At 37.5% G+C, this 72,089-nt stretch overlaps 1 long non-coding RNA gene and 1 pseudogene across 9 annotated transcripts; one reads left to right on the top strand and one right to left on the bottom strand.

The window, feature by feature from the left end:
• Positions 1 to 17,389: 17,389 nt before the first annotated feature.
• TXLNGY (taxilin gamma Y-linked (pseudogene)) lies at positions 17,390 to 57,202 on the bottom strand (annotated as a pseudogene). 2 transcript variants are annotated; one of them, NR_045128.1, is made up of 10 exons: positions 57,078 to 57,202; positions 37,053 to 37,350; positions 34,948 to 35,039; positions 32,601 to 32,780; positions 30,967 to 31,161; positions 28,426 to 28,545; positions 26,895 to 26,969; positions 24,729 to 24,821; positions 22,249 to 22,344; positions 17,390 to 20,763 (listed from the first exon to the last, which is right to left on the bottom strand). The product of NR_045128.1 is annotated as a taxilin gamma Y-linked (pseudogene), transcript variant 1 (transcript). The 2 variants fall into 2 exon arrangements; NR_045129.1 differs by lacking the exons at positions 17,390 to 20,763; positions 22,249 to 22,344; positions 24,729 to 24,821; ... (2 more) ...; positions 30,967 to 31,161; positions 32,601 to 32,780 and adding an exon at positions 34,137 to 34,477.
• A 348-nt stretch (positions 57,203 to 57,550) lies between these two features.
• On the top strand, positions 57,551 to 70,661 carry LOC105377223 (uncharacterized). 7 transcript variants are annotated; one of them, XR_001756065.2, is made up of 4 exons: positions 57,551 to 57,578; positions 66,420 to 66,520; positions 67,271 to 67,330; positions 67,748 to 70,661. It is a non-coding gene; the product is annotated as an uncharacterized LOC105377223 (long non-coding RNA). The 7 variants fall into 7 exon arrangements; XR_007068463.1 differs by having other exon boundaries at positions 66,420 to 66,536; positions 69,006 to 70,661; XR_001756064.3 differs by having other exon boundaries at positions 66,420 to 66,536.
• Positions 70,662 to 72,089: the final 1,428 nt, after the last annotated feature.

Below are 72,089 nucleotides of genomic sequence, written 5' to 3'. Positions count from 1 at the left end.
AACCCAAATGCCCATCAATGACACACTGAGTTAAGAAAATATGGCACATATACACCATGGAATATTATGCAGCCATGAAAAAGGATGAGTTCATGATATACCCCATGTAAAGGACGAGTTAATGGGTGCAGCACACCAACATGGCACATGTATACATAGGTAACAAACCTGCATGTTGTGCACATGTACCCTAGAACTTAAAGTATAATTTATAAAAAAATTTATAAAAATCAAAATAATTAAATTAAATTAATAAAATTCTAATTTAATATTATGCAATTAAAATTTTAACTTAAAATTGTTAAAATTATTTTAAGCTGACAACTTAATATTCATTGCATAAACAATCATGCAAAAAGTAGTCTAACAATAGCTGTACACTTTATCTCCTCACTTTTCTTTTTTGTTTGTTTTTGTTTGTCTTTGTCTTATTGTAATGTCTATATTTTGGAAAGTTGTAGGTATTATTTTTTATTAGTTCATTGTTTACTATTTCCATTTAAGATAAGAGTAGCTTATATAGCACAATTACAGTATTCTAATGTTCTCCATCTTTCTATTCTATTCTACGTGTGCTAGCTACTACCAGTGAGTTTTGTTCCTTCTGTTGGTTTCTTGCTCATTAACATCCTGTTCTTTCAGATTAAAAAATTACTTTTAATATTTCTTTTAGAATCTGTCTGCTGTTTATGAAATTCCTCAGCTTTCATTTGTCTGGAAGTCTTTATTTGTCTTTCATGCTTGAAAGATTGTTTTAACCAGATACGGTATTTTATGTTATTTTTTTTCCTTCAGCACTAAATATGTTACAAGTTAAACATGTAATGGCTTTCCTGCTGTCCTGTAAGGTTTCCACTCAAAACCTATCAGAAATATTAAAGGTCCATTGTGTGTTATTTGGTGTGTTGTTTTTTTTTAATCTTGCTGCTTTTAGGATACTTTATCCTTTTTATCCATGATCCTTGAGATTTTGCCTTTTAAATATCTTGACGTAGATTGAGTTAAGATTTCTTGGTGTTCTATAATCTTATTTTTCTTTAATATTGATATCTTTCTCTAGATGTGGACCATTCTCTGTTATTCCTTTGAATAAGCTTTCTATTCTTCTTGCTCTACCTCTTTTTTAAGGCTAATAACTCACATATTTGCCCTTTTGATGATATTTTCTAACTATTGTAAGCATAGTTTCTTCTTCTTTTTTTTTTAAATCTCTTCTGACTGTGTGTTTCTAAATAGGCTGTCTTTAAGCTCACTAATTCTTCTGCTTGATCAGTTTTTCTCTAAAAGGCTGAGGAATTCATCAATATGTCAACTGCATCTTTCAACTTTATTATTTTTATTTTTGCTTGATTCTTTTTAATTATTTCAATCTCTTTGTTAAATTTATCCAACAGAATTCTGAATTTTTTCTTTATGTTATCTAAAATTTCTTTGACTTTTCTCTAAAGGCTATCAAATTCTGTCCAAAAGGTCACATATCTCTGTTTCTCCAGGATTGTCCCTGGTAACTTTTAACTCCTTTGGTGATGTCATGTTTTCATGCTTCGTCTCGATGCTTGTAGATATTCATTGGTCTCTGGACATTAAATAATTAGGTACTTATTGTGGTCTTCACAGTATGGGCTTATTTGTGTGCCTCCTTCTTGAGAAGAGTTTTCAGGTATTCAAAGGGACTTGGGCCCCAAGCCCAATAATGTTGTGTTTTTTGCAGATTCATAGGGGTACTATCTTAATGGTTTTAAATAAAATTGGGAATAATTCTTTATATTATCCAGCAGAGGTTGTTCTTTTCTCTCACTTTCTACCAAAAAACTGATGGCTTTCTCTCACTGTTGAGCACCGTACAATTGTGGATGTAATGACACAAGCACTCCTGTTGCCACCACCGCTGTGACAGCACTGGGTTAGACTTGAAGCCAGTACAGCACTGACTCTTACCCAAGGTCTGCTGTAACCACTACCAGGCTACCACCTATGTTTACTCAAGTCCCTAGGGCTCTATGATCAGCAGGTGATTATGTCAGCCTGGTTTGTGTCCTTCCCTTTACGGTAATAAGTTCCCTCAGGCTGGTCCAGTAATGCTTTCAATCCAGGCATTGGAGTATAAAACCTAAGAAATTTTATTATATGTCAACTAAGCTGGCATGGAAACCACAATATCAAGTTCACTCTGCTCTTTTATTTCCTTTTTATAAGCACAGAAGCCTCTCTCTTGCACCACCAACACCACAAGCCCATAGGGGGCTTTGCCAGGCTACTGAAGATGTTCAGTTACAGACCAAGGGCTCTTTAGTCAGCTTGTGGAGAACACTTCCAGGACTAGGACTCATTCTTCAGAGAAGTGGGTTCCCCGCTGGCTCAAGGCAAGTCCAGAAATGCTGTCTGGAATCCTACACTTGCACTCAGGGACCCCAAGAGCCTACTTATTTCTCTACTCCACTGCAAACAACCTGGTACCTAAGATGAAAGACAACATCCCCTTTATTTTTCTTTCTGCTTTTCTCAAATAAAGAAATCTTTCACCATAGCCATTAGAGCTGGGAATGTGCTGAGTCACACCTGAAGTCAGTACATTTCAGAGACCAAGGTTTATGGTGTACTATTTGAGTATCTCTGCTGGTTATTCAAGGCCCAAGGGCTCTTTAGTAAGCAGGTGATGAACCCTGCCCCTACAATGTGTGATTCATGACTCTGCTTCATGTACTATCCTACTGTGCCTGAGCTGGTATACAGGTGCAAGACAAACTCCTCTTTACTCTTTGCTCTCCTTTTCTTAGGCAGAAGAAAGAAGTCCCTTTCCTTGCTGCAAGCTGCTGTACCTGAGGTTGGGGAAGGGGTGGCATAAGCTCTTCCTTAGTTGCCTCAACTAGTGTCTCTCTAGCTTATGTAGCTAGTCTGCTAGCTCTAAGCTCAACTCAGAGCTTTATGTGTTGCCCAGGAATGGCAGTCACTGTGTCCTGGACTGCCTTTCAAATTTACCCAAGATCTCAGAACCCTTTGCCCACTGGCAAGCCTTTCCTAGAAACTGAAGCTCTAACTGCTAGAATGAAAAATACCTCTGTCTGGTTCAAATCCTCTCTCCTTTTATTGGTGCTGGTTGAGCCCAGCATAGCTTTGCTCTCCACTGTGACAAGGTAGCACTGAGTTTAATATAAAGTCCCCCAGTCACTGCTCTTTTTTTTCCCCAAGTGTGCAGACTCTTTCTGTACTGCTACTGGGTCATGGGGAGGACTGGTGTCAGTGATACAAGACTGTCTTTCTTACCCTATTCAATGCATTTTTCAGTAATATGAGGTTAAAACCAGGTACAGTGGTTGCTTGCCTAATATTTTGGTTCCTGTGAAAGTGCTCTGTTCTTGTGACAGTACAGATTGTTGTGAAAATTCGGTGTTCCTAGGGGGAGAAAAATGGTATAGGCTTCCGTAATACCATCTTTCTCCACCCTCTCTATGTAATTTTGGAGACTAGAGATCTGAATATTCAGGCTGGTAGTTGGTAATTAACAGATTGAACTGATGAGTGGCAAAGTACTACAGAATTTAATAAGAAATTGAGAAAGGTATTAGTGACAGCCAGAACTCCAATTTTATCTAGGGAACACTAGGGAACAAACTGACCTGGCAGCATTACCACTGCCTCCTATAATCATAAAGGAAACTAAGAAGGCCATATTGGTGAGTCAGAGGTGAGGAAAGGAGTATTTGAGACAGATCTGAGTATATGGAAGTTGAGAAGGGGGATGGAAGTATTGTAGGAGAAAGAAGAGCTTCGATGGAAGGAGTTAAGAAAGAGAACAGGTAGAAGATGTAGTCCAAAAGAAGAAAGAAGAGTCAACTCCATACATTTTTTGCATGTTCCATTTTCTCTTTTTTATTTATTCTCTTTCAGAGAAGCTAGAAACAATTCTTGGTTTCTTTTAGAAAGCTCAAAGTACAAATTGTAAAATGACATTATATTTGTAAGGTTCAATATCTTCCATTCCATTTGAGCATGCAGACAAATTCACCTAGTGATATCATAAGATCACCATCATGGCCAGCAATATTTTGGGTCATTTTTGCTAATTTTATTCCAGAGCTTAAGTAATTTCATAGTATCATGACCATGAAAGTTAGCCATATAATAATCAGGGGTGCCAGAAAGAAGTTGAATATCTGAGCAGACCAATAAAAATTTCTGAAATTGAGGCACTAATAAATAGCCTACCAACTTAAAAAAGCCCAGAACCAGAAAGATTTGCAGTTGAATTCTACCAGAGTTATAAAGAGGAGCTGGAACCATTTTCTCTGAAATTATTTCAAACAATTAAAAAGGAGGAACTTCACCCTAACTCATTTTATGAGTCAAGTATCATCAATAATACCAAAATCTGGCAGACATACAACAAAAAAGAAAACTTCAGGACAATATGCCTGATGATCATCAATGCAAAATTCTCAAATAAAACACTGCGAACCAAATTCAGCAGCACATCCAAAAGCTTCACCACCATGATCAGTCAGCTTCATCCCCAGGATGCAAGGCTAGTTAAACATACGCAAATCAATAAATATAATTCATCACATAAGCGAGTGAGTTTCCTTTTGGGCCCATCCTTATGTGTAAAAGGGCTATGGCTAGGAGGGAAACCCAGGCCTCTGAGGTCTCCTTACATGGCTTTTCTAATGTCCTTTTAAAACATGATTAGCTTTTCTACCTTACCTGAGAATTGGGAACTCCAGGAGGAGTGAAGATGATAGGTACTGCTTAAGGATGAAGAAAAGCTGCTGGGTCACTATAGGTGTGAAGAAAGGTCCATTATCACTCTGCAGGCATTTAGATAATCCAAACCTTGCAGTGATCTCTTTAAGTAAAAATTAGACACTTCTAATGCCTTGTGGGGTAAATCTCAACCCACTTGGTGAAAGTGCCTATAAATACTAGCAAATATTATCATCCCCTATAAGGTAGTATCTGAGAAAAACCTATTTGCCAGTTGTCCCAGGGCATGTACCTAAATGTTTTTAAAATTTGAGTAGAAGTGGAGGTATGGAGTGGCTTCTTGGATCATGACAGGAACAAAGTTCACAGGCCCTGGTGACCCTCCTTACAGTTTAGACTAGTTTGTTTCCACAGAAGATTTGGAAAATTCAATTGAATAGTGAAAATTCAATTGACTCCACTCCAAATGTGAGGAATCATGAAAATGCTTAATTATTTTTCATTGGTCAGCCTCAGGGTACAAGAGTTAGTTGCATTTTAGTAACCATCCTGATGAATCCTTGTATAAACCTTTCTGTTCTGCCCATTTAAATTCCTCAGGGGTATATAGTGTGGTGTTCATGACATGGGTGCAGTACCTGGCATTAGTCAGTGACCTATTACACTGGTGTCTCTTTAGCTGTAGTCTTAGCTGCTCTTTCTGCAAGAGCATTCTCTTTAATAATAGAGGCACTTCCCTTTTGATGTCCTCTACAGTGAATAATTGCTACCTCCTTTTGGAGCTGGACATCATCAAATTTAAGTGATGTTGTATTGGGTATCCTTTAGCTGTTAGTTCTCTCGTTTCTTTTCATATAACAGCATGAGCATAGAGCATAAGAAACCCATATTTGGAATCAGTAAATATATTGACGCTCAAGTCTTTCCTAATTGGAGAGCTCTGATTAGAACAATTAATTCTGCTTCAGCAGAAACCTGGGGAAGTAAAGTTTTTGCCTCAGTGACCTCTTGTTGGCTAAATACCGCAAAACCTGCCTTTCTTATTCTCTCATGTATAAAGCTACTCCCATCTGTAAACCACTCATCAGGAATAGACAGAGGCTAATCTTTCAGGTCAGACCTGCTATAATTTCCACACAGGAGGGAAGTGAGTTGGGGGTCTGTTTATTAGGATGTGAAGTGTAGCAACAGGATATCAGAGTTTAATACTCAACATATTATAAGGGTTACATCTGGGGTGTCAAGGAGAAAAACCTGTTATTAAATAAGTGACCTCCTGTTAGCCATTGATAACCTTTTGCTTCTAAAACCCCCTGTACTTGGTGGGGGTTATGACATCTAATTATTATCCCAAGGTAAACTTACTGGCTTCTTCTACTAATAGAGCAGTGGCTTCCACAGAACACAAGGATCCTGGCCTTCCAGCTGCCATCTGGTTTCACTGTTTAGAAAGGTAAGCCACTGGTCTAGGGCTATTCCTGGGCCTTCGAGATTGGACATTCAAACCATTCTTTGTTTTTTGGGCACATAGAGGGTAAAGGTTTTTTGAAGTTACAGAGTCCAAAAGCAGGAGATGTTTTAGATTTTATTTTAGGGTCAAGAATGCCTGTTGGCAATTTTCATCCCAATTCAAAGGATCATGATCACTCCCTTTTAGAGCTTCATGGAGTGGCTTTGCTCTAAGACCAAACCAGGGAATCCAGATCTCACAGAATCTTGCCATTCCCAAAAGGGTTCTTAACTGTTTCTTAGTCAGAGGGGGTTGGGGGACCAAGAGGGTCTCACTTGGGTTACTTTGAGCCAAGGTGTTTTCACTTTGGGGTCAAAGTCCTTGTCCCAAGAATGAATACATATTCCAAATATTTAATCCTTTCACAGAGATCTGGGCCTTGTGGGGGTACATTATATTCTTGCTTTTCCAGAAAATTAAGGAGATGAATTGTGGTCATGGCAGAGTATTTTCTGGTAGATCTAGATATTCATAAGTTATCTACATATTGCAAGAGAGCCCATTAGTTAACTGCAGTTTCCTTAACTCCTTGGCCAATGCATTGCCAAACAGATAGGGAATGTATCTAAAACTCTGGAGAACTGTTCAGGTAAGTTGAGATGCAGCATGAGTGTCTGGATCAGTCCATTCAAAAGCAAAAAATATACTGGGAGTGCGGGTATAAAGATAAACAAAAGAAAGCATCCTTCAAATCTAACAATGTGAATCAATGAGCATCTTCAGGGACTTCAGTCAGTATTGTACAAATATTAGGAACTAATGGGTGAACCGGGACTACTGTCCCATTTAATTCCCTTAGAGTCAAAATAAATTTATATTCCTCAGTTGATGTCCTTACAGGTGGAATGGGGTGTTACATGGAGACTACAGGGCTGTTATATTCATAACTTTAGGCTATCATTATTGAGGGCTGGATGTCCCTCTGAGCCTCAGGATTCAAAGGATACTGTTTTGTTTTGTTTTGTTTTGTTTTGTTTTTTCCCACGGGTAATTAACACTGGGTTTTAGGACAGTCTGGACTGGGGGTACATTAACAGTTGTACTAGAAACTTCCATGTCTCAAACAGAGGGGTCTACTAGAGAAGCAATATGTCATGGAAGGCAGTTCTTCTCCATATCTGTGTAAAGGCAAGTATTTGAAGCTAGGAGAACTGTTCCTTCTGGCCTGTTGCCCTCTCACAGAGCACTTTAAAGTGAGCTGTGATGTGTAACTTGGAAAACAGGTCTCTCATAATAGGATAAAACACTCAGGTATAATATTAAAAACCTATGGCAAAATATATGGTCCTTTACAAAGCAACAAAGTGGGTGGGTGAATCTCTTCATTCTTGGCTGGCCATCAGTTCCTGTTACTGTACAGGAGTGGGAAAACAGTAGCCCTGGGAAATGGGTTAAAACTGAGTAGGCATCTCCTGTGTCCAATAAGAACTCAATATTTTTGTCTGCTATATCAAGGGTTACTTGAGGCTCCTCTGTGGAGATGGTAAGTTGTCCAGTGGGAGATATAGAGAATGTTAGGCCTTATAGGTTCTCTACTTTTTTGGCCATTATGAGTCTGAATGTCTCAAACTCCCTTTTTATCCTGGTGCAATCCTTCCAGTGACCTTCTTGCAAACAGAAGACAAGTGCTGTTTTTGACCTAGAGGCTGGTAAGTGAGGGACTCTCATCTGAGCACCCTAGATGCCAATGTCACACATTTCTTTGAGGAGGGTAACTCTGAGGCAGGAGTGGGCCTAAAGTTGCCAGTAACAGTTGTGCTGTCTAGACAGTTCTTTTGATTTTTGCCTCTTCCTCTGCCCTATCCCTATTTTTGCAAACCCAAAGGCAATGCCTAGGAGTGTCTCAGGGGTGTTAGGGTCAAATTGCTACTTCTTGCTTTATCCAAATGTCAGGGGGCAGACTGAGTAATAAAATGCACCCCCAGAAGAGCTCACACTTCCAGGGAGTCAGGGTCTATATTGGTATATTTCCTGACTGCCTCAACCAAAAAGCCCTGAATTAGACTGGGATTTTCCTCTTTTTCCTGAGTTATTTTTCTTACTTTATCATAATTAACTGAATTAATCGCACACATTGTCTTATAACTAAACAAGTTAGTATGTGATTTCTGCATTTGAGATCTTGAAATCTTTACTGGTAATCCCACTTAGGTCTAGATCTGGAACTGCCTCTCCTGCTACATGATAAATGGCATGGCCTGGGATACACACAGCCATTCTGTATGTATGTTTATAAGTAGTACCTGGAATTCTTTGTTATTCATCTACAGTACCAGTGGATAATAATATTTGCATGCCAAGCCAATTAAATAGAGGATATTGTCAACTTCACAAACTCCTCTACAAAATTCCCTAAATCCTCTGAAAACTGAGCAATTTATTCCTTGCATACAGCCAGATCAGACATGAAAAAAAGCACATATACTTCTATTGTTCATCTATCTCCATCAGTTACTTCCCACAATAGACACAAGTTTGATTTTGGGGACTAATGTGGGACCTCAATCCTGGCAGTACTGGTTGGGCTTACTTCATTAGACAGTGGAGGATATAGGCCAGGGCTTGTTGGATAAGGTGAAGGAGTGACTTATGACCTTGTGGTGAAATTCTGCACTTAATAACTAGTGTGCTCCCTCAGAACTAGGGCACTGAGGAGACTCTGAAGGGAAGATCATACACATACCAGGGGAGCAGCTACTAGGAGGTCCTGTAGCATATCTAATGCAGCTTCTGGATGTCTGAGAGTATCACAAGCCAGACACATTCTACAGCGAGCCCTTAGGTTAAGATCCCGATAGAGGGCCAAAAAGCCTGCACATAATAAAGTTCTTCCCATCTTATCTCCTTTCTACAAAGCAAATATGATTGTACAATATCATTATAATATAAAGAACCATGCCTAGGCCAAATCTGTTGGATTGCAATTTTGTACTGAACCCAAACGTTATTGAAATAGTAAATGGGATTTTTCGTTTTCAACTTATCTAATAATTTGCATTTACTCCATTTGTCTAAAGAACACTCTAGTGCCAAGTTCTTCAGGATGGTTGCTGTCGGTCCTATGTCTAGTAAGAATCTCTTACAGATCACCTGTAAAGATCTACAGGGGGTTTTAGTTAGCTTCTCTTTAGCAAATATTTCATTACTTTTTCCTTTTAAATTCCCACTTTCCACAAAATATACACAGCAAGGCATCATGAAAGTGGACTATGAGCTACTAATGGGCAATTGGATGTTGAACCTAAATTCCACAGAGAGCAAGGGTTGGGCAGAGAGCATGGCTAAACAAATGTGACTGAAGAAGGGAGGAAGACAAGAGTAAACAGTGTTGCCCAGGGGAAGATCTCAAAGGCCCATACTTGCCAGCAAATCTACATACTTGCCAGTGAATCTACCCTATAGCAGAGATACCATAAAAATATTCAGATGGCCACTTGTATACCACTGTAGGTAACCATACATCAGGCAAGGGAACTGGAAACTCCCAATGCCTTTGACCACGAGGGGTTTGAGAAAGACAGCAGTAAGCAAACAAAAAGGGGCCTGCAACTGGCTTTTATAAAAATAACTTCTAACTTCAGAAAGAAAAAGATGAGATCAATATTCCCCCAAACAATGTCTACAAAACTCACAATCCTACATGGAATGTCAATGCTGAAAATCCCAGGGCATGTGAGAGGGCAACCAATATCAAAACTGAAAACACAGAGCCTGAATTTCTGCCAAGGTGTGTCCCCAAATGCCAAGAACTCTGGGGCACCAGTGGGGTAGCAAACAGTGAACCCAAGACCAAGTTGGGGTCACTGAACAACATGACTCTGGCATCCCAGAGTCAAAACAATAGGGGACCTCATACAACCAAGTGTCTTGCCTTGGACACTTGCACAAACAGTTAACAGAATGTCAAAAGCAAATATAACATTGCAAAGAAAATATCCATTTTAGAACTGAAAATAAAATGTCTAAGGAAACAATAAAATGGAGTCAGAGAAGAAAGGATTATGGGGAAGAGGTGACAGAGGTATACTCCGGGGCACTCTAATGATGAGGAACTTCTAACTGACCACTTAACCAAAGGCTTTTATTCTGTAGTTATGTCGATACTATAGAGGGGGTGGCATGCAGAAAGAATACTTATCCATCCACAGAAGCCAAGATGGTACTGACTGATCTATGTGGAACCTGGGTTAAGGTCTCTCCAGGATCCCTCAGCTTCATTATAGGCCACCAATAATGAAGTTTGGGAATTTTCTAAATAAAAAACTGAGTGGGAACAGGTGCCACTGAAGGAGGGGCCAGTATGAGGACTGGTAACCCAGAAGCCTGCCAGTTAGAGCAGTGGGTCCCACATGAGGTAGCAGCATTGTTCCTGTCTCACCAGAGACAGCAGCACTATGCCTGTCCACTTGGCTCTGCTGCCTGCCAGGGAAAATGATTGTTCTACAAAGAGCCTTTGGTTTTTGTTACAGGTTTTAAGTGTTAACAGAGAGCTTTTGGAGACTCAATCACCAATTGCTTCACCACATCTCACTGTTTTTCTTCTCATAGTCTCACTGATTGCCTTACTCTCACAAATTTGTCTTCTCTTGACATCACCTCACTGATGACGCCATCACCAACTTTCACACTGTCATATTCTTCTTTGTCCCATGTTGGACACCAAACTGATACAATGCAGGTGAGCCCCAAATTGGGGCTTAGTCTGGGAGTGTTCTTTGCTTTGCCCAGAAAAGAACTCAAGGGTAGTAACTTTTGGGTCATCAGGTAATTGCCATTTTGTTTGTCTGTGCCCTGCCCCCAAGAGGTGGAGCCTACAGAGGCAGGCAGGCCTCTTTGAGCTGTGGTGGGCTCCACCCAGTTCGAGCTTCCCACTGCTTTGTTTACCTAATCACACAACGAACTCGGCAATGGCTGGCACCCCTCCCCTAGCCTGGCTGCCGCCTTGCAGTTTGATCTCCGACTGCTGTGTTAGCAATGAGCGATGCTCTGTGGGGTAGGACCCTCCAAGCCAGGTGCGGGATATAATCTCCTGGTGCGCTGTTTTTTAAGCCTGTTGGAAAAGCGCAGTATTAGGGTGGGAGTGACCCAATTTTCTAGGTGCTGTCTGTCACCACTTTCTTTGACTAGGAAAGGGAATTCCCTGACCCGTTGTGCTTCCCAGGTGAGGCGATGCCTCACCCTGCTTTGGCTCACGCACAGTGCACAGTACCCACTGTCCTGCACCTACTGTCTGGCACTCCCCAGTGAGATGAACCCGGTACCTCCCTCAGTTGGAAATATAGAAATCACCCGTCTTCTGTGTCGCTCACGTTGGGAGCGGTAGCCCAGAGCTGTTCCTTATTCAGACATCTTGGCTCCTCCCTCCTGAAAATGCTTTTTCAAAATGTTGTATGAATAACAAATGAAAGTAGTGCATGGGTTGCTGATATATATGTTATTATACACTTGCAAATAACTTTTGAAGATACCTGCCTTGCCTTTTTCTCATGAAGTTATTGAAGTGCTGGGAGAAAAACAGAGAAGTGAAATGAGTAAATACATTCCCCTCCAAATAAGTCCAAAAGTCCAAACCAAATTTCCAATGCTAGCATCATTTTTGAATAAATTTTAGTGAATAATTAACCAAATAATTTTGGAACAACTAATCAAAAATACGATTATACACAGTTGTTATATGCTGTATTTAATCTGGACAAACATTCAAACCACATTACTCTTGAATTAATTTTATTATCTCTAGGCTGAAAATATTTACAAAGATGAAGAGCCAGACATCAGAGGATTGGAACCGGGGTATCAAATGTCTTCAACCTAAAGTACAAGGAATTATTTCTCAGTGTTTGGAATGACTTGACTTCCTTGAAAATATTGTTGCAGAGTTGGGGACTACTTTTAAAATATCCTCCATTGAATGTAATTCTACATGAAAGCTTGATTTTTCAAGTGCAAAATGCAAGTGAGAAATAAGGCATATCATTCATTAAACCCTAATTCCAGCACTTTTAAATGAGCTACTTTCTTGTATAATATTTTAGCTATTAAGGAACAAATTGTCGCTTAAGAAATGTATCTATCTTAAAAATGCAAGTAGCAGGAAATTCCCCATTAAGTTAACCATTAAGGTCCTTATTTTCTTAAAATTCTTGTTTGCAAATATTCAAGAATAACTTTTATGTTTGTTCTCTTGAGCAGTTCTTGATTGTCTTTGCAAGAAATAAAATATTAATAAAAATATTATTTTCATTTGCATTTTCCTAATGATTACTAACATTGAACATCTTTTCATGCAGATTTTATGCAGAAATCTTTCAAGTTATTTTTTCCAATTTGGTTTTTGTTGTTTTTTTATATATATACCATATTCTTATTACATACATAACACAGAAATATTGTCTAATTTTATAGAGGAGACATATTTTATGAGACATAAATCTATAAAATGAGACAAAATATTTACAAATATTTATCTACTTACTTTCTAATTTTTTGATGCAATAAACTTTTTAATTTTGAGGTCCAATTTTATTATTATTATTATTTGCTCATGCTTTTGGTGTCATAACTAAGAATTTAATGCCAAACTCAAGGACATAAAGATTTTATTCAAGTAGTTTCCTATGTTTAATTCTAAATTGTATAGTTTTAGCTGTTGCATCTAGGTTTTTGAGCCATCTTAATTATATAAGAAACAAGCATGATGTCATTCTTTTACATAGAGCTCTTCTTTTCTTCCAGCACCATTTCTAGAAGTGCCAAAGCCCAATCAAATTATCTTAGGCACCTTTGTTGAAAATCAATTAGGCATAGAGAGACAAGTTTGTCCTTAATTATCAATTCTATTAAATTGATTTATATGACTATTTTTATTCTATTGCACTATTTCAATTACTGGCTTATTGTAGGTGTTGAAATCAAGCAGTGTGAGTCTTTCAACTTGATTATTTGGGATTCCTTGCAATTCTATATAATTCTGAGGATGGGCTTTTCCATTTTTGCATTAAAAGCCTTTAGACTTTTAATAACATATTTTATGAATATGGCATATCTTTCTATTTACTTAAGAACTTCTTTAATTATTTTCAGCACTATTTTGTAGTTTTCTGTGTACAAGTAATTTACCTCTCAATAAATTTGAGTATATGTTACTCTCAAAACATTGTAATTAAAATTATTTTCTAAATTTTCAATTTTGAAAACTTTCACCAATTTCATTGCTGGTATATAAAGACACAAATACCTGTTATATGGTAATGTCATGTCTTTTCCTGGCCTAACTCTTATGGCTTGTAAGTCTCGTAAAATACTCATAAAATACTGTATGTCTTATAAAAAGTAAAAATGGGTATCCTTTACAGGAGGCTCCTCTGGGGACTGAGAGGGTGAGGACAGGAGAATGATAACAATTTTGTTAGTTACATTTTTCACTTATTGCAGTAATGGTAATTCTTATAAAATCATGTAGTGTTTGTGTGATTTTTAAAACCTTGAAAATCAATAAAATACTAAAAAATAAGAGACTTTTCTTGTTCTTAACCTCAGGGGAAGACTGTTGTTCAAGTACTTTAATTGTGGTTTTTACATTTTTTTTGTTATTGCGTAGTAGGTATATATATTTATGGGGGGTACATGAGATGTTTTGATATAGGCATGCAATTCACAAGGTGCCTATAGTTAGTAATAACTTAAATGTTAATTGTGTTTTCTAAATGCTCTTAGCCAAGCATGGTGGCTCAGGTCTACAATCCCAGGATTTGGGGAGGCTGAGGTAGGAGTGTCACTTGATTACAGGAGTTTGAGACAAGCCTGGGCAACAAAATGAAAGCCAGTCATGGTGGTGCATGCCTGTAGTCCCAGTTACATGAGAGGCTGAGGCAGGTGGATTTTTTGAGCCCAGGAGGTCAAGGCTGCAGTGTGGCTTGTTTGAGGAAGTCCTTTATCATGTTAAGAAAGTTCCTATGTTCCCCTTATTTCTAGTTTTTGAGTGTTTTTAGTCATGGAAGGATGGTACTTTAAAATGACTTTTCTGTATCAGTCTATATGATCATGAAGATTGTTTTTATCAGAGTAGTGTTTTATAGAATGAGGTTGGAAGTGTTCACTCTTTTTCCATTTTTTGGACATTGAAGCTATCAGGTCTTAGTTTGTGTAAGGAGTATTTTTTGTTTTTTGTGTGTGTATTTTTGTGAGAAAGGGTCTCACTCTGTTATCCAGGCTGGAGTGCAGTGCTGTCATCTCAGCTCACTGCTGCCTCATCCTCCCACGCTGAAGAGATCTACCCACCTCAGCCTCTGAAAAGGCTGGAATTATAAACATGAGCCCCGGGGCCCAGAAGTGTGAGTGTTTTGATTACTGATTCAGTCTGTTTCTTATAGCTCTGTTCCAGATTTTCTGTGCTAGATCATGTGGCGATTCCTCAAGGATCTAGAACTAGAAATATCATTTGACATAGCAATCCCATTACTGGGTATATAACCGAAGGTTTATAAATTATGCTACTATAAAGACACATGCACATGTATGTTTATTGTGGCACTGTTTACAATAGCAAATACTTGGAACCAACCCAAGGGCCCATCAATGATAGACTGGATAAAGAAAATTTGGCACATACCATTCAGGACATAGGCACGGGCAAAGACCTCATGTCTGAAACACCAAAAGCAATGGCGACAAAAGCCAAAATTGTCAAATGGAATCTAACTGAACAACAGATCTTCGGCACAGCGAAAGCAACTATCATAAGAGTGAACAGGCAATGTACAGGATGGGAGAAAACTTTTGTAAGCTACCCATTTGACAAACAAGTCTAATATCTAGAATCTACAAGAAACTTAAACAAATTTACAGTTAAAAAAAAACAAACAACGCCATCAAAAAGTGAGCAAATGACATGAACAGATATTTCTCAAAAGAAGACATTTATGCAGCCAAAAAACAGAAAAAAAGCTCATCATCACTGGCGATTAGAGAAAGGCAAATCAAAAACACAATGAGATACCATCTCACACCAGTTAGAATGGCAATTATTAAAAAGTCAGGAAACAACAGATGCTGGCGAAGCCACTGAAAAACAGAAATGCTTTTATGCTGTTGGTGTGAGTGTAAATTAGTTCAACCATTGTGGAAGACAGTTTGGCAATTTCTCAAGGATCTAGACGCAGAAATACCATTTGACCCAGCAATCCCATTACTGGATATATTCCCAAAGGATCATAAATCATTCTGCTATAAAGACACATGCACACTTATGTTTATTGCAGTCCTATTTGCAATAGCAAAGCCTTGGAACCAACCCAAATGCCCATCAGTGATAGACTGGATAAAGAAAATGTGGTACATATATACCATGGAATAGTATGCAGCCATGAAAAAGAATGAGTTCACGTCCTTTGTAAGGACATGGATGAAGCTGGAAATCATCATTCTCAGCAAACCAACACAACAACAGAAAACCAAGGACAGGCCTGGTGGCTCATGCCTGTAATTCCAGCATTTGGGGAGGCCGAGGCAAGTGGACCATCTGTGGTCAAGAGATCGAGACCATCCTGACCAACATGGTGAAACCCTATCTCTACTACAAATACAGAAATTAGCTGGGCATGGTGATGCAGGCCTATAGTCCCAGCCACTTGGGAGGCTGAGACAGAGGAATTGCTTGAACTCAAGTGGAGGTTGCAGTGAGATGAGATCGTGCCTGCTTGGTGACACACTGAGACTCCACCTCAGATAAAAAGGGAGGGAAGGGAAGCGGAAGGGGAAGAGGTTCTCACTCATAAGTGGGAGTTGAACAATGAGAACACATGGACACAGGGAGGGTAACATCACACACCAGGGCCTGTTGTGGGGTGGGGGGCTAGGTGACGGATAGCTTTAGGAGAAATACCTAATGTTGATGATCGGTTGATGGGTGCAGCAAACCACCATTCCATGTGTATACCTATGTAACAAATCTGCACATTCTGCACATGTACCCCAGACTTAAAGTATATAAAAAAAGAATGTATACATTTCATCAAAATTATCTAATTTGTTGGCATACAATTGTTCACAGTATTTTCTGTTTTGAGACAGTGTCTCCCTCTGTTGCCCAGGCTGGAGTGCACCGTCAGGATCACAACTCACTGTAGACTCCAACTCCTGGGCTCAGGGGATCCTTCTGCCTCAGCCACCCAGGTAGCTAGGACTACAGGCATCCACTACCACTGGCTAATTTTGTATTTTTTTGTAGAGACAGGCATTTGCTATGTTACCCAGGCTGGTCTTGAACTCCTGAACTCAAGCGATCCACTTGCCTCAGCATACCAAAGTGCTAGCATTACAGGTGTGAGCCACCACACCTGGCTCCATAGTATTTTCTTATAGCCATTTTTACTGTGGAGTAGTAATGTCCCGACTTTCATTTCTAATTTTACTTATTTACATCTTCTTTCATTTTCGGGAAGTTCAGTTAAAGGTTTGACAACTTTGATCTTTTTCCAAGAAGGAACCATTGGTTTCATAGATTCTATTATTTTTATATTATCTGCTTCACATATCTATACCCTAATATTGATTTCCTTCCTCTGGTAGCTAGTAGTTTGCTTTTTCCTTTTTCCTTAAGGTATGAACATGTTATTAATTGAAGATCTTTCTTATCTTATAATGTATTTACAAATATTCATTGCTCTGAGTTTCCTTTTACTACACCCACAAATTTTGATATCTTTTTTTAAAAAATTAACTTCAAGTTATGTTCTTATTTCATTCACATTGTTAAAGCCAGTAAGCTATACCAGTAATGTGGGGCTGCTGTCTCCACAACTATTGCCAAGGTGGACAATATAGGATAATAGGCAGGTAGTCAAATGCCACAATCCTTAGAGAACTTTAGCAGTCTCTTCATTCTAAACTAAGTAGTACCCTGGGGTCTCTGTTTATATTAGATTCCAGAGTTCCAAAAGAGTTGATGTTGTTGCCTATTTAATGGCTGTTTCAATAGAAACTGATTCTTGGCTCTCCCTATTTCTATTTTCCATTACATTACTTCTTGATCTCTTTTAAAAGTGCCTCAACTTTTCCTTCAGTGTTGTCTAGAACAGCAGTCCCCAACTTTTCTGGATGCAGGTACAGGTTTCATAGAAGACAATTTTTTCCACAGACAGGGCAGTTGAGGGGCTGGAGGGAGGAGGATGGTTTGGGAATGGTTCAATGCATAATATTTATTTTGCACTTTATTTCTATTATTACTACATTGTAATACATAATAAAACAATTATACAACTCACCATAATATAGAATCAGTGGGAGCTGTGAGCTTGTTTTCCTGCAACTAGACAGTCCCATCTTGGGGGACAGATCATCAGGCATTAGATTCTTATAAGGAGCATGCAAGATAGATCACTCACATGCATAGGGCACAACAGGGTTAGTGCTCCAATGAGAATCTAATGTTGCTGTTGATCTTACAGGAGGTGGAGTTCAGGCAGTAATGTCACAACGGGGAGTGGCTGTAATAAAGATGAAGCTTGACTTGCCCACTTGCTGCTCACCTCCTGCTGTGCATCCTGGTTCCTAACAGGCCATGATCACTACCAGTTGGGGGTTGGGAACCCCTGGTCTAGAAAGTAAAAGCTATCTAATTGTTTACATAATGTTATATTAACTTTTGCTCACCCATGACTAAATAATAAGACACTGAAATTCTTTATACAAGTATCACCTGCTATTTATATCTATTCAGTTCCCAGTAAATTTGGATAGGCTAAGGTTAACTGATAGTAGAAAATTTCTTGAATACTGTGATTCTTAAAAGCCTTGCCAGAAGTTAAACTACAGAAATCTTAAAGTAACCCACTTTAAAAGGGGTAGGTCACCTATTTTGAATGGGGGTTTGGGAGTGGCCATGCTAACAGAGATCTGACTGAATGAAGTTATTTTTGCCAACTAACCAGATGGTAACGCATCTTTAAATTGTGCAATTAACTATGTTTTTTAAGACCTTAAAAATAGTAACTTTTTCCAACAGTTATTTTTGAACTTCACTGTTACACAGTTGAGGTGACATTCATTATAAAGAATACACAGAGGCTACTATATTAACCATTATATCTATATCTTTAGTTAACCTGAACGAAGTTGAGTAGATAAAATAAGATTCACATTAGGTAAAAAAACAAAAACAAAAACAAAAACAAAAACAAAAAACACAAACTCTACAGAAGTCTTGAAAAGCAAAAGAGAACTGCCTCTTATAAAATCATATCCTTAAAAAAGAGGTGAGATAAAAACAAAGCAGTGTTTTTATCAGTACTGCATCCTTTTTTTCACAGTTATTTTCATTTACAGTTTGAAAGAGGTAGATAATTCTGCAACAGACAAGAATTGAACTGTGATTATCAGGTGTAATAAAATAGTTCCATTAACTTAGAAATATTGGTCTCATCATCAAGAAATATATTAATACACATTTGAAGATGACACACTCTGTCATTCTAGACTCATGTTTTTTCTATAGCTTGGAATCCCCTGCCACTATACATATTACAACTCCAGAATGATACAACAAAAAAATTTAATTGATCGCAACATTTAAACATTTTCTTGGTCAGCTACAGTGTCCAGAAACAGGGCCAAAAAACAGGGTCAGATTGTATACATTTATGGACATGTTCAACTCTGCAGGCTTGGCAAACAGAGAGGTTTGCCAACTTCTATTCTAGAACATTGCAGATACTGGGCATGCCACAGGGCCATTTACAAGGGAATCTTCTGCAAAGGGTTCCTTTGGGTTTTGTTGTTGTTGTTGTTTCCAATGCTAGCCAGAGCAATAATTCTGAAAGGAAACCAAATTCCAAAATACAATGCAGATCTTCGTAATATTGTATTGTAACACAGTGTATCTAACATAAACAGTATGCCAAAAACAACAGAACAAGTTCTGTTTTTCACATTGTTTTCTCCCCAAAATTTACCTTTCACACAAAACAAGTACCACAAAGAAGTGTCACAGCCTAAGAAACTGCCTTAGTATAACATTAAGAGCTTACATCCAGATTTACATCTGATAAAATATGACTGCTGGTATTAACTTTAGGGCATATAAGGTATCTTCATCTCTTCTGAAAGAAGTGGGTCCAGTATTTTGTTTTGTAGCTGAATTGAATATTTATAAAAAGTTGGGGGGTGAGCAGGGGAAGGTGAGTATTTTTGTTTTGCTAATTTTGGCAAAGTAATAAAATTTGTCAAATTTCATGTTAACTTATTTTCCTCTGCTATCTGCCCCCTTGATTATCATAGTCACTAGGGGAAGTGTATATGTAATTCACATCCTAGACTTCTTCCTAAGTACCATATTTCTAAGTACTGGGAAAATTTCCATTTTCTACCTCTATTAGACCACAAATCTGACAAGAGAATATATGTAAAACCATTTAGCTCTATGAGAAACTGAAATAAAAGAAAATTAAGGAATAAATAGTTCAAAATTTTCCATGCCAAGTGCAGAGATCTAGATACTGATTTTTTTTTCTTTAAACATAATTGTAACCTGAAACTAAAGCAGAACAATTGTCAGTTTCATAAATATTAAGCCTATTGGTCCAATGACTTGCCTGCATATGCTACTGTTTTGGTTTTTCTTAACATCATTTACATTTAAATGATCTCTCTGTGTGTGTGTACATACATATATATATATATATATATATATATATATATATATATTCTGTCAATTTTGAGGAATTCAAAGTTTACAGTCACATCAATTTGGAAAGTCATACAAATATTGTCAAAAAACTGATCTGAATCAAATATGCCATGCTTGTTTCTTAATCCATTGAAGTTTTACTTATCATTTAAATGACTTGACAATATTAGTCAGTTTATATTTTCTTTTATGTAGATATTATGGGCTCCAGAGTTTAAATTAGTATTTGATTTCACATTACGAAACCATTATAAAAAAGTCTCAAATTAAGATAATTTAAGGTGATGAACACACAAACGTACACTTTGAAAGGAGAAGGCAATGAAAACATGCATTCCAATAAAGGGGGAAAATGAGGCTGATGTGCAACATAGTTGGGGAAATTGGTAAGAAGCTTTCTGTTACCACACAGTTGAGTAGTTCTAAAAAAACAGAGATATGGTAGAAAAAGGAGAGGAAATTTTCATTACAAAATCAATAGTTACAACTAAAAGAGAAACATGTACACAAAATATATCCATCAGTACAATGATCACACTTAATCTTAATCAATGCCTAGAGGAGATCCTGTGGAGAGGGCTTTTGAGTAGCATTTTACTTCATTCATTCCTTTGGGGTCAGCCTCCAGATGGACTCCTGGGGCTCTTTTAGAGGAAGTGTTCAGCATATTGGAAGAATCCAGGTCAGCACAGGAATGCGTCACAGGCACTGCTAAATCTACATCTGCTACTTTCACAGAGACCTGCCCTTTCAGAATTCCCAGTTTCTCACTGAGTTCATTCCTTTCTATTTGAAGAGCCTTGTACAGCTTCTCTAACCGCTCCAATTTTATTTGAAAGACCTTATAATTTTTATCACGAATAGTTTTCTGTAAGAAAAAAAGATAAGGTTTATGTAACCTTATTAAATATCATTAGGTTACTATATCCAAAATTGAGTAAATTGAGCCATAATAAAAAAAAGTTGCTTTGTTTTCATGTCTTAAACCTCACTATATAGTGCTATGTTAAATATTTAAAATTATTGTTATGCAATGCGATACAAATTATCTCTGTCATTTTCCTTAAAGTAACCAAAAGGGACCTTTTGACTTTAAGTATGACTTATGAAGTACGAAGAAAATCAAGGCTATTAATCAAAAATACCAGCAAAACTTTTCCTATAGAAGCAAAGATAATGTTATAATTGTTAATTTCTTTTTTATATAAAATAACTCACCAAAGGAATGCACATCTATCTGCTTTCTGAAAAAATAATTTCAAACTGATAACTGTCAATTTTAATTATCTTAATTAAAATAAGCCATATTATGTTTTTCTATCATCTAATAAGCTCTTTAGTGAAGAGCTAAAAATATATATAAAGAACATAAAATCATATCCAACTATTAAGGGAAGATGCTATTTTCATCTACTTGCAGTTTTTCTACCCAAATATAAATAATTTGTTTTAGCCATATTATCTCATTACTGAAGTATCATAGGATGACTGAGTAGACTGCTCATTGTAAAATCTAACTGAATCAATTCATTATACATTATAATATCTACCATTAAATGATACTTATTGCTATAAATATTATCATTGATATAATAAAAATAACGAGAAAATGTTTTAAAAATGCCAGCAGTAAGAGTTCATTAAAGTTATTTTTACATGGGTTTTTCTTCCTTTCTACCATTTTTGAGAAGAGAATGTTCCAACATTTTCTTATGAAATGTTATAATTAGTCCAATCAAGTTTACAAAATAAAAACTTAAGTGACTGCAAATGGTATGCAACTCAGCTATATTTACAGCAAACTTGGTAAACTCTACTTAGTTGCCTTTTGGAAATGAATAAATCAAGGTAGAAAAGCAATTGAGATACTAATTCATGCTCTCAGGGGAAAATCTGAATAAAGCTATCTTTTCTAACACAGAGCAAGTGACTCTCAAAGTCACAGTATCTGAACTAGCATATCAGCATCGCCTGAATACCTAGAAATGCAAATTCCTGGGCAACACCAGAATCTAACAAAGCAAAAAACTATGGGGGGAACAGGGAAGTCGGTTTAATAATACTGAGTTTGTGCAACCTCAACTTTGCTTTATAGGAAAGCAAAATCTCAATATGATAAAGTTTTCTTCAACAAAACTCTGAGATAACTATGTTGAGGGAAAGAAGTTGATCACATGCAAGAAAATCTAATTCGCTGCAGGAAAGTGTATAAATAAAACTTGTAGTTATTAGGCACACATTCTGAAGGTAAAGACACACTTCCAGAGGTTATTTAGTTAAGACTAAATAATGACTTAGTCTTCGTACTGAAATAAGTAAGTACTCATTATTTAGTCACGTAAAACCTTCTTACCTCTTCAGCCATTTGCAGAAGTGTTGTATTATTATTTTCCCATTTGGTATACCATATTACCATTTCTTTTTCCAGTTTTTTAATTTTCTTTGTCAGCTGTGAATCAACATAATCATAAACTTAAATTCTAAGTTTCACTTCCTGATCCACCACAGAAATCACTTTACAATGTTCTTCCCTTCCTCCATCACTGCATTCTTCTCAACCAGCTGACACTTGTGTTTTCTTTATAAGAGTAAGTGGTATCTTTCTTTTGTTAGTAAAGTTTATCTCAGAAGCTCCTATGGTAAAAGCAGCAGTAACCAAAGCAGAAGTTTCACATTAAAAGAAAACAAAGTTGTTGTCCTTAATTTCAAGGGAATCAGCACATGGTAGCTGAATTCTCTCAATTAAGACTGATGTGTAGCTCAGCTCAGGTGTGGACAGTAGAGCTGAGACCTCCTGCTCCTGAAGTATATGAAAAAATGTCCCCGAGTTTTCTGGAGAAATGATAAATTACACTAATCCATCAGATTATTTTATATACTGTCAGTCCCAAAGTAGCTCAAGAATCTGAAAGGAAATCAGTGTAAGAGCTAGAGGTAGCGTAATTTAGGGAACTAATCAGGAAAGAGGTATTAACATTTCTGAATCCTTAGTTTCACTTATCCTTTCAATTCACAAGATTGCTTTATTTCACATTTTGATAAAGACCAAAATGGTCCAAAAATAAGGGGAGGAAGAACCTATACTACAAGAACCGAATTCCCAGACACTCAGGATAAACTTTAGGTATATCCTTCAATCAGCTTTGTTCCAAATACAGGTAACGAGCCAGGCAATGTTACGGAAAATAAGGGTAAGATAAAGCAAATATCCTGTGCTTTGGTTAACAAACAAAACTGTATCACAAGTCAAACTCGTACAAAAGGCAGGAGAAGAGGTCTGGAAGATCTGTTAGGTGCTGAACTACAGTCACCTTTACACCCACTATGTAGCATATGCTACAGTCCATCTAACACTTTCACTGTGCCTAACAGTTCTGCTTCCACTGCAGTCATAACTGAAAGGATAGGCAGGAAGAACTTATTTGTTACTCAATGAATTCTCCCAATTACTAAGTCTAAAAAGTAATGAAGGTAGTAATTTGAGTATTTAACACAACCAAGAATTGACTTAAGTATATTAGATGTTTTTGCTGTTTTTATTTTTAACCATGAGAAAAGAAAGACATGGAAAAGTTAAATAACTTGTTCTATGGTCATCTATAGCAAAAAAAGATCTAATAATAATCAAGACTAACATATATTGAATGCTTATGAATTTCCCAGACACAGCTACTGTACTATCTCCAATCAGCACATTTTAAAGAAATCTTAACTTAAATAGGGAAATGCCAAGGTAAATGACTCACCCTAAGGAAGTCACGAAGTGCAAGTTAGAGATCTCAGTTTCAGAGTTTATGCTCCAAACCGCAGTGCTATGTGTTTATTTGGGGAGACAGATAATTCTGCTCTTTAAAATTGCTATTTTAGCCTGTATGCTGAATTGGAATAACCCATAACATTTTTCTACATCTAATTTTAAAAAACGGTTTAAATTTTGTATTAATTAAGAATACATCTTGTATATTGTGTGAATACATATATAGTTTATATATAATATATATATAGTTTATATATATAATTAAATTTTGTATTAAGAATACATCTTGTATATTGTGTGAATATATATATATATAAAAACTATACATATATGTAGTTTAAATTTCAAAGAGTAAATATATTTCAGGTTTAGCTAGGTCCTCAGAAATAAAGCTATTCCTACCAAGATATATTATTACTTTCCTTGGCTTGGATTTTTAAAATAATTTTATATAAAATTTTTAGTTTACATAAGGCTATGTGAAAGAACTGGGTAATTAAGAGAGGTGACTAAACAAAAATCATCTACAAATAAACTGTCCTTAATGGAAGAATTCTCTTTAATTGTAATAGAAGTCTCAGAATACCATGATAATTAGTATTCTGGGGCAATTTTAGGGCAAAATACCTGAATAAGCTGGTGAAAGAAAAAAAAAGATACTATCAGATTAATATAAACTCATATAAGTGCAATTATGTTTTTTTGTTTGTTTGTTTTTTTCTTTCAGAGACAGGGTCTCCCTCTGTCACCTTGGCTGAAGTACAGTGACATGATCATGGATCACTGTAGCCTCGACCTCCTGGCCTTAAACAATCCTTCTACCTTGGCCTCCAGAGTGGCTGGAACTACAACTGCACACCACCCCGTATGGCCACTTTTTTTTTTTTCCCACTTTTGTAGCAATATGGTACCCAGGCTGGTCTTGAACTCCTCTTGTCAAGCAATCTTCCTATCTTGGCCTCCCAAAATGCTTGGATTACAGGTGTGAGCCACCACGCCTGGCCACAGTTATGCTTAAAATAACCTCTTGTATCAATTACTTTTTACATAATATTCTATTAAAAATATGTAAATACCTTTTCCGTTTCCTGCTTGAAGGCTGTAAAAAGTTCATTGGTTTTTGCCATGGTAGTCTGGAATTCTTCAAACTTATCCATATAAAGGAAAAGCTATAGAAAAAAATGATCAAATATTCAGAGTTTCAGAAAAGCAATTTAAAACCCCAAAAGATTTTAAAATAACATAATAACTTTCAAAAAACTTAATATAATTAAACATTAGGTTTGATACATGACTGAAAAACAACAGAAACACACACCCAATCCCTGAACTGCAGAATATATACCTGAAATGTTTATAACCCACTGAAATGCACTGAAACTTCACTGTCTTCATCATCTTTAACTGTAAATGTTAAAAGGTAAGGCTGGGCATGGAAGCTCATGCCTGTAATCCCAGCACTTTGGGAGGCCAAGTCGGGTGGATCACAAGGTCAGGAGTTCAAGACCAGCCTGGCCACTATGGTGAAACCACATCTCTACTAAAAACACAAAAATTAGTCGGGCATGGTGACAAGTGCCTGTACTCCCAGCTATTTGGGAGACTAAGGGAGGGGAATTGCCTAAACCCAGAAGGCGGAGGTTGCAGTGACCTGAGATTGCACCACTGCACTCCAGCCTAGGTGACACAGTGAGACTCTGTCTGAAAAAAACAAAACAAAATAAACAAACAAAAAGTAAAATCACTTATTAGCTCTACTCCATCAGTTGTAATAAAAACTGAAGTACAGTGGTATAGCTGTGAATTTCATATAACCATAATGCTTTGGGTATTACTAAGTCTTCTTTGCATTTGAAAACCTTTTCTTGTAAAAAGAGCATCCCTTTAGAGTATTTAGCTTAGTTGAGGGTATCTAGTTCTTAGTTTAATATTAAGGCTAACTCTTTGCTTTATGTATGCAGAAAAATAAACCAGAAGCCAAATAGTTTGATGGGGGATAAAATTAGTGGGAGTACAGTTAAGAAAAAGATAACCTAAAAGAGGTCGAAAAAGCAATTTTCTATTAATGCCATCATCATAGACTTTTTATTTTAGGTGGGAGAATAACAGCAGCAAGCCACGCAGAACATTACATTTAGTTACCTTTCTTCATAACCAGGATCACACTGACAATGGAAATGTTCATTGCAAACCACAATCTCTCTGCAATTTGTTAAATCTTGTTATATTTATTACACTAAGATATCTGCATCCTTGGAATCTACATACCTTGTGCTGACCACAAGTAGTCACAGGTTCTGTATATGTCCCTCATGTTTTGAACCATTTCTTGCATGTGCCGACAAACATACGTGACCTCCAAAGTAAGTATATTGTATATCAAAGTCTGTCATTGATACTGGTTCTGAATGTGTCCAGTGACAGACAATCTTTCCATAAATGATATCATAAAAATGACAACAGGAACCACATTTTCCAAATTTGTCATTTAGAAAATTCACTTCTTCTGTACACAGAAGATTAGCAGACCTAGAAAATTTTCCAAATAACTGTGCACACTGTCTATCCCTATCTCTACATACTCCTTTAAAGCAATAGCTAGTCTTATTATTGCAGTATCCTAAATCAGGAGCTTTCACATCAAGTACACAAAGTGCAGATGTTCCATTGCAATTTTCTGGAAAATCACACATATCTATGTTTTTTCTGCACAACATTTCTGATATCTTTCCTTAGAAAGTGAACATACAGCATCTGTTTCCTTTATCTCAAACAATAAAAGCACACAAAGACTAGAATGGGACACTATAGGGGTCCAGACTGAAAAATGGAGAGAGCCCAATATTTTTTTAGAAAGCATACACACACACACAAAATCTTATGGTGAAGTAGGACTGTCTGGCCATTTGTAATATTTTAAAATTCTATGTAGCTAGCCATAAGACAAAATTATAAAGGTTTTAGAGAAAATATCTGGGACAGAGGAAAGCCAACTTTCAAAATAGCCATCACAACCAGCCATCACAATCAACCTGGAACTAGGGTTGCCAAAATGAATACAAATCATTTATGGTTTTTATGGTGCCATAAAAATGCCAAAAAAAAATCAAGGCAAATCAGAATTAATTGGTCACCCTAAAAGAAGAGAAAGTTTCCAAGAGGACAAGAATCAAATCCTCTGTTCTAGTCTGTGGCTGGGAACAAGAAGACACAAATTCTGCTATTCTCTGTTGTTAAGTTACCTGCTCTTTCAGTTGTGCTTCTTCTTGTTTCATTTCTTCATATTTGTGCCTCGATTCTGTTGCTTCTTTTAATAACTAGAAAACAGATACATTCTGACAGAATACTAACAACAATTATAAACATGGTCAAAATGTCTAACAGATAGGCTTAATCTTCCAGTAATTATCCTGGCAACAATGACAGGTCAACCCAATTATCTCAATTTCTAACTACTTCTATCTCTTATCTGTTCCACTGGTGAACACTTAGGAATGTAGGAATAATTGCTTAAAGAGAAAAAGTAACCTAGAAGCATAATAAAGTTTATAGTACTCAGGGTTGAAATGTTGTGTTTTACATGAGGAATAACTAGACATCTACACTTTTAGACAGAAAACGCAGCTAAGAATCTTGACATTGTCTAGGTTATTTAGAAAGCCCCTCAACTCTGTAAAAGATAAAAGCAGGTTAAAAGAATATGCAGCAAAGCAATGAAAATAGAGACCTAGTTTCTGGTCACTTTTTTAAAACCACAGGAAAGGAACAGCTAAGGGAAGAAAAGAGATTAGTTAGTATTTGAGTTTTTCAGAAACATAGATAATAAAGATGCATGGGAAGCAGCTGTGAAATTCAGTCACTGAATTTCTGAGGTAAAATGTCACATATTATGTAAATAAGCCTTAAACCACAAAATACACACATAGATATACATAGATACATACAAAATTTATACTCCAAGTTGAAAGGTGCAATTAAGTTTCTTTAATTGTGCACTGATATCTGTCAGCTTGCACTGAAGAGACATGCTGTGTGAAACATCTCTCCAAACCCTAGACTCATTCAATATGAGAGGCTTGAATGAGAAAACACTAAGGAACTAAATATTCATAACATGCTCTACTCAGGGCCTACATTACTTGAATGAAGAAAATGTAATACACCACATTATTAAAATCATTTTTCATTCATAGAATATAGTTTCATTTCCATGGGGGTAAATGGGTATAGTCAAATTAGATTTTTTCTGTGTTCTCAATTATGGACAGACAAAATCTGAATACATATTCTAGCAACAATGCTGACCAAGACACAGATAATTTTGTCAGAAAATTATACCAGAATATAATCAAAGTAAACAAATCATTTACCAATTTTTAAATTGCTTATTTAAAAATGAAATGTAACACTAGGTAGAAGTCTCATGTTCACTAAGTTGGTGTAAAATTTAACTGTCCCTAAATCTCAAAGCCTATCTTGCCTAATAACTGGCACAATTCTTTAACTTGGTGACCACTACATAGAAAGCAAAATTATCTTGTTTTTCCACTAATTTAATCTTATCTCCAGTAAATTTCATATGAAAATTTCATCAGAAACAGAAAGCTTAATACACACACACACACACACACACACACACTCGCATATCCCACATCCAGAGAGTAAGAAACAAAATTGCATGCCCTGGCACTATGTTAAGTGAGGAGTTTGTTTTAAATGGCTTTGGTTACAATTTTGGCGATCTTTTTTTTTTTTCCAAGAAGTAGAACTTACAAACTCTCTCTCTCTCTGATGTCTTTCATCAGCTTCTTTTATCAGCTGTGCTGTTTGTTGAAGTCTGGCATCTACAAGCTGTTGTCGTAATTCCTTATGTTTGAACGCTTTATTAATTTGCTACAGGAAAACAGAATTTCTTGCACCACTAACCAAAGAAATAAATACAGTGGGGAGAAAACATAACACAAATTTCTAGAACCCTGCTTACCCTTCTTTTCTGCTGCTACCACTGTAGTTAAGAACACTGACTCCTTCTGTCCCCGTCACTGCAGAAGTGGCTACAACATATCATCTTGCAAACTATCCCACACTAGAAAGAGCACAACCCTCTAACTGCTGCCCCATGTCCCACCCTATCAGACGTGGGCTGTCCCCATCAAAATATCTGTACTTCTTGCTTCTGCCCTACATTGGAAAAAAAAAAGCTGATATTTTATCAAGAAAAAGATGGATAAGGAGATCAAAATATCAAATTCATTTATTACACACATAATTCCTGGACATTTTTTGTTCACAAAATCTTCTGAAATTCCTTAATTGTAGGTAGCCTGATAAAATGAAAAAAATGGTCTGGAGCAAATCCTAGCTTATTGTATGATCCAGGACAATTTCTTCTCCTTGTGAAACACAGTTTCCTTATCTGCAAAGGTTCATGACCATACCTAACTTGCAGAGTTGCTGTCCAAATCTATGCAATAATTAAACTGTGTAAGGTGCTTGATGCCTGGCACATATTAAACATTTGGTAAAATCCTGTTATTATTTAAAAGCTATGTCATTAAGTGCTATTGTACATACAATAGACTCATTAGGAAATCCCTCCACACATGGAGGTTCTATGTGAAGGAAGAAATGCTAGCTGAAAATAATGTACTTAAATTAAGTTTTGAGAAGACTGCAACAGATAATCTGTCTTAATCTGCAACTGATTTTATCATTATTCAATTATTTTCTGATAAAAGAAAAAGACTGTAATATCTAAACAAGACATACAAGTAGTACAACTTGAACACATGTCCTCTCCCAATCTGCTACTTCTATAGCAAATTTGGAGAGTTTAATACAGTTAAAATAATATAAATCCTAAAGAGTAAAATAATAAAAAATAAAATAAAATTAATCATTTTTAATACCATTATTTAAAACAATGGAATTTAAAGGATTCTTTTAAAAAAACTGATGATATTCATAATATGCTTTATAATATAAAACAAATTTAATTTTAAAAGTTCACTATATAGGCCTAAAAAATTTCTTTAATAAATACATTCCAAGGAAAAAAAAGAGGGGGGGGAAGCTTATATACTAAAAAGACTTGAGACATATTAAAACAATAAAATGTATAAACCTTATTTTGATGTTGATGTAAACAACCTGAAGGAAAAGGGAAGTAACAGATATTTAAATAGTACAGTGAGAAGGTATGTGATTACATAGCAATTGTTTAACCTTTTGGAGTAAAAATAGTACAGTGATTATGGCTTAAAAAGAATCTTATTTCATGATGCATATTTGAATAGTAATAAATAAAATGATATAATATCTTGGATTTGCTTAAAAATAGATGGAAACAAGAGTTGCTAGAAACAAAAGTAAATAATTGCTAAAGCCAAGTGATATATTCTACTATAAGTTTGCAGCTTCCATAATAAGTTTGAAATGTTCTTGAAACATAGAGGAAAATGGTTTAAAAGATACTCAAAATCTTAAAGAAAAATGTTTTCAAAAGTAGCATGAAAAGGTGTAACTCAAAATAACATTTTGATATGCATAAAGTAATATTTACTGTTTTATTAATTTTTAAATTGTCACTTTCTATTTCCAATTTTAATCTACTAAGTAAGGATTTAAATATATATTTTACTAGCTTAAAGCATAATAAAGGAAGGGGATGCATCCTTTGAAAATTGAAATCTTACCCTATGTATAGACCTCTAAAAGTAAAGAAAAAATAAAAACAAATAAGCAGGTTATCACCTATTTGTTTTTTATTTAGCCATCATACAACTTCCACATCAATTTATAAAATAACTCCAATGACTAGGTTCGACAACTATTGAGTCCTCCACAAACTTTTTACTTCATTGATTACACAAACAATGTGACTTGGTGATGGGTAATTAGTAGGTTCCTTATTCTCACAAATAGCACAATTCTCCTATTTATATTGTTCAGATTGTCACAGAAATCTGAGATACAGAGTATTTAGGGAACAAATCTGTATTATTAGACTGCATAAGAGAAAAATATCTGTATGCTATATTGACAATCTTGTAGCATCATATGGGAGACAAGTGGTACACATCTCCTAGAAATCCCTTTACTTATCCTACTCCACTGACACTTGGGCCAAGTGATGCTCCAATTTAGTCATTCTGTTTACAGGTTTCTACTCTTTTCCTAATAAACATGTAATTTCCACTGTGCATACACAAAAGTTCTAAAATACTGTCCTGTGAAAGAGTTTTTACTTTACGGTAGGGTGTAGCTTTTGCTACTGGTGAGCAGCTGTCTATAAACAAACCAAACGCCGTTTACCTCTTCCCTCAGTGCATACTGGTCAGTGAGCTTCTTTAGCTTTTCTCCCATTTCCATGTTCTCCTGCTGCAGTTTGGCATTGTGTATTTCATGCTGTTCCAGCTGGGCTTGAGTTTCAGTTAAAGTAATTTGGAAATGTGCAGTTACTTCTTTAAGAACTTCTTCCTCCTCTTTTTTCTGCTGCATATGTTCCTCCTTATTATCCAAAATAATGTATGTTAAAAGTACAGACCTACAGATAAAGCTCGCGAAAAAGAAGCTACTGCTATGTGAGTTCATTTATTGCTCCCATGAGGTGTTGCTTTTAAACTATAATTCCTCCCCCTTATTTATGACCAGAAATCTCTCATTTAAAAGCAAGCAGCTTTTTCTAAGTAGATAATTAGAGAAAAGCAAATGCCCTACTATAAAATAAGTATCATCTGCTGATCCAGATATTCACTATACTATAATTAAATATAAGTAAGATGCTGCTCCACAGTTAGTTTCTTCCACATTATTTTCCCAAAAGTCATCCTCACTGGTTAGGCAGTATACCATCCTACATCAGCCTGAAGATCTTACAGCCTACTTTCTGAGTTACACTTTCAATTTTATAAGAGGGAAGGGACAAACTAAATCATTATTTTACAAAGTTTACTTTCAAAGTCTTACTAGGATACAAGTGTCAACAGACCTTTACCTAAACAGTTATCAGTACAGTCTAAATATTGACAGTGCTATCTACTTTTATTATATTTAAATCCAAGATTTCAAAAGCAAGAAAAATAAATACAAACCTTACAAGTAAGAACCTATTTCACAAGCTGTCCTATGTTCTTGAGTTTACTGTGATGAGGGTGATCCAGCACCATCAAAATAATACTCCAACCATACACCCCCTAGCAATACCACAAAGTCAGACAAATTCCTCTGATGGATGGCAGATTCTTTCCAGGATCTCTGCTTTTTACTTCCATTATTGAGACAAGCTGTCATACTTAATCCTTCTTCTGTTATAATCAGCCTAGCTGTAAGTAATATTCTAAAGTATTTAGCAACCAAATAGCCAAAGATGGCAGAATGTAGTTTAACAATCTATCCTATTAACTTTTATAGTAGAGCTCTACAGTGTGTTTTTCTTTCTCAAACTCACACTGACTATGGCTACCAGTTTCTTCATTTCAGCTAAGATTTTCACTCATTACCAAAAAAGGACATGATAACCAACTACACCAAAAGCCAACAAAAATATCTGGCAACTGTGAGCTTTTTAAGCAGGAGAGCTGTGAACATAAAAACCAATGTCATCTAGATTCCCTGTGATCAAGTATACAGTAGACTAAGGTAGAGCTTATCCTTGAATCTGAAACCAAAATTTACATAGAGTGAGTCTTTAGAGAGTTACCTCACAGGCAGCATCAGCTCAAGCAAAACAAAAAGCAAGGGATCTCTGTGTTAAGATGTCTACAAAGTTGTCTGCTTAGGAATCTGATCTACCAGCACAAGTGTACCTGAGCCAGTTAACAAGAAGCCATTATAGCAACTAATTCCCATTAAAAGACATAGAGCAAGAATTTATTTCAAGTAGTTACAAGGCGATTATAAAAGCAGCCTAAGTAGTTCCTGAAATACAGTAAAATAAACCAACTAACCTTTAATGTCTTATTTTGACATTAATTTTGCTGAAGTTCCCTGCAAAGAGATTCTAGCTTGCTTCTTGCCAAGATGGTCTTGCTGTATTCACTCTGCAAGTGAACTTTCTCTTTGACAATCTGAGCTTGCTTATTCTGCAGAATCTTCATTTGCCTCTGAACATTCCTGCTTTCCTCCAGCTAAAATTAATAACCACTTTACATTTAGGAAGTATAGTAATCTGAGTTATAGCTCTAAGCACTGCAATTACAGCCATGGAACATTTTATGTTCCCCTCTTTTCTAGTGACAGGAAAGTATGTAAATAATTTTGTGTAGCAAGAAAAGCAATCTTAATCTCCATTTTTTATTAATAGGAAAAAGTAACCTTTTAATCAAAAGCTTATTTCAGACTAAAATGATATAGTTTTCCTATTCTACAAGAGCTACTTTATTGAAACAGCTACCAAAATTAGAACACAATAAGCAGTGCTCAAGATTCATCAGTCAAGTCAGTTTCAGATTTATAATAAATGATTCCAAATTATACTACTAGATAACATAGTGGTCATCCTAATTCTTGAGTAAAGCTTTTATGAAAAATAAAAAATTGACGAAGCAAACATTTCAAGAGAGAATGAAATATCAAGAAACCTATCAAACATCCTTGCAGGCAATATTCTTATAGGTATTAAAAACACCTTTATTGGCCAGGGATGGTGGCTCATAACTGTAATCTCACTCAACACTCTGGGAAGTTGAGGTGGGAGGATCACTTGAGCCCAGGAGTTCATGACTCCATTTCTACAAAAATTTTTTTAAAATTAGCCATGCATGCTTGTGCATGTCTGTAGTGCCAGGTACTCAGGAGGCCGATACAGGAGAATTGTTTGAGCCTAGGAGTTCAAGACTGTAGTGAACTGTGACTGAACCATGGTATACCAGCCTTAGCGACAGTGCAAGACTCTGACTAAAATAAATTAATTAAATAAATAAATAATGCAGTATTTCAGTCACTTCCACCTCTACTGTGGCCAATTTTACAAAGTGCGTTTTCAGATCTACTAAATCCAAATCTTCAATTTGACAATTCTTGTGTGATTTCTATGTGTTTGAGGACCACCCTAGATGACCATGCTACAGTATGCAACCAAATTGCTCTTTCTTCCCCAACCCTTTCATGGCTGACAGCTAGGAAATCTCCTAACCTTCTAGTACACTGCTTTTTCTACCAGAAATTCAATGCTTTTGTCAGTCTTTCTTTTATCTTCTTTGTTGCTGTCTTCTTTTTCTGGCATTTCTCGCATGAGTTTCCTCAGGCTGATGTAACAATTGAGACTGGCTTCCATATCCAATGGAAGCATTCCTTTCCTGAACATAGCAAGCAACAATTTTATTTTCTGCTGTCTTTGCTTTTGGACAGTTCTAAGCTATTTACATTTATGCTCAGGGATTCCTGCTTCTCAAAATATCAGAAGGTGCCAGGCTGCTGCTAAGTATGTGGCACTTGAAGATGCCAGCTAAGTGGAGGTAAATATGGACCACATGAGAGAATAGTAACTATTATTGTTACAGCTTTATTCTTGGAGTTGATTATTAACTAAATATTTGTTTTGTGCATTTACAACATGGAGTTGCTGCTTTAACACTATTTGAAAGTGTACAAAAACTGTCAGTGATAATTCCCATAAATGTTTCACAAAACAGAATTTTAGCATTTATTTAATTATAAAAATTTCCCATGATTCTTCAAAAAGTTCTGTATCTTTTCCATTATTTGCTTTACAAAGTCTAGTAGGGTTTCCCTGTTGAGAATGTTTCCATAGTCTCCAAAAAAAGAATTTTGTTTCAAATCGTATAGTTCAAAACAAACTCTTCTATAGAAGAGGTGAATTTCCCTGGAAGATGGAAAAAAGAACAATGCTTGGCATACAGTAGATATTAAATAAATATTTCCTGAGCCATAGTACAATTTTACTAAACAATCTTATCTAACTCACAATTTTAATCAAGAATGGTTAGAGCTTGAATCTGCAGAATTCCTTCGGAAAATTTTAAATACAGAAACCACTTCCTCCCAATTGTCAGGCATCTTAAGCATACAAAAAAAAAAAACTGCTGATCTAGCATATTAAGTTTTAGGAAATTTATTTCACATTTAAAAAAGTATTATTATGTTCTATACATCATTTCATAAGATGAAGTCACACACACCAATCATAAGTACTAAAGAAAGGAGATTGTTTTCAATTTTGAGATAAAATATCATTTTACATTTAAAGTTACATCAAAATAATATTTAAAAATCTTATCAAGCACACATAGATTTTATTTTCTGTGTTCCTTGCTCCATTAAATAAATACTCACAAGATCAGCATATTTCTTACAGAGAGCTGCCAGCTTCTCCTCTGGAGTCGAAAGAGTGTTTAGGGCTTGCATCAATAATAAAACTTCTTTTCCTAATGATTAATAAGATTTTAAAAAGTACCAGAAGAAGGCTGAAATCAATCCAATCTGTAAATTTTATGTAAACTTCTATGTTAAGACATTCAGAGTAAAATGATATAGCTCTAATTAAAAACAGATTTACCTATTAAATTCAGGTAACTTTTGAAAATTTAGCAGGTACTTCCTCCAGCTGTACAAATTTCTTCAATTATCAAGCACCACTACTAGCTATTTAGCCCTTAAATGTAGTGCAAGATAATTACTGCACGTTTAAGAACTACTCTTGCCTAACCACTATTTAGACAGTAACATTCTAAGTTAAGATATGTAAAAGGGCAGGGAATAAGGCTTCCTGCTAGTGAAGGACAACTATAAAAGGATATTCAGTTACTATTCACTGCCTAAGACACTCATAACTCTTTATAATATGTAACTTTTGCTATGAACAATTTAAACAAGTTATGATTGTTTTGGGATGATCTGCTAAGCATATTCTGGGTGTTAGGTTTAGATCAAAGAAAAGGAAGTCAAAATAGCTCTTCCCTTGAAGAAAAGTTTTAAAAGAGTACTATAATAACTTTGCAAGGGACAAGCAAGTAGCTGAAATAGAAAGAGTCAAATGGTGCTTCAAAATACATACTAATGTTCTACTGGTAACGATGGAGATAGGTAACTTTTGATTTGTTCTCTCTAATATGTAACACAGTTCTTTAAAACCTTGACTTTTGGTATACTTTACAGAGTACTAGAGGTTGAGGGAAAACAGGCTGACTTCAAATAATGCTTCTGTATGCACATAAAATTTTAGTACTAAATTCTTTTCTCATTCACACCAAAGCCAAGTAAGAAAGAAACACTGGGCAGGGTATACTAGCTCACACCTGTAATCTTGACACTTGGAAAAGCCAATGCCAGTACAGGTAGCCAAAATATACTGCTACAGGACAGTATACCAAGACCAGCCTGGGCAAGAGAATGACAGCCCATCTCTACAACAAAAGAAAAATAAAAAATTAGCCATGTGTGGTGGTGTACGCCTGTAGCCCCAGCTACTCTAGAGTCTGAAGAGACAGGATCACGAGCTCAGGGAGTTTAAGGCTGCCATGACCCATGAATGTACCACCGCGCTCCAGCCTGGGTGACAGGGAAAGACCTTGTCTCTCTAGAAAAAAGAATAAATAAATATTGTTATTGAATGTGTATGTGTAAGAAACAACTATAATATAACTGACATTTTCATAAAGATTTTCATTTAAAACTTTTTAAATAATTTTAACCTCAAGCTATATTTTACACATATAATTGGGGCTATCAATTTTGAAGATATCTGTCTTATTTTCAAGGAATTACAATTACTTTATATATTACCATACTTTTTTTTTTGTCTTCCAGGGTAACAGAAAATGGATTAAGAATAAAAATTCCAAGTTTCAGTGTCACATATAAGTCATATATATCAATGTAAATGTTAGTATAAGGATGAAACACTGAGGGCAACTATTAAGGCATTTCAGATTTCAGTCATGAAATTTGACATATCATATTCTTAATCCTAATTGTCAAGCTAAGAGTGGAAGGGATAAAACAAATTCTAAAAATCAGTCTTATTTAACTCTTTCTACACTACAGATAACATTATATCCTCTCTAAATTTCAGTGTATAATCTTTTAAGCAAAATTAGCATACATATTGTTTTCATACTATTAGGTTATTTTCAAAGGTACAAAAAGCAAGGTAAATCAAATACTAATTACATCATATTGGCCTCAAACTTTCTTAAAACTTCAGTTCTTGTTACACAGAGAAATAATTAAGTTTCTTATAACTGGGCTTCGTATTTTGCTATTTTTGTTCCCTACACATAACTGGAGATGATAGGTGGACTAAACCAAGTGAAGAAACAAGTTTACCAGGCAACATTTACCTCCAAACAGGCCAAGTTCATAATCACTCATGCTGCAGAAAATGTAAAACAAAAAGACCAGTATGTGACAACATCCAACCACAGAGCAGAGATTATTACCTAAGACTTTTTCTTTGTTCCTGTTGCATTGTAAAGCTTGCTGACCAGACGGAGGGGCTACTTCTTGCTCAGGAAGCTCCCTTCTTGACTCTTGTGTGCAGTGCACTGGGCTCACCCAACTCCTGTTCTTTGTTATAAAGTCACGGCCTTCTTCATCTTCCAATAAATGTTTATTACTTGTGGCACTGCAATTTGAGTCTTGATGTTGAAGAATATCATGTGATTCAGAGTTACACAACATATCTGCTTTCTCTCTTAACCCACAAAGTCCAGCTTCTTCCATTGTGCTATTCACAAACTAGAGGGAAGGAGAGTAAGCATAAAGGTTGAAGAGAGAGTTAAATCAAATGTTATAAAGCAAAGAAAACTAAGCAGTGCTAAAAAGTACAATTTTCCATCCCTCTATGCTTTTGTACATTTTGTATATCTGACAATAAACAAGCAGGTCATAAGGCTTAGCAGCTTATTTTGCTTTTCATAGTGGTTTGTAAAGTAACACTATTTTTCTTTTTTTTTTTGAGATGGAGTCTCCCTCTGTCATCCAGGCTGGAGTGCAGTGGGGCAATCTTGGCTCACTGCAAGCTCCACCTCCCAGGTTCACGCCATTCTCTCTCCTCAGCTTCCCAAGTAGTTGGTACTACAGGCACCTGCCACCATGCCTGGCTAATTTTTTGTATTTTTAGTAGAGATGGGGTTTCACTGTGTTAGCCAGGATCGTCTCCATATCCTGACCTTGTGATCCGCCTGCCTCGACCTCCCAAAGTGCTGGGATTACAGGCGTAAGCCACCACGCCCAGCCAAGTAACACTACTTCTTAACAATCTAAAGTAAATGTAATTTTTAATTTCACAAAGAGGTAACCTAATTGCAAAGTATAAAGATATTAAAATTAGGAAGTTCCAAGATTGCCAAATAGGAACAGCTCGAGTCCAAAGCTCCCAGCATGAGCGATGCAAAAGACTGGTGATTTCTGCATTTCCAACATGAGCGACACAAAAAACTGGTGATTTCTGTATTTCCAACTGAGGTACCAGATTCATCTCACTGGGGCCTGTCAGACAGTGGGTGCAGCTCATGGAGCAGGGCAGGACATCGCCTCACCCGGGAAGCACAAGGGGTTGGGGAATTCCCTTTCCTATCAAAGGGAAGCTGTGACAGAAGGTACCTGGAAATTCGGGACACTACCACCCTAATACCGAGCTTTTCCAATGGCCTTAGCAAAGGGCACACCAGGAGATTATATCCCATGCCTGGCTCGGAGGGTCCCACACCCACGGAACCCGGCTCACTGCTAGCACAGCAGTCTGAGATCGAACTGCAAGGCAGCAGGGAGGCTGGGGGAGGGGTGTCCACAATTGCTGAGGCTTGAGTAGGTAAACAAAGTGGCCAGGAAGCTCAAACTGGATGGAGCCCACCGCAGCTCAAGGAGGCCTGCCTGCCTCTATAGACTCCACCTCTGGGGGCAGGGCATAGCTGAACAAAAGGCAGCAGAAACTTTTGCAGATTTCAACGTCCGTGTCGCACAGCTTTGAAGAGAGTAGTGCTTCTCCCAGCACGGAATTTGAGATCTGAGAACAAACAGACTGCCTCCTCAAGTGGGTCCCAGACCCCCGAGTAGCCTAACTAGGAGACACCTCCCAGTAGGGGCCGACTGACACCTCAAACAGCCAGGTGTCCCTCAGAGACAAAGCTTCCAGAGGAAGGATCAGGCAGCAACATCTGCTGTTCTGCAATATTTGCTGTTCTGCAGCCTCTGCTGGTGATACCCAGGCAAACAAGGTCTGGAGTGGACCTCCAGCAAACTCCAACAGACCTGCAGCTGAGGGTCCTGATTGTTAGAAGGAAAACTAACAGAAACAAAGGATATCCACACCAAAACCCCATCTGTATGTTACCATCATCAAAGACCAAAGGTAGATAAAACCGAAAAGTAACCAGAGCAGAAAATCTGAAAATTCTAACAATCAGAGCCCCTCTTCTCCTCCAAAGGAACGCAGCTCCTCACCAGCAATGGAACAAAGCTGGATGGAGAATGACTGACAAGTTGAGAGAAGAAAGCTTCAGATGATGGGTAATAACAAACTTCTCCGAGCTAAAGGAGGATGTTCAAACCCAGCACGAGAAAGGTAAAAACCTTGAGAAAAGATTAGATGAATGGCTAACTAGAATAAACAGTGTAGAGAAGTCCTTAAATGACCTGATGGAGCTGAAAACCATGGCATGAGAAATATGTGATGCATGCACAAGCCCCAGTAGCTGATTTGATCATGTGGAAGACACAGTATCAGTGACTGAAGATCAAATGAATGAAATGCAGGGAGAAGAGAAGTTTAGAGAAAAAAACAGTAAAAAGAAATGAATGAAGCCTCCAAGAAATATGGGACTATGTGAAAAGATCAAATCTACATCTGACTGGTGTACCTGAAAGTGATGGGGAGAACGGAACCAAGCTGGAAAACACTCTTCAGTATATTATCCAGGAGAACTTCCCCAACCTAGCAAGGCAGGCCAACATTCAAATTCAGGAAGCACAGATAATACCACAAAGATACTCCTCGAGAAGAGCAACTCCAAAACATATGTCAGATTCACCAAAGTTGAAATGAAGGAAAAAATGTTAAGGGCAGCCAGAGAGAAAGGTCAGGTTACCCACAAAGGGAAGTGCATCAGATTAACAGCTGATCTCTTGGCAGAAACCCTACAAGCCAGAAAAGAATGGGGGCCAATATTCAACATTCTTAAAGAAAAGAATTTTCAATCCAGAATTTCATATCCAGCCAAACTAAGCTTTGTAAGTGAAGGAGAAATAAAATCCTTTACAGACAAGTAAATGCTGAGAGATTTTGTCACCACCAGGCCTGCCCTAAAAGAGCTCCTGAAGGAAGCAATAAACATGGAAAGGAACAACCAGTACCAGCTACTGTAAAAACATGCCAAATTGTAAAGACCATCAATGCTAGGAAGACACTGCATCAACTAATGAGCAAAATAACCAGCTAACATCATAATGACAGGATCAAATTCACACATAGCAATATTAACCTAAAAGGTAAATGGGCTAAATGCTCCAGTTAAAAAACAGTCTGGCAAATTGGATAAAGAGTCAAGATCCACCAGTGTGCTGTATTCAGGAGACCCATCTCATGTGCAGAGACACACATAGGCTCAAAATAAAGGGATGGAGGAAGATCTACCAAGCAAATGGAAAACAAAAAAAAGCAGGGGTTGCAATCCTAGTCTCTAATAAAACAGACTATAAACCAACCAGATCAAAAGAGACAAAGCAGGCCATCACATAATGGTAAAGGGATCAATTAAACAAGAAGAGCTAACTATCCTAAATATATATGCACCCAATACAGGAGCACCCAGATTCATAAAGCAAGTCCTTAGAGACCTACAAAGAGACTTAAGACTCCCATACTATAATAATGGGAGACTTTAAAATCCCAGTGTCAACATTAGACAGATCAATGAGACAGAAAGTTAAAAAGGATACCCAGGAATTGAACTCAGCTCTGCACCAAGCGGACCTAATAGACATCTACAGAACTCTCCACCCCAAATCAACAGAATATACATTTTTTCAGCACCACACCACACCTATTCCAAAATTGACCACATTGTTGGAAATAAAGCTCTCCTCAGCAAATGTAAAAGAGAAATTATAACAAACTATCTCTCAGACCACAGTGCAATCAAACTAGAACTCAGGATCAAGAAACTCACTCAAAACTGCTCAACTACATGGAAACTGAACAACCTGCTCCTGAATGACTACTGGGTACATAACGAAATGAAGGCAGAAATAAAGATGTACTTTGAAACAATGAGAACAAAGACACAACATACCAGAATCTCTGGGACACATTTAAAGGAGTGTGTAGAGGGAAATTTATAGCACTAAATGCCCATAAGAGAAACCAGTAAAGATCTAAAATTGACACCCTAACATCAGAATTAAAAGAACTAGAGCAGCAAGAGCAAACACATTCAAAAGCTAGCAGAAGGCAAGAAATAACTAAGATCAGAGCAGAACTGAGAGAGATAGAGACACAAAAAACCCTTCAGAAAAAATCAGTGAATCCAGGAGCTGGTTTTTCAAAAAGATCAACAAAATTGTTACACCACTAGCAAGATTAATAAGAAGAAAAGAGAGAAGAATCAAATAGATGCAATAAAAAATGACAAAGGGGATATCACCACCGATGCCACAGAAATACAAACTACCATCAGAGAATACTATAAATACCTCTACATAAACTAGAAAATCTAGAAGAAATGGATAAATTCCTGGACACATACACCCTCCCAAGACTAAACCAGGAAGAAGCTGAATCTCTGAATAGACTAATAACAGGTTCTGAAATTGAGGCAGTAATTAATAGCCTACCAACCAAAAAAATCCAGGACCAGACGGGTTCACATCCGAATGCTACCAGAGGTACAAAGAGGAGCTGGTACCATTACTTCTGAAACTATTTCAATCAATAGAAAAAGAGGGAATCCTCCCTAATTCATTTTATGAGGCCAACATCATCCTGATACCAGCAGAGACACAACAAAACAGAGAATTTTAGACCAATATCCCTGATGAACATCGATGCAAAAATCCTCAATAAATACTGGCAAACTGAATCCAGCAGCACATCAAAAAGCTTATCCACCACGATTAAGTGGGCTTCATCCCTGGGATGCAAGGCTGGTTCAACATATGCAAATTAATAAATGTAATCCATCATATAAACAGAACCAAAGGAAAAAAACACATGATTATCTCAATAGATGCAGAAAAGGCCTTCGAGAAAATTCAACAGCGCTTCATGCTAAAAACTCTCAATAAACTAGGTATCAATGGGACGTATCTCAAAATAATAAGAGCTATTTATGACAAACCCACAGCTAATAACATACTGAATGGGCAAAACTGGAAGCATTCCCTTTGAAAACTGGCACAAGACAGGGATGCCCTCTCTCGCCACTCCTATTCAACACAGTGTTGGAAGTTCTAGCCAGGGCAATTAGGCAAGAGAAAGAAATAAAGGGTATTCAAGTAGGAAAAGAGGAAGTCAAATTGTCCCTGTGTGCAGATGACATGATTGTATAATTAGAAAACCCCATCGTCTCAGCCCAAAATCTCTTTAAGCTAATAAGCAACTTCAGCAAAGTCTCAGGATACAAAATCAATGTGCAAAAATCACCAATAACAGAAAAACAGAGAGCCAAATCATGAGTGAACTCCCATTCACAATTGCTTCAAAGAGAATAAAATACCTAGGAATCCAACTTACAAGGGATAGGAAGGACCTCTTCATAGCCAGTGCTCAACGAAATAAAAGAGGACACAAACCAATGGAACAACATTCCATGCTCATGAATAGGAAGAATCAAAATTGTGAAAATGGCCATGCTGTCCAAGATAATTTATAGATTCAATGTCATCTCCATCAAGCTACCAATGACTTTCTTCACAGAACTGGAAAAAACTATTTTAAAGTTCATATGGAACCAAAAAAGAGCCTGCATCTCCAAGACAATCCTAAGCCAAAAGAACAAAGCTGGAGGCATCACACTACCTGACTTCAAACTATACTACAAGGCTACAGTAACCAAAATAGCACGGTACTGGTACCAAAACAGAGACATAGACCAATGGAAGAGAACAGAACCCTCAGAAATAATGCCACACATCTACAACCATCTGATCTTTGACAAACCTGACAAAAATAAGCAATGGGGAAAGGATTCCCTATTTAATAAATGGTGCTGGGAAAACTGGCTAGCCATATGTAGAATGCTGAAACTGGATCCTTTTCTTACACCTTATACAGAAATGAATTCAAGATTGATTAAAGACTTAAAAGTTAGACCTAAAACCATAAAAACCCTAGAAGAAAACCTAGGCAATACCATTCAGAACATAGGAATGGGCAAGGACTTCCTGATTAAAACACCAAAAGCAGTGGCAACAAAAGCCAAAATTGACAAATGTGATCTAATTAAACTAAAGAGCTCCTGCACAGCAAGAGAAGCTACCAACAGAGAGAACACACAACCTACAGAATGGGAGAAAATTTTTCTAATCTACCCATCTAAGAAAGAGCTAATATCCAGAATCTACAAAGAACTTAAACAAATTTACAAGAAAAAAATCAAACAATCCCATCAAAAATTGGGCAAAGGATATGAAAAGACACTTCTCAAAAGAAGACATTTATGCAGCCAACAGACACATGAAAAAATGCTCATCACTGGCTGTCAGAGAAATGCAAATCAAAACCACAATGAGATACTATCTCACACCAGTTAGAATGGCAATCATTAAAACATCAGGAAACAACACGTGCTGGAGAGGATGTGGAGAAATAGGGACGTTTTTATACGTTGGTGGGACTGTAAACTAGTTCAACCATTGTGGAAGACAGTGTGGTGATTCCTCAAGGATCTACAACTAGAAATACCATTTGATAAAGCCATCCCATTACTGGGCATATACCCAGAGGATTATAAATCATGCTGCTATAAAGACACATGCACAAGTATGTTGATTGCAGCATTATTCACAATAGCAAATACTTGGAACCAACCCAAATGCCCATCAGTGATAGACTGGATTAAGAAAATGTGGCAGATATACACCATGTAATACTATGCAGCCATAAAAAAGGATGAGTTCATGCCCTTTGTAGGGACATGGATGAAGCTAGAAACCATCATTCTGAGCAAACTATCGCAAGGACAGAAATTCAAATACTGCATGTTCTCACTCATAGGTGGGAACTGAACAATGAGAACACTTGGACACAGGGTGGGGAACATCACACACCAGGGCCTGTTGTAGGGTGGGGAGAGGGGGGAGGGATAGCATTAGGAGATATACCTAATGTAAATGATGAGTTAATGGGAGCAGCACACCAACATGGGACATGTCTACATATGTAACAAACCTGCACGTTGTGCACATGTACCCTAGAAATTAAAGTATAATAAAAATAAAAAGAGTGGTGGTTGGTAAACAAACCCCATAAAAGGCAAAAAAAAATTTTAAAGAAAAGAAAAGCAGATGCTAAAATTAAATCATTACAAGGTATCATCATATAATGGGGGCATACGAAAATCCAAGGGTCACTCTCCACAAAACAGCTGGAGCTGGCACATCTGTCATAATAAACTTTTTCATACTTCCACAATCTTTTAAAAACCTTACAACACAGGGGAATGCTTACTGAATAAAAAAGTTGGTTTTCCATAATAAGTACTGTAAGATTTTTCATTGCCTACATACCATTGCCATACCCTAGGGTAACAGTAGCCAACAGATCTCCTGGTACAAACTGCTAGTGCCAGAGGGAGCAATGAGGACATTATTCTCTAAAAACTGTGAACCTAAGTTTAAACCTTTCTGAGGGTTCCCTGAGAAGGCTTTGCATAAGGTTGCCTTTGTTTTGCCATATGGAGAGCTGGGGCTGCTTTCAGGAAGCGTCAGAAGCGTTAAAGGCAGGAGTACTGAATGCAGCAATACTGTCTCTAACATGACTTCTGCTACTTTAATGAGAATGAATAGGCATGGGTTCAAGTTTCCCTGTCCCTGAATGAAACCAAAGGCCATATATAGTTCTCCTGGCACACTAAGGAGCTGTGGTGAATGAACAACTAATCCATGCAGACTTTCGGAGTCTCTGCCTGTGTCCCAGTGTCCCAAAGGAAAATTGGGACACTGAGTATTGCTATCCATAGAAAGGGACCATGCCCTCTCAGTTTCCTCCTGAGTAATTATCAGGACAAAAAAGATGAATGATTATGTTAATATAAAACTTCTGAAAATTCAGCATTCTACTCTGACTGCTCTTTAGGCTTAATACTTCTCTTTTTCCTGGACAAATCCAGCTGCAGAATGAGGATAGGGGATCCAGCTACCTGGTTTCCCCTGTGACTGACCTAGTTCTAGATCACAAGGATACTGACCACAAAGTCTCCCTATGATGGACCACACAAGCAAGAGAGGAGAACATAATGGAGCTCTGAAAGGTTTACAGATACTCTCATTCCTTTAGCATCTCACATTTCTGGACAAACCATTTACTGTGAGTAGGGGATGACTGAATGGAAGTCAAAGTTATAGTTACTAGAAATACAGACTGTGGCAGCAGAAAACCCTAGGCACAAGGGAAGTAAAATATTAAGACTCTAAGGTATAAGAATAGGACATTAATGACACTTTTAAATCTGCTACTGAAGACTTACAGACACACACACACATCTGCACACGTGCACACCCTTGTGTGTCTTTCCCAAAGACAACAGGCCTGTTAAATTTGCTTTCCTAGCTAGTCAACTCAGATGATTTGATTGCCATTCACACGGAAATAGCAACGGATGTCCCAGAACCTGAACCTTCCCAACTAATTATCACTGGATGTCTTCCCCGACTCCTCTAGTCATTATTTAGTCATTCCAGGGACATCCAGCTTGTGTTACACACAGAAAGGGAAAATTGACTGATTGATTGGTCTCAGTTAGCTCCTGCAAAAAAGACTCAGTTTAATTATTCACTTAACAGCCAGCCAAGGAGCCATGCTAAAGCAAGTAACCCTGTGGCCACTTGAACATGGATACAGGTCCAGCTTGGGGGACCCCAATAATCATAAACACTTTATTTGCAGACACACCACATGTGCCTCCTGGGTGGAAGCCAGGCATTAACATGAGAAAACACTGTGACTACTATCTCAGATGTAGTTATAACAGATCTTCAAGTGTTTAAGGATACAGAGTAGACTATGTAACCCTAAAAACAAATGTGAAGTGCTCTCCACAATGAGGTTATCTTTGCTTATTTGTTGAAGCCCCCAAGAGAGACAACTGACTCATTTATACGCACATTGAAGTAGTTATCCTTACAATGGGAGTCACTCAGTTACAAAAGTATAATATGTCTGAGATTTAACTAGTAACTTATGAGATAAACTGAACAGATCTTGTCTCAGCCTATGACGGTCATATTAAACACCGTAGCCAATGAAGTTGTGTAATCAAAGGAAAATTGAACAGAAGCCAGTATGCTGTCTCTGCTATCTTAGGAGCAGAGATACAGAGGATCTTTGTTCCACTGTATTTTTTCAAGGATGCCTGTATAAAAAGCAGCCTTAGAAAAAAATAAAAATACTATTATATGTACAAGCAAAGAGCAGGTTTGCTTACTACCTGTGTAAGATTACAATAAGTTTAGCGGCTTATCTCATTACCTTAGGTTCCTTCTGGAGACTCTATGGGAGCATCTGTGCCCTAGCCTCTTCCACAGGCTTACAATATTAGAAAATGAGATTTGTTAACATTAGTTAGAGGCTGCCTGCATTTCTTAGATCTCTGCTTCCTCTACCTTTAAAACTAGTAATGACAAGTCCAGTCCTATGCATAATGCCGTGTCTCTGGTTCTGATTCTTCTGCTTTCTTTTTTCATTTATAAAGATTCTTGTGATTTCACTGGGCACAGCCAGATAACCCTACATAATTTTCCTCTCTCAAAATCCTAACTTTAAACAACATCTACAATAACACCTTTTCCCAATATGATAATTCACAGATGTCAGGACTTAAAACATGATCATCTTTGGGCAGCCACTGCTGTTCTGTCTACCACACTGCCCAGTGTAAAAAGTTTCAGGTTCTGTAAGCTCATGATTTGTCTTCTATTTCGTATTGTCTGGTTCTCAACACATCAACCTATAGGAATCGAGGTTCAGGACAGAGGTGCAAATGTGGACATAGTGGTAGATGCCATTGTGAAGAACTATTGTTTCAGCTGGGCATGGTGGCTCACTCCTGTAATCCCCACACTTTAGGAGGCTGACGTGGGCGGATCACGAGGTCAGGAAATCGAGGCCATACTGGCTAACACAGTAAAACCCCATCTCTACTAAAAAATACAAAAAAAACTAGCCAGGCCTGGTGGCGGGTGCCTGTACTCCCTGCTACTCGGGAGCCTGAGGCAGGAGAATGGTGTGAACCCAGGAGGCAGAGCTTGCTGTGAGCCCAGATTGCGCCACTGCACTCCAGCCTGGAGTGGTTAATATTTTACTTCCCTTGTGCCTAGGGTTTTCTACTGCCACAGTTTGTATTTCCAGTAACTATAACTTTGACTTCCGTTCAGTCATCCCCTACTCCCAGTACATGGTTTGTCCAGAAATGTGACATGCTAAAGGAATGAGAGTATCTATAAATCTTTCAGAGCTCCATTATGTTCTCCTCTCTTGCTTGTGTGGGCCATCATAGGGAGACTTTGTGGTCAGTATCCTTGTGATCTAGAACTAGGTCAGTCACAGGGGAAACCAGGTAGCTGGATCCCCTATCCTCATTCTGCACCTGGATTTGTCGGCGACAAGAAAAAAAAAAAGAGAGAAACTATTGTTTCAATAGCTCTGTCAACATCCATAAACTATGGCAATCTTATTAATTTGTAAATACAGTTTCTGATTCTTCATAGTTCTTTTCTTATTATTATAGTTTAAGTTCTGGGGTACATGTGCAGAATGTGCAGGTTTATACATGTGTATACATAGGTATATACACACCATGGTAGTTTGCTGCACCCATCAACCCATCATCTACATTAGGTATTTCTCCTAATATTATCCCTCCCCTAGGCCCCCACCCCTGACAAACCCTGGTGTGTGATGTTCCCCTACCTGTGTCCATGTGTTCTCATTCTTCAACTTTCACCTATGAGTAAGAACATGTGGTGTTTGGTTTTCTGTTCCTGCGTTAGTTTGCTGAGAATGAAGCTTTCCAGCTACATCCATGTACCTGCAAAGGACATGAATTCATCCTTTTTTATGGCTGCATAGTATTCCATAGTGCCTATGTGTCACATTTTCTTTATCCAATCTAACACTGATGGGCACTTGGGTTGGTTCTAAGTCTTTGCTATTGTGAACAGTGTCTCAATAAACATACATGTTTTTATAATAATAATAGTATATAATATATGATAGTATAGTATTTCTTATTACTATCGTTATCTTGATTAGGGTCAGACATTTTATAGAAAATGAACCAAATAAGTATGGGAGGATAAATAATACAGTTATTCATTGCAATGATAAAAATCAAGCTTTCTAGTGAAAATTAGAATTTTGGAAAGTTTCAATCTGCATTAGCCTGCCAGCTTCCCACTCTTTAAAGACTTTTCTGATAAGGCCAGTAATAATATTAACAAATCTCATTTTCTAATATTGTAAACCATCTGAAAGATCTATACAACTCAGCAAACCAATATTTCCAAATGACAAATGTTACAAAATTACTGAAAGGCATAAAATTCACTTAAAACATAAAAAAAAGGTGATAGAAGTTTAATATAACACAGAAAAGAGTTCACTGATTCCACACGAAGGTCTTCAATAAATTGTTTTTTTTTTTTCTCTGAGATGGAGTCTCGCTCTGTTGCCCAGGCTGGAGTGCAGTGGGGCAATCTTGGCTCACTGCAAGCTCCGCCTCCCAGGTTCACACCATTCTCCTGCCTCAGCCTCCGGAGTAGCTGCGACTACAGGTGCCCACCCCCACACCCAGGTAATTTTTTTGTATTTTTTAGTAGAGATGGGGTTTCATCATGTTAGCCAGGATGGTGATCCACCCGCCTTGGCCTCCCAAAGTGCTGGGATTACAGGCATGAGCTACTGCACCTGGCCAATAATTTTTAACTAAAAGTATCCTAAGCCAAAAAGTTTGAGAAGTACTGCCTAAGTACAGCAGGGATATATAAAGAATCAAAGGAAAGACATCATCTAGGAAAGTCCCAATGTTGGCACCTATTGTCAGGCAAATCTAGGGAAACGTGAAAAGTTTCATTTTCTTCTTAGCAAACCATACCCAAAATATAGGTCTCAAATTATTAAGTGGTTGGTATATCAATTAACGCAAATGAGTGGTGACAGATAATTCATATAAAGCATTTTCTCTTGGCCTTCATTGTTTGGCTCACTGTCATGAAGTCAGTTGCAACAGCATTTAATCTACTTTTTCATTTAATCTAGAGAAATAGCTTATAGGCAGGTATGATAAACAGACAATCTCAGTGATGAGCCAATTTCAGTTTGTCCAGGGATACGAATCAAAGACATGGAAACATGAGAATAAGTGATTATCAATAACTATAACATTCCAAAGAGTATGGTCTTTCAAGAGCAGAGTAAATATGGAGTTCTGATGCAGAATATAAAACTCCAGCAAAATAACATCCTAGGAGTTAGTATAAGTACTACCTGTAACAGCAAAAGACCCTGCAGTGATTGCTGTGGTATACAAAAGAATACACAGAGCTACAGAGAGCTACTCACAGGTAAATTCAAAGAGAAATAGTCATTGCCAAATTTAGAGATGAGGAAACCAAAAGAAGCCTAGAATTACTAAAACAGTTTCAGAAAGGGTAAATTATTACAGTCATGTTTAGCATCATAATTTCTACACTACTAGTAGGTTCTCATAAGGTAATACTCTATCTTAGATCACATATATTGTTGGCCTTTTAAAGCATGCACAACTTCACTGTATTTACATTTACTGCCTATGACTATTTTATTTATAAAACTGAAAGAGGTTACAACTAGTTCTAAAACTCTAACACAGTGATTATTTGCAAATGGAGATATCTCTATGAATCTAAATGCCAACCTTGGCAGCAAAAGAATCAGGAAATCCAAAAAAAAGATTGTAATGCCCAAAGACACTGAAATATGCTTTTGCCTTACTTGTTTTGGAAAAGGCCAACAACTGGGTCACTCAGTTAGTATCATCAAGTCATACATTTCTAGATGTCCAATCGTTCTCTACTTTTATGGATTACCTAAATGGAACTACTTGGTCACAATTTTATGAAGTTACACTTCCCCAGCTCCAATTAAACCAATCATAATAAGCTAAGAAACATCCAGCCTTGTTTTTTTACCCAGATCATTTTAACGTATGTTGACACTATTGCAAGACTGACAGGAAAAACTAAACTCTAAATCTCTTCTAAGTGTGCTCTTTTAAACTCTCAATTCAGAATATTTCATCTCTGGTCACCGATAGGTGAGGATTCCTCTCCATTCTCGCCAATTCTGCAGAAGACAATAAATGGGTGGCCTAGGATTCAATTTAATTCTGGTCACTAGTCATCTAGAAAGAAAGAATGTTTCTACAAGTTAAGAGGTCAGGCCCACTAGACTGCCCCCACTTCAGATGTCAGAAACAGGGCTCATTTTGTAAACTATGCTGTCCTTAACCTCCTCCTTTGGTTCAATTAATTTGCTAGAGTGGCTCACAGAAGTTAGAGAAACACTGAGACTTACAGGTTTATTATAATGAATATTACAATGGATACAAATGAAAAGCTAGACAGGAGATGCAAATGGTGAGGTATGTGGGAAGGAGCATGAGGCTTCACTGTTCCAGGAACCTCTTGGACCCTTCACACTTCAAGCTACCTGGAAGTTATGTAAACCTCACTCACTAGGTTTTTATGAGGCTTCACTGCATAGGCATAACTCACTACATTACCGGTGGCTGGTGATCAACTAAACCTTCAGCCCCTGGTGCCCTCCCTGGAAAGCTTGGGATAAGACTGAAAGTCCCAATCTTCTAATCACAAGGTTGGTTTCTCTGGCAACCAGCTCCCATTCTGGGACTAAGAACACACCAATAGTCACCTCATTAGAAAAAGATTCTCCTATCACCAGGAAATTCCAAGGGATTTAGGAGCTGTTTGTCAAATGCTCCTATTACTCAGGAAATTACAAAGGTCTTCGGATCTCTATGTCAGGAACTGGAGGTCAAAGATTAAATATTGGAACAAAAAATTCTCCTAGCATCCCATCAACAAGGATTTTAGGAGGTGTATGTTAGGAAAACGGGGCAAAGAACAAATATATTTATTATTTCCCAGAGGAGAATCTGTTTTGTCTTTTTCAGTTTACAGAGGTTGCCTCCATTATTTGGTTTATTTTCCTGCCTCCATCTTTAAGATTAACAGCAAAACATCTTCAGACCTCTCTCTTACTCTCTCTCTTTTCTCTCTTTTTCTCTGTCTCTCTCTGAGATCTCCTTACTTTTTTTGGCGGGGGCAGTGGGGGCTATAAATTCTCCTTTTAATCTTATTTTTATTTTAAAATATTTTAAGAAAAAATAAAACTTATATATTCCTAGGACATCTCTTTTTCTGACTGATCTTGCTGCCCTCCTCGTAAATGAACTCCTGTGACTGATTACACTCGTTCACTACATAATCCAAGATAATCTTCCAATCTCGAGATCCTACTTTATGATATCTGCAAATCAAGTATTGCCAAGCTGGACAACATATTCACAGGTATCAGAGATTAGGACATAAATATCATTTGATGAGTTGGGACATATTATTCTACCTACCACATATACATTATTGCCTTTAATGTGGTTCACACTTCAATTCCTAAAAGAGAAACTCTCTTCAAAACCAACAGCACAACTTCCAGAATCAGTTCTCCACCAAACAATACTGCCTTGTGTGAGAACACAAAATGTATCATCTTAGCAAGCAAATATTATCATGACATATTAAAGGGGGAGAAGTGTACCAGAGTGAGGATCATTGAAGGACACTTTGGAATTGTTACATTGAAACAAAAATCCAAGGCAATGAAGATAAATAAAATTATCTTGGTGGAACAGAGAGACAACACTGGATATTTTATAAGTCTGTCCCATCAACTAATCATCAACTCATAAAACTCACAGTTTTAAGTACCAACATAAATTCAACTAGAAAATGGGCTGAATCATAAAAACATAATCTCAGGGTCTGAGTGGATATTAAGGTCAACTAACATCTTTTTTTCTTTTGAATATTCTACCTGGTAAAATTTTAACATAGTTCCCATGCACTGCTTTGAACAACATATTAAATTTATATAATACTTTATATGTCTAAATGCTGTCACAGATACTATAGTATCTAAAAGTTACTTTGTACATCACATTAAGATCAAGGAAAAAAGAACTGGGAAGAGACAGAGAAAAGAGACAAAGGGATTTAATTTGGACATTAGGTTAAAACTTACTTTATATAACCAAAAATTGTCCAAATAAAGTACTTTGAAACTCTGGAATCTAATCAGAACTTACAATAACCAGGGAAGTACTAGATTAAAAAAAAGAAGATACTACATTTCAGAAAGAGATCTGTGGCATTTTAATTAACCTGCCTACCATCCCTAATCTGTACCTTGACGGTAACCATTAGGAAAGCAGCTAGTATTCCTGGTGTGAACTGCTGGTGCCAGAGTGGGGAATATAAACCTTGCTCTTAAAGAGCTATGGTGGTGCGGTTCACTTGTCTAGTGGTTCCCCAGGGGAAGGCCACAGAACCTTCTCAGGGCTGTTGTGTCCTGCTGGTGATATTTGTTGAAGCCCCAGCCACTAGAAGTAAGGAGTAAACAGAGAAAAAAAGTAGTACGTAGGCTAAAAAGCCTTAAGGGGAAATAAGAGGCTGGGAAAGAGATACACAAAAATGTTAAGGTTTTATAAAGGATTGACAAATACCATGGGACCTACAAGGATACATGCATGTCCAAAGCAGGATGCACATGTAGAAAACCCTAGGTTTTCTCCTCTGGCTGACCATCAGGATGCACACAACAAGGCACCATCCTCCTTTGGGGCATTCCTTGGTTCCAGGCAGACCCCCATCCCACACCACCTGCAAATACCAAAATCCCAGAATTTTCAAATCCCTTACATATAATGTTATAGTATTTGCACATAACCTACACACATCCTCCCGTATACTTTAGAGTACTCAGAATACCTAATACAATGTACATGCTATGTAAAGAGTTGTTATGCTGTATGGTTTAAGAGAAATTACAAGAAAAAAAAGTCTACATGTTCAGTGCAAATGCAACCATCTATTTTTAATTTTTCAAATATTTTCAATCCACAGTTGGTTGAACCTACAAATGTGAAACTCACAGACACAAAGGGCCAACTGTACTACTTAAGGTAAGTTTTAAATTGCCCAGCTAAGCACTGAAGACACCCAATCTACAAAGACTGGAAGTTTTTACTGCTATTCTTGTTTCTCCAGGCTTTTCATAAAATTTAACTCACTAGCTGACCACAAACTGATGTAGAGACATCTGAAACCCACATACAACAGTCTTCACAAAAATAGTTTGGCCACTTAACAAACCCCAAAATTCACTTAAAAAAACCCCGTAACAACCAGCAACCACAAACTCTGGTGAGTAGACAGAATCTGATTTCCAGTGTTATGACCAGGTATTCCCCAATACCACTTCAAGACAAGGCCAAAGGGTATCTACGCCTTCTTTTGACCTAAGATTAGTCAGTCTTTTCTTTCATCTACAGACCACAAATTTTGTCTTACCACTGGTCATGCACTAAAATAAGAGCACACACTCACTTTAATAGCTCATCTGAAGAACTGGTTTACCATGTGAGATACATTTCCTGCTCTCTGTTCTCCCCATTTGCTTGTTCAATTTGTCCTTAAGTTTCTACTAATCCTGCTTATCCTTCCCTAGGAAAGAAAAATATTTGTTTGATTTTAAGGTGCTTAAGCTTCCTGAATTCAGTGTTATCTCTACTAGAATAATCTCTTTAATGTCTAAATCTGAATTTGACAGTTACCATATGGTAATATTCAAAGCCTTCGGTTTCAAAAAAAATTGTAAGTCATGCAAAAAAAAAAAAAAGGAAAAAAAACAGGAAAGTATGGGCAATGAACAGAAATAAAAAAAAATAAAAGAAAACACTCTGGAGGAAGCCTAGGTTTTAGACTTACTAATGGTTTTATAAACCAACTGTCATAAATATATTCAAAGAGCTAGGTGGGAAACCACAAACAAAGAGCTAAAGAAAATTAGGAAAACAGTAAGTGAACAAAATAATAACATAACCAATCAAATGAAATTCTGAAGCTGAAAAGTACAACAAACTGAACATTTTACTAGACAGGCTCAACAGCAGATTTGAGCAGGCAGAAGAATCAACAAACTGGAAGCTAAGTCAACTGAAACTATACAGTCTGAGGAACAAAAAACAAAAGATAAATAAAAATCAAGGGCTTAAAAGACCTTTGATTCTCTCCAACATACAGAGACATGCCTATTACCCACAATAGGAAGAGGCAGCAAAGGGGTGGTAAAGGATATCTGCAGAATAGCCGAAAACAACTTCACATTTGATGAAAATCATTAATTTACACATCCAAGAAGCTCCAGGATCTGTTAAGTAGGAAAAACTCAAAGACTATCCTTCAAAATAAAGGAGAAACTGAAATATTCCCAGATACACAAAAGCTGAAAGAACATACTACTAATAAATCTGACCTACAAAAACAATGCAAAAGAGGGCCCTGTAGTCAGAAATAAAAGGCCACCAGACAATAATTCAAACCTATAAAGAAAAATAAAGAACAATGGCAGAGATAACTATGTAGGTAAATATAAAAGCTAGCATTATTAAACTTGGGGATTGTAAGGTTTTTTCTATATGATTTAAAAGAAAAATTTACAAAACTAATTTTATAAAATAAATGTATAAAACAATATGATATCGACACACACTGTATAAAGAGGTAACGTGACAATCAGAAGTCAGAGTGCAAAACTATAAAGGAGCAAAGTTTCTATACACTACTGAATCTAAGATTCAAACTACTTTATCATAAACAATAAACCAATTCAAACTATTATACACTTTATTGTAAGTGTTAAGAACAGAAAAAGATATTCCATCAAAATAATAAGCAAAAGAAACTAAGACAATTATGCTAATATTACACAAAATAAACTTTAAGACATAATATTTTTAAAGAGACAAAGGACGCTATCCATTAATAAAAGGGTAATCCACCAAGTAGATTTAACAAATATTAACTTATATGCACTTAAGCCCAAAATATATTAAGCAAAAACAGGCAAAACTGAAGGGACAGAAAATCAGCACGAGAATAACAAAACCTAAAAAAGCCCATCTTCTCTAGTTTCTGACTTAAGTATTGTAACTTACCAAAGAATGACAGAGTCATTTTTCTTTTTAATTGATCTAAGATTTTTAAAACAACACAAATATTATTTCTGCATCCTGGAAAAGAGGGGCAGAGGTTCAGTTAAAATTAAGTAATTTTTATTTCCCAGTCAGTGACATACAGGAAATAAAAAAATAAAGGTGATAAGGAAGTAACCTAAAAGTGAATTTGGAAATACAAAATATTCAGCAATTTTTAAAAATAAAAATTTTAAAAAAATTTAGATACGTATTTCAATCCGATCTCAGTTAGTTGAATAACGAAAGAAAGAAACCCAAAGTAAAAAGATGGCCAGAAACATGAGCAAAGAAGAAAGGAATATGAGGTTAAGTATAGAAAAGTAAGACAGAAACAGAAGTAAATTCTCATTATTCACAACTAGCTATTAACTAGAGCTCTGCTCTTCAAAGGGTCATTAACTTTAGTTGTAACATGGTCATTAAAAATGCTATTTGATTAAACCTTTGTTTCTAATTGAAGGACTTTTTGTTTCATCACAAGGAGCATAAACAAGAACTTACTGAGCTTATGTATTAAATTGCAATGCTTTTTTATTACAGCTCTCTCCTGGGGGAAGCAAATACTGAGGATAAGTGACATGTCCAAAATGACAATGCTGAATCCCCCAGTAAGTTCAGGCAACAGCTTCTTTCCCAATTATGCAAGTTCTAAACCTTTCTGTTAGAATACAAGGAGAGAGGGAGGGAGAGACAGACAGAGAGATAACTCAGCAGTAACATATTCATGCACAGACCAAAAAAAAAAAAAAAAAAAAAAATCTGACCCTAAGCAAATCCAAAACCTAACTTTGCTCAAGCGTAAATGTACTGTAAATGTTAAGTAAACATAAATCCGATTAAAAAGAGGCATTTTGCTGAAATGTAAACTGAATCTTTTTTCCTCATTTTTGAAGCTCGTGAAACAGATTAGAAAAATATTTCAACATTTCACAAAGGAATTTTTTTTGAGTATTGAAATGCATAATGAAGTAAGCGCTACCTTACTTACATAACTAAGTATGTAAGACATTGAACGTTTGAACATGTCTAAATTAAAGAAAAATAAAGAGCATTCAACCATCTTAGGCCGTTTCTTTGCAGTTCTGTATTTCAGGGTCCTGAAAGTTTTATATGCTGCAGCGAATTCCTTGCGCAAACTTTTCTAATCTTTAGGCACCAAACCCCAGAAGAAAAGGGATTTCGATTGTTTTAAACGCCGTCTTAATTTTGCGGTATTCAAAGGAACGAGTTGAGTAAAGTAAGGAAAATGTTCCTGTGTCTCCAGGATTGAGAGATCAAAGACGCCGCACTTCAGCTTCCGCTTTGGCGTGCACAGGACAGAGAAAGAGCAATGAAAGAAAGAAGAGAGAAACGAAGAGAGAGAGAGAAAGAGAGAGACAGAGAAAAGAAGAGAAAAGAGAAGATGTTTTGCAAGAGAAGTTGTCATACGATAATGGTGCCCAATTTAGATCGAGGTCCTCTGGCATCACCTCTCATCCTTGGCTGGAGATGTAGCCATGTAGGTAGCGTCAAGAACTGAAGCCCCAGAGCTCAGTCGGTCTCACCGACTGGCTGCGGCCACTTGCCATCCGGTCCTGTGACTGAGAAGGAAAGGAGACTGCGTAGCTGGGGGTGCAATGCGCAGCTGCAGCTACAAAGCCCGGCTTTCATACTGTGTAACAGCTTCACCTCAACTGGCGTAGCGCACCTCAACACATACTGCTCAATAGCTTCAGGAGAGAACTAGCCTGTGTCCCAAGTAAGCCCTAGACGGTGGTGACCAGCACCGGGAATAAGGCGACGGCAGGGACTGGAAAGGGTACACCTGGTGCGTGGGTCCCCGCGGTGCCAGCCACACGTGGCTTTCATACCTAGCGCGCCCTCGGGGTCGCACTCTTCCCGCTGAGATCAGGGCGCGCCCTCAGCCACTCTTCTCTACCCCTCTGGACAGGAACCCACCCCAGAGCTGAGTTGCGTTCTGCCCTGTTTGGCACCAATCGTCTTGGCGCCACCGCCGCTGCCTCTTCTCGGTGTTACCTCTCCCCTACGCCACGAGGTGACTTCCGCAGCAAAACCGGCAGAGTACCCTCACGGAAGCTCATGGACTTAACGCGGGGCCCTATAACTCTGGCGACCAATCGCTGCATGCCAAGTACCACACGTGACCGGAGGAGGTTGACTCCGCCATCCACTCTTCCTAACACTACCAACCTATCTTGGGGAGTGCGGGAGGGTGGGGAACATTAAATCCTGGGCTCGGCCTCAGGCCGACAGAGCCGAAAGTGGCCTCGGGAACCTATGCCTGTTAAAAAAAGAACTACAAGTCCCAGCAGGCTGAGCGGCTACGGCTCTCTGGACCTGCTCGGGATTGGAGCGTAATGCAACGTTCTAGGAAAGAGAGTATTTCTTCTGGGTGTGGCCAACCCGGATTTGTAGTTCCCAGGCCGGTGTTCCCGTATGGTAAGGTACTCATTACTGTTCTGGAAAGGTTTAGATTTTTATTCCAACCGTATTCTTTTGTTAGAGAATGTACGAAATTAACGACAAGTGAGAGTACACATAAAGTCTATTTTCTTATTGCTTAATCTTATGAGGATGTTACCTGCTGTTCCTAGCCATCAATGATGTAGGGATAAAAAATACATGACGTTAAAGGGTAGGTGCATTGGCTTTCAGCTTATCAGTTTTTAAGCTCTGACACCGACCCAGACTCCAGCCTGTCCAGTGCAATGGGGTCCACGTACTGTTCCCCGCTGACCCACGCGGGCTTGAAACAACTATCAGCAGCTATTTTGCACCAAGTACAGGTTAAATGGACTCCACTTTCTCCGCTATCCGTTTCTTACTTACAGTTATACGTTTGTTAATCCATTTATTTTCCTTGATATGATGGAGGCGAAGGGGAATTCCCTGAAAAACATCACCTATTTGTTTTAGATGCAATTACGGTTCCAGTCATCAAAACTTGGGAGATCAGGATAATTCATACACCATGCATTGCCTTGTTTTTAAATGCACAATTTACTAACTTTTCATATATATGTATATATGTGTGTATATATGTGTGTATATAAGTGTGTATATATGTGCGTATATGTGTGTATATATGTGTATATATGTGTGTGTATATATGTATGTGTGTATATATGTGTGTGTGTACGTATGTATGTGTGTGTGTATATATATATGTAATCCTGACGTAAGTGGACTTTGCGTCTAGCTTCTTTTGCTTATAATAACGGTTTTGCTTCCAAGGTCGTAGTATAATATCAGTACAGTTAGCCCTTTGTACTAGTGGATTCTGAATCCCTAGACATCTGTAGATTCAACCAACCACAGATCAAAAATATTCAGGAAAAATAAATGAATGGTTGCATCTGCGCCAAACGTGTACAGACTTTTGTCTTGTCCATATTCCCTAAGCAATATAGCAACTATTTACATAGCAGTTACTTTGTATTAGATATTATAAGTAATATATAAATGATTTAAAATATACAGAAGGAGGTGCATCGGTTATGTGCAAATACTACATCTTTTTGTCAGGGGATTGGAAGGACAGAGTCTGACCCTGTCACCTATCCTGAGTGTGACATACAGTCTTGGCTCATTGCCACCTCTGTTTCTGACGCTCAACCAATCCTTCTGCCTCACCGTGTAGCTTGGACTACAAGCTCACCATCATGGCAGGCTAATTTTTGTACCTTTTTTTGGTAGACACAGGTTTTCACCATGTTACCCAGGCTACACATTTATATCAGGGACATGAGCAACTATGTATTTTGGTATCTTGTGGACGGGTGCTCCTGGAAACCAGTCTCCCTGGAAACCACAAGACAACTGGACTTCATTTATTTTACAGCTCTAATATTTCATTGATTGGATATACATTTTGTTTACTTTTCCATCAGTAAACAGTTGAGTTGTTTCCACTTGTTGACTATTTTGTATAGTGGTGCTTTGAACATTCATGTGCAAGTATTTGTTTGAGTATATGTTTTGAATTGTTTGGAATTGCTGGATCGTGTAGTAATTTGATGTTTAATTTGTTTGAAGAACTGACAAATGTTTTCCACAGCAGCTGCACAATTTTATATGCCTACCAACAACATATAAAAATTCTAATTTCTCTACATCTTCACCATACTTGCTTTTCCCATCTGTTTGATTAGCCATTTCACTGAGTGTGATTATCTTGCTGTAGCTTTACACTTTATAGTTGTTATTTTAATTGACAAAATCATAATTGTGTATATATAATTGTAGTTTTAATGTACATTTCCTTATAGGTTAATGACATTGAGCATCCTTTTCTGTGCTTATTAGTCATTTATATGTCTTCTTTGGGAAAATGCCTATTCAAATCTTTTGGCTTTTTAATATTTGAGTTGTTGGTCTTTTTCTATTGACACTTAAGATTTCCTTATACATTCTGATATAAATCCCTTGGTAGATATGGTTTGCAAATACTTTCTCTTATTCTCTGACTTTCCTTTTTACTTTCTTCATGGTATCCATTGCCTCATAAAAGTTTTTAGTTCAACATATCCAGTTTTTATTTTGCCCTTGTACTTTTGATGTCACATGTTAGAAGCCATTGGCTAATCCTAGTACATGATGATTTAGGACTATTTATTTATCTAAAAGTTCCATAATTTTAGTTCTTACATTTATAACTTTGAACCATCTTAAATTAATTTGGTAGGATCCAACTTTATTCTTTAGTTGTTGATATTTGTTATCCTAACACCATTTGTTTAAGGCTACTCCTTCCTGCACTGAATAGTTTTCTCACCTTTGTGAAAATCAGCTCATCACAGATGTCAGAGCTCAATTCTAGACTATGAATTTTACTCTATTCACCTATAATCCTGTCCTTACACCAGTACCACACTGTTTTTATTATTGTCATTTTGTAGCCGGTTTGGAAATTGGGAAGCCTAATTCGTTCAACTATATTTTCAAGATTGATCTTGGTTTCTGGGTTTCTTAAAACTTCATATATTGGGAGGCTGAGGGGGGTGGATCACAAGATCGGGAATTCAAGACTAGCCTGACCAACATGGTGAAACCCCATCACTACTAAAAATACAAAAATTAGCTGGGCGTGGTGGCGCATGCCTGTAATCCAGCTACTCAGGAGGCTGAGGCAGGAGAATCACTTGAACCCGGGAGGCGGATGTTGCAGTGAGCTGAGATCGCACCACTGCACTCCAGCCTGGGTGACAGAGCAAGACACCATCTCAAAAAAAAAAATCATATGAATTTTCAGGTTATCTGTTCATTTCTAGGAAAATAACACAAACAAAAAGCTGGTTGCAATGTTGACAGAGATCTCATTGAAGTTGTAGATTAGTTTGGGGACAATTGGCATTTTAATGTTATTAATTTTTCCAATCCATAAATACAGATACCTTTCCATTTTTCCTTAGGTTAATTTCTTTTAACATTATTTGTAGTTTTCTGGTACAAATCTTATATTTCTTTTGTTAGATTTGTTATATGTATTCATTATTTTAATGATATAAATTGTGTTATTTTCACTTTTGAATTATTCATTACTAATGTATGGAAATACAACTGGGTTTTATATGTTGATATTATTTGCCTCAACGTTTCAGAATTGACTTATTAGCTTTGATAGATAGGTGGTGTATGTGTTTCCTAGTATTTGCTATATGCAAGATCTTGCAAATACAGCCATCTTCCACATAACACTTCAGTCAACAACAGGACTACATAGACAATGGTGGCCTCATCATATTATAATAATTTTACTGCACCTTTTTATGTGTAAGTGTGTTTAAGTAAACAAATGTTTACCATTGTGTCCTAATTGCCTACAGTATTTAGTTTAGCAACATGCTGCACAGGTTTGTAGCCTGAGAGCAATAGGCTATATCATATAGCCTAGGTGTGTGGTAAGCTAAACTATCCAGGTTTCTGTGGGTACAGTCTATGATATTTGCACAATGACAAAATCACCTACATATGCCATTCTTAGAATGTATCTCTGTTGTTAAATCACCTATGCATGCCATTCTCAGAATGTATCTCTGTTGTTAAGTGACACATGAGTATATACTATTACATCTTCCTTTGCAATCTGGATACTAACAGTTGTACTGTTTCTCAACTGTTGTGTCCTCAGCATTGGGAGGATGTTTTGAGCCAAATAACTTGGGCCCAGCTTTCCAAAGTAAAACTAATCTACTAACTGAAGAAACCTTAGGGCTGGATATTCAGCCCTTAATTTGTAAAAGGATATTTGCATAGCCCTTTGCTGGGTGAAGGAGAAGTAAGGGAAAGACTTCCAAAGGTCAGTTTCCCAGCCAGATTACTGAGGAATTCCAATTGCTAATGACCACAGGGTGGGCGACACAGTGGTACACTGGGTACACTGCCAGCTGACACTGGCCACACCTACACAGCATCTCTGAATGCATGTGGTTAAAATTTCCTGGTGAATTTAGGATCCAAAAAAGAATTCTAGGTCTTCTGTCCAGGTAGAAGCATCTAGTTCTGGCTTGTTGACTCTGTCCCTGCTTCATCTTATATTTCTACCTCATGCGCATATACAATCAAATGTGTTGAGTCTGGGAAGAGTAGAGAAAAGGTGGTACAATGCCTGTCTCCCTAGGTGCAGTGGGTTAGCAGACCCTCTGGACATGCGACCAGATCAGAGACCAGGCCTATGCGTCCACCAAATAGGTGATGGCGATTGTTCAGGATTTGTGCTCTGTGCTTGGTATTTCATCTTACTACAGAGGACAGACGAAAGAGCTGTGTATTGGAGCCTGCAGATGGATGGGGATGGATATGACAGTAGATTTCTTCTTCTGAGAATACACTTTCAACCTCTTGTTAACACAATGGCAGTCTTTGCTCTTCACTTCCTGAGCTGACCCTGTGAGCATTACCTAATGCTTTCCTGAGCCTCTAGTTGCTTTGTAGTCAGTGAAGGAGATGGCTTTCACCCTTAACGTCTCCAAAAGTAACTTTAGTTCCCAAATACTTACTAATTTGCATTGGTTTCGGGTAGGCTGGACTCACACACCATCTCTGCAGTGCAATGCCATGTTCACTTCTGAAATCCCAAAACCCGAAAGGATGGATTCCCACTGAGACCTATAGAGGAAAGCTGCTGAAGAGAAAGGACAGCAGAGATACAATTGCCTATGTTGAGAGATGCTCTTGAGTCCCATAACATACAACCTACCAGTTTTCTGCAACCCGAAAGCCCAGGGCTGGCACTATAATCTTAACTAGTCACTACATAAGGCTTTTGTTTTTATGATGTCTATCCATAGTTATAGTTCTTCATTCCACAGATGCGGAAAAACTGTGTTATCCTTGAGAATTTGATATCTCAGGACTGTGCAATGTGGATGTCCTCTGTCTCCCAGTATGGTGTCCCACTCTGATGGTAGACTGACATCCAGCACCATACAGCTGAGTTTACCCAGCCCAGGCAAAAACCTCAAAAAATTGAAAAAATAAAATAAAAATCAAAATAAAATAGTAGAGAAACAATTTTTTTTTTAGGCAAAAAGTATTATCACCTAAATTAACAACAGTCCTCATCTTATTCTCCACAGGAAAAATATCTAAACACAGGACCCTGCCTGCCCAGTGACTAATCTTACTGACCCTCCTAGATTTAACTAGGCTCACAGATTCCTAAAATTCTTCCAGTATAAGAAGAGATCAGCCTGCAGAAATGCTTTAAAATTGTTCCGAGGTTTAGATACAAAATTAATCAGGTAAAGTGAGAGAATGGAAGATTTTAAGAGACAATTCCTTCAGATGAAATATTGGGCTGTGCAAAGGAGCTGCCTAAAACATGACCTGCTTGAGGTGCTAGTGTTATTTCAGCCTCAGTAGGAAGATCTCAGAAGATCTCACTTATTAGCATTTGCTAAATGACATTGACCTGCAGCATAGGTGGGAGCAAAAAGAGGCAGTTTCACCTGGCTGCTAGCCCCAATTCAATAAGAAATATTTATTACCAAACTGAAATTCTTCTGAGAAATCTCCTAATCTGTAATGTGGGAACAATAACACCAGCTTGTGTACCTCACACAAGTTTCAGAAGATAGAACATGTTCAAGTGCTGTGCATATGTGTCCTAATAATTCACTGTAATAAAAATTGGGTCACCCCATTCTAGAAAAGACACTCATTTGCTGATTTATTTTATAAGTAAAGGTCAGCTCTTCTACAAATCCATGTAGGAATGTAGGAGAAAAAGAGAAACTAATATTTTGTATTTCTGTTTCTTTCACTTCAAATTGCATTTTGTAACTAATGTAAAAACTTTACAAGTGCTATAAGATCATTGGGAATAAACAAAAAAATTCAGAGATACCTCTTGTGGAAACTAAGCAATGATGAGCTCATACTCTGTAGTTACCAGAGAGTCTCTCCCTTCATTGTCTTGAACTATTTCACAACTTTATAAATTGCAGGTAACTTATAGCAATGCAAAATAATTCTTGTTTATTGATATACAAATGAATTATGTGCAGTGACATTTCTAGGGACTTCTCTCAATCTGCACTGGGTTTAATCCTGTTTCTGAAAACTTAGTATCTACCTGGAATCTCAGAATGTGCTCTTATTTGGAAATAAAATGATGGCAAATATAATTAAGTGAAAATGAGGTCATCCTGGAGTAAGGAGGTCCCTAAGTCCAAAGACTGTTTTTCTTAATAAGAAGGCCATGTAAAAATGAGGGCAGACATTGTAGTGACGCAACTTCAAGTAAAAATACTAAAGACTACCGGCAAACATCAGAAGTTAGGAGAGATAGGAAACAGATTTTTCTCAGAACTCACAGAGGAACCAACTTGGCAACACCTTGATTTCAGAATTCTAACCTCTAGGACTGTGAGACAAGAAAGTTTTTCTGTATTAAGCCACCCGGTTTATGGTGATTTCCTATAGCAGCTCTAGATAAAAGCACATTGACACCATTTACAAATTTCATTTATATAATTTCACCATTCCTATACTTCATGTTAAAACTGAGCTTCATTAACTTTTTTAAACTGCTTATAACATGTTACTGATTTTTTCATTTATAATTTATTAAATAAATTTTAATGTTTTATGTTAAATAAAATTTTAATATGTATTTTTTGTATATTTGTATGAGCCATGATTTTATCCAACCACATTTGCAAAAAATATAACAATGAGAAAATTATAACAGTAACAGAGAACTGATCTAACCGTCTTGCCCTTAACCTACCTACTGCCCTTGTTCATTCCTGGGCATAAACTAACCTAACTTTGAGAAAAATTTAGTCTATAGTTTAAAGGAGAATAGTCCTTCCCAAAACTAAATCACCTTTGTAAAACAATGAAAGACCACCAGGTTAGGACAATGAGAGGGGCGTGATCCTGCTAAGATGTAGATGTAGTTAAATGATTACTGGTCATTATTCTGGAGTTGCAAATTCCCCAATTACTCCTGTAATTAACATCACTTTTGTAGAACTTAAGACTGGCCTTTTGATGTGTTTTTTCAAGTTTTGTCATTTTTAACTACCAAATGGCCCAACTAGACAGGCGACTCTAGACTCAGCCAGTCCTGTTTCTGCCTACCAGAATTGAACTCAGCACAAGAGGACCACTTTCCACATCCCTGTGATTCCATACCCAACCTATCAGAAGCACCCATTCCCTAGCCCCCACCTGCCAAACTGTCTTTGATAAACCCTAGCCTCCAAGTTGATAGGAAGGCTGAGTAATAATAAAACCCTAGGCTCCTATTTAGCCAGCTCTATGTGTATTTAATCTCTTCCTCTATTGCAATTCACCTACTGAAAAATCAGCTGTCTCTGGGCTCTGGACAAAATGAACCCATTGGGTGGTTACATCAAGAGTTGGAGGTTAAAAGAAAGAAAAAAGAGCATCTCAGTGTTGTCAAAACTCATTTTTGAAAAGAAACCCTTGTGAAGAATATTAATGTAAAGTAGCTTTTTGATTATGTACTCTTCTGTTATTCTGGAGATCAGATGCTGGTGTGTGTGTCCACTATTTCCTGCTCTGGATCCCTGAACTGTCTCTGACTCATTCTTGGTCGGCTAAGTATGAGGTAATATTGGCATGTAGGGAAAGGATGGTGGAAAAGGATAATAATTTGTCTTTTTTTTTTGAGACGAAGTTTCACTGTGTTGCCCAAGGTGGAGTGCAGTGACGCTCTCTTGGCTCACTGCAACCTCTGCCTCCTGGGTTCCAGTGATTCTCCTGCCTCACTCTCCGAAGTAGCTGGTGCCCACCACCATGCCCAGCTAAGTTTTGTATTTTTAGTAGAGACAGGGTTTAACCATTTTGGCCAGGCAGGTCTCAAACTCCTGACCTCAGGCTATCCACCCATGCTGGCCTCTCAAAGTGCTGAGATTACAGGTGTGAGCCACTGCGCCTGGCCAATACTTTGTCTTAAATGAACTTTAGAAAAAAAGACCTATGCTTTTTTCTCTCCCTGAAGATACAGAGATGTTAAAACTGGGGTAGAAAGGTGCAAGATTTTGAGCCCAGCATCTGTTAGGATTGGGTACTGGCTTTTGTCTCCTATCCCTGACCTAGGAACTTCTCTGCCCAAGGATAGGATCCATTGGCCTGCTGTCACTGGTGTTGGGGCTTAGGACATATTATGCCAAAATATGACATCATGGAGGTCACTCACTGACGTTTTCTTTTTTTGTTGTTTTCCTTTCTTTTTTTCTTTTTCTTTTTTGAGATGAAGTTTTGCTCTTGTTGCCCAGGCTGGAGTACAATGGCACAATCTTGACTCAGTGTAACCTCCACCACCTGGATTCAGGTGATTCTCCTTCCTCAGCCTCCTGAGTACCTGAGATTAGAGGCAGGCAGGTGCCACCATGCCCAGCTAATTTTGTGTTTTTAGTAGAGATGGCATTTCACCATAGTGGTCAGGCTGGTCTTGAACCCCTGACCTCAGGTGACCCACCCGCCTCAGCCTCCAAAAGTGCTGGGAGTACAGGCATGACGCATCACTGACTCATTCTAACCTTTCTGTGTGAAAGCTGTCCATAAAATTATTGTCTGACATACCTCCCTTGAAAGTAGTTCATAAGACTCTCGTGTGGCATATGTCCTGCACCATACACAAAGGGAAAGGATACAATAGAGAGAGGCTAAAAAGAATCTGAACTCCCAGGCCTTAAAGTTTACCCAATTTATTATCATATCATAAATTATTTTGTCCTATAATACTTCTACATTACCTGTCCATTCTATCTTTTTTCTTTCTCTTTCTTTTTTTTTTGATACAAGGTCTCACTCTGTCATGCATGATGGACTGCAGTGGTGCAATCATGGCTCACTGTAGCTTCGACCACCCTGGCTCCGGTCATCATCCTACCTCAGCCTCCCAGGTATGTGGGATTACAGGTATGTGCTAACATGCTCAGCTAATTTTTAATTTTTTGTGGAAACAGGATTTTGCCATGTTGCTCAAGATGATCTCAAACTCCTGGCCTCAGGCAATCCTTCTGCCTCAGCCTCCCATCCTTCCCCCACATACTGAGGCAAAGATACAGGTGTGAACCACTGAAACTATCAAAAGGGAAAATTACAACACCTTTACTTATACAGATAATTGGCTTTTATTTGCAAGTCATGAAGGAGCATCCTCCATTCTACAAAATGGAGTGATAGATCCCACTGGCAAGTAGTAGAACGGTGGATTTTGTATGGTGAGAGCAAAGATATGAAACAACAGAAAAATGACTAGTTGACATGAGGTTACTTTTTTGAAAGGGATAAAGCAGAGTATGGTTCGTTATTGCACTGAATTGGGTAGACTGTAATCTCTTGTTTTCAGAAAAAAAAGATGGCTTTCAGGATCTATCTCTTTCCCTCATATTTCAGATTAATTTACCTGATATTATGTGAAACTTAGCATGAGTGACTCCATTTTAGTTTGACCTGGTCTGTTGCTGCCTAATTTTGGAGCTCAATACAAAACCATGGCCCCATCATTTTTGTTTGGCAGCACTGAAAACTAAAATACACAATTTTCACTGATTCTCTGAGTCTTTATTTCTTAAGGCTCTTATGTCACCTGAAACTTCGTTGAATAAATTTGTTATGTTTTTCCCTTGTTAATTTGTTTTTATTCATAGTGGTGTCAGTCATCAACCTTGTGATCACTGAGGAAAAGATACAATAATCCTTGCCTATCCGTGAGTTCTGTCTATATGTATTCAACCAAGTTTAGATTGAAAATATTTTGGGGAAAAATGGAAGGGTGCACCTGTACTGAACATGTTCCAACATTTTCTTGTCATTGTTACTTAAATAATACAGTATAACAACTATTTACATAGCATTTACACTGCTTTAGTAATTATAAATAATCTAGGGATGATTTATTTAGATAGTCTAGGAATGATTTAAATAATCGAGGATGGTGATATATGGGAGGATGTACATAGGTTATACATAAATACTACACCATTTTATATCAGGGTCTCAAACATTCATGTACTTTGGTATCCAACAGGGATTCTGGAATCAATCCTCCACAGATAGCAAGGGATAACTGTATTAGTTTTTCTTTTCTACACTGTTTAATGGATGCTGCACCCTTCCTACTCTAGGACCCAACCAGGATCCTGAGCCCTCACTTTCTCCCTGCGTTCCTCATGATCCATTTGACTATAATGCAGAAAGTTTGTTTAGCTACTGGCTGGTATCTGTAACTCCTATGACAGCTCACACTCCTTGAAGAAGAAGAGAGAAAACAGAAGACTTGTCCTGTGGATAGATTATTTCTTCTTCTGTTTGTTTGTTCTTTGTATGCTCTCGACAACATCCACATACACAAATGCACATACATAAACACAGAAACTTTTTCTTAACATGGACAATCTGAAAGAGAAAGCAGCACAACAACCATTTTGGATGATCGAGACTATTTTTATATTATTACAGTACAATTGCAGAATGAATTCAAAAGGGCAAGCCCCTAGCAATGATAATGCTAAATGGCTGGTGGATGTAAATAATTAGTGGTCAATATATTATCCATGATATGTGGCAAGTTTGAAAGTTGGAAATGCAGAATCCCTGTTCTGGTCATATTATTGTACTTGGATCTGCTGGGAACCATTTGATACTCTGGGATTCTCATTGAGAATCCAGTGATAGCTAATGTTGAATATTGCTTGCTGCTGGGCAACAGTGACTGTCAAAACATTCCGTCACCACTTTTTTTTTTCAGTTTAGAAAAAGGGTCTTGGATGTTGCCTAGGCTGGCCGGAAACTCCTGAAGTCAAGTGATTCTCCTGTCTTTGCCTTTAGTTCTGGAAGTACTGGGAGTGAACCTCTGCACCAGGATTTCCCTCACCATTTTCTGTAAAATGGCTTACTACAAAGAACATTTCTGTAGTATATTTTTATGTATGTATGTATTATGTATTTATTTATTTATTTATTTTTGAGACAGAGTCACAATGCTGCCCAGGCCCTAGTGCAGTGGTGTGATCTTAGCTTACTGCAACATCTGCTTCTGTGTTCAAGAGATTCTCCTGCCTTAGCCTGTGGAGTAGCTGGAATTACAGGTGCACACCACCAAGCCCGGCTAATTTTTATCTTCTTTGGTAGAGACCGTGTACACACACACACACACACACACACACACACACACATTTAGGTAGATACGAGGTCTCGCTCACAGCAGCTTCAGCAAACACAGATTTCTGGTGTTGGAGGACAGATTTAACTACAGAAAATTCTGTTGGGCAATCGGAAGCCTCAATCTATACAGACTTTTAGGAGGAGCCTGCCTGTTTGGTTCAAATTTAGCCAAAATATTTTTTTTTTACCACTGATTCAGTAAATCTCCTAACTTTGCAGGAACTGGGATCCTAAAAATTATGGAACGAATTGTAGAAACTCAAGCAACTTTCTCCAAAGCCTAGGGTTCAGCAAGAGTAAGCAAGAGGCACTGAGCCGCTGGAGTCTGCACATTGATAAATTTACTTACAGTCGTAAATAAATTGCATCATCTTCAGCTAGTAACACAGAGTCTAATTTTTATAGCGGCATACTTGCCTCCACGACTTTCCTAGACACCAGAAAGAAAGGCGAGAGCCAGCCTTAGCCTAATCAAGAACCATGATCCAAAAAGGAGTGGGAGGAACCTAGCGGCCACGTGGGAATCCCAGCCCTCCTATTAAGCCTACCCTCTTTGCAAATTGTGACTGTGAGCTCCTGGTTTACAGAAATATATCCCAGAACTCAAGCAACATGAGCCACTATAATTGTCTCTGGAAGGTGACCCATTTGCAGATAGGGACTTCCCTGAAGGTTGGGGCCCTCATGAGCTATGCTTTCCACCAAGTTGTCTCTATAAGGACCAGTTCCAGGACCTCAGGGAGGAAATTTCACTTTCTGCCTTGGTGGAATGTGAAGTGAGTGGCTCCCCGGCCACACCCCACCCTCCATAAAATAGAAGGTAAATCCCAACTGCCAAAAGCTTTTTGTCCTCCTCTCAGGGATACTAATTAAAGCAGTTGGGCTACTTTTTCATGCATTTCATCTCAAGTTGTCTTTCTGCCTATCTCCTGAGCCCAGCGAAAGAGTTCCTTAAAATAACCCTCAAACCTCTGTAGTAAAGGACCACACAAATAACGAATGCCATGAAAAAACAGGGCTAGAGGTTTCAGAGGATGAGAAAGGAAGAGCAGCCAGAACACTGGCTGTCTAGGTATGCTACTGGTGCCTGACTCTGCACCTGTGTGTGTCTGTGTGCTGTGTTCCAATGGCAGAGCATCGGGGCCACCAGAACTCTCTCAGCTACCGCACATGGAGAGGGAGGAGTGATAAAGAGAAATCAAGAAACTCAGTTTCTTTGAAATGGAAATCAATAAACTCAGTTTCCTCAAAGTTCAAAATACATGAGACTGCCTACCCTCCTTGGAAGGCAAGGTGGGGCTTTCTGAAGCAAATACCAGCTTTAAAAAAAAATGTATATATATATGAAGATATATACAAAAAAAAAATTTCCCCACAACCAGACAATCAGAATCATCAAACCCAGAAGGGTTAAAGAAAAAGAAAAGGCCCAGGAAAGTATGATTGGTGGGGATCAAAAGTATCTCTCCACAGTGGTAAATGAGAATTCTCAAAAAGAGTAAAATTATAATTCTCATGCACATATAAAATAAATATGTATTACAGATTTTACTTAAACCATATAGCTCAAAATTAGCTAACAAGGAAGACATTATAACCTGTTCAAAGAGAAGCCAAAGAAGGGAAATTTATATGCTGTAAAGAAATATTTAAAGGAATATGGCAAAACTGACTCTTAATAGGAGATGCCCTATGTGGTACATAATTTGTTTGTGTATCTACACACATGAATTATTTTGCACTTGTATCACTATCTACAACTTACACTGTTGTAAAGTAACTCCCACACAATCAGAATCATATAACCCAAAAAGGTATCTTCCCTAACCAAACAAGGTTTTCCAATAAAGCACTATTTTGTCTCACATTGCCATATTTTAATGGCCTTTGAAAATATTATTTCTAGAAAAGGGTTTGAAGGAAATTTGGTTGGACTTGACTTTTGTACCCTTGTTATCATTATCATTATTATTAGTGGTAATTGTAGTTCCCTGCTGAGACTAAGCACTCAGCTCTTGAAATGCCAATCTCAAGACTTTTTCTTCCAAAGCTTCCAGAAATAATGGAAGAATGTGTAGGCTGCATGCACAATGAAAGCCAGTAAGTAGAGGAAGACTCTACAAAGTTATGTTTGTTTCAGAAACAGTAGTAGTGACAAAAATATATGAAGATATGCAATAGGACTAAGTTAAAGTAACATGCAATTATTTCTAAAACTCAGAATTGTATTTTACCCATCTGATTCTGCCAGGTTTTGTTTCCATGAGACATGCAGTCTCATGGAGAGATAAACGCAGTCTTGGGTTGGCTGATGATGTTTTGGGGACAGCCACATTATTTTAATATTAATTTTATTCTTATTTAACATAGTTTTAGTACTGCTGATGTGGAATATTCTTAACAATGTCTGTTTTTTGGGAAATAATAAGCTTAAAATCTTGATAACTGCTTCTGGGGCAGCAGTCAGGGCCTAGCTCCTCTCTGAGACTCCAGAGGTCATGCTTATCCAGTCAAGGCAACTTTTCAAGGCAAGTAGGATCCAGGATTCCTGTCAAGTAAGTGGGCTCAGTCCTGACTGACAAACAAACAAGCACAAAAACAACCCCTCCCCACAAAAAAACACACATACAAGCTTGGGTGGAAAGCCAGTATACAGTACCTGAGGAAAGACAAGAAGAGCAAACTGAAAAGAAACCAGAGAGGCTAAGAAAATAGCCTAGATAAAAGGAAAATGGTGATGAAGATATTCAAAAGTACCTCTCTGATAGTTACACCATCCTGCATTCAGAGTCCATGTTTCATATTATAATCTTCTCACTGCCTTTGTCTTTGTTTTTTTTCCTCGTGTGTGTTTACAATTTTTTTTTTTTTTTTTTTTTTTTTTTTTTTTTTTTTTTTTTTTTTTTTTTTTGTGATGGAGTCTTGCTCTGTCTCCCAGGCTGGAGTACAGTGGCATGATCTCCACTCACTGCAAGCTCCGCCTCCTGGGTTCACGCCATTCTCCTGCCTCAGCCTCCCAAGAAGCTGGGACTACAGGTACCTGCCACCACACCCGGCTAATTTTTTGTATTTTTAGTAGACATGGGGTTTCACCACATTAGTCAGGATGGTCTTGATTTCCTGACCTCATGATCTGCCCACCTTGGCCTTCCAAAGTGCTGGGATTACAGGTGTGAGCCACCACACCCAGCATACAATAATTTTAAAAACATAATAAAGGTCAATTTAGAGCAGAGAAATTATTCTTTTAAATTACAAATGTTTGCTGTTCAGGCAAATTACACAGAAAGTTAAGAATAACCC

The sequence above is a fragment of the Homo sapiens genome, chromosome Y (genome assembly GCF_000001405.40).
Source record: "Homo sapiens chromosome Y, GRCh38.p14 Primary Assembly".
Classification (NCBI taxonomy): Eukaryota; Metazoa; Chordata; class Mammalia; order Primates; family Hominidae; genus Homo; species Homo sapiens.
The sequence above is the reverse complement of the archived record's forward strand: the minus strand, read 5'-3'. Positions and strand labels throughout refer to the sequence as shown.